General features: G+C 40.2%; 1 protein-coding gene across 2 annotated transcripts; it reads left to right on the top strand.

The window, feature by feature from the left end:
- The first annotated feature begins 38,371 nt into the window (after positions 1–38,371).
- LOC124865146 (oxysterol-binding protein-related protein 6-like) lies at positions 38,372–61,722 on the top strand. 2 transcript variants are annotated; one of them, XM_047360109.1, is made up of 24 exons: positions 38,372–38,389; positions 38,471–38,550; positions 39,440–39,621; positions 40,634–40,762; positions 41,030–41,083; positions 41,189–41,302; positions 41,450–41,617; positions 42,001–42,139; positions 42,268–42,386; positions 42,686–42,772; positions 43,738–43,894; positions 44,083–44,216; positions 49,885–49,977; positions 53,603–53,783; positions 53,884–53,958; positions 56,353–56,567; positions 56,667–56,804; positions 56,884–56,947; positions 57,029–57,107; positions 58,487–58,631; positions 58,732–58,882; positions 59,996–60,122; positions 60,213–60,335; positions 60,876–61,722. In XM_047360109.1, exons 3-24 carry the CDS (start codon positions 39,514–39,516, stop codon positions 60,982–60,984), a joined length of 2,709 nt encoding a protein of 902 aa, XP_047216065.1. In that variant the 5' UTR covers positions 38,372–38,389; positions 38,471–38,550; positions 39,440–39,513; the 3' UTR covers positions 60,985–61,722. The 2 variants fall into 2 exon arrangements, with proteins under 2 accessions (XP_047216065.1, XP_047216066.1); XM_047360110.1 differs by lacking the exon at positions 49,885–49,977.
- The last annotated feature ends 10,367 nt before the right edge of the window (positions 61,723–72,089 follow it).

Below are 72,089 nucleotides of genomic sequence, written 5' to 3'. Positions count from 1 at the left end.
GCGCGCTGTTTCCCCTCCTATCCCGATGATCACCGGCGTGGAAGAGGCAGGTTGTAGCATGAGCGGTGCTTTTATTTGGGCAGTGACGTCACAGGAAGTCCGCAGTTATCCCGTTTCCTCCTTCTGAAGTTGTGCTGGAAGTTGGTTAAATGCAATTTATTTTGAAAGTTCCAGAAAAGTTTGTACCGGAGTTTTTATGTTGAAATCCATGGCTGTGGGTCCCAACAACAGGGTTCAGTACTTGGGCCAATTCTCTTTACTATATATATGCTTCCAATAGGTCAAATTATCAGGCAGCATAGAACAAATTATCACTGTTAAGCTGATGACATTCAGCTTTACTTATCCATGAATCCTGATGAGCCCAACCAGTTAGATAGACTACAACTATTTTCTGCTTCTAAATTCAGACAAGACAGAAGTTGTCGTCTTTGGACCGGATTCTTTAAAAAAGAAACGGCTTAGTCAATCACTTAACCTGGTTGGCATTAAATTGACCTCCGATAATAAAGTAAAAAACCTTGGTGTTATTTTTGACCAGGATATGTAATTTAAATCCCATATTAAACAGGTTTCTATGATTTCCTTCTTTCACCTCTGGAACATTGCCAAAATTAGAAATATCCTGTCGAGGAGTGACGCTGATAAACTAGTCCATGCATTCATTACTTCAAGGCTGGACTATTGTAGTTCGTTATTATCAGGATGTCCCCAAAATGCAGTTAAAAGCCTTCAGCTGATTCAAAATGCTGCAGCAAGAGTTCTGATGAAAATTAAAAAGAGAGATCATATTTCCCCTACTTTAGCTTCCCTTCATTGGCTCTCTGTTAAATCCAGAATAGAATTTAAAATTCTCCTCCTCACATACAAAGCCCTTAATGATTTAGCTCCATCATACATCAGAGATCTGATTGTTCCATACGTTCCTAACAGACCACTTCATTCTCAGACTGCACGTTTACTGGTGGTTCCTAGAGTCTCTAGAAGTATATAATGGGAGGCAGATCCCTTAGTTATCAGGCTCCTCTCCTGTGGAACCAGCTCCCAGTTTTAGTCCGTGAGGCGGACACCCTGTCTACTTTTAAGGCTAGGCTTAAAACTTTCCTTTTTGATAAAGCTTATAGTTAGAGTGGCTTAGGTTATCCTGAGCTATCTCTGTATTTATGCTGCTATAGGCTTAGGCTCCAGGAGGACATAATGACCACTTTCACCCTCTTTGCTACATTCTCACACTATTCTCCAATTTTGCATTATTTGCTGTTATTTCAGTTTTTTACTTTATTTTCTCTCTCTTTTCTCTTCCTAGAAGCTACAGCTGGCCTGACTCTGTGTCTACCCGTGACACCTTTCTGGAGAGGGGCATTGTCCAAGCTTCTGCTGGCAACAACTTAATGCTCACCCTCTACCGATGATCCACATGGCCCTGTCTTTTAGTGTTTAACCCTTTCTCTCTCCTAGACATTGCAATTGACTGAGCTTCTACTGTGACTAACTCTATGTGCTCTCTTTCAGACTCTTACCTTGAAAACTGGCTTAGAGTTTATCTGTTCTTTCTTCCTAGGTGAAACGACTAAAGGAGCTACATCCATTAACATTACTTTTCCTTCCCATAGAAAGTACTCCTGGATCAGAGCTTCTGTGTTCTTTTTGTGTCTCTGCTCTGTTCTCTCAAACCCCCAGTCGGGCATGGCAGATGGCCGCTCACACTGAGCCTGGTTCTGCTGGAGGTTTCTTCATGTTAAAAGGGAGTTTTTCCTCTCCACTATCGCTGCATGCATGCTCAGTATGAGGGATTGCTGCAAAGTCAACGCCAGTGACTGTCCACTGTCTCTACATACTCATCCGGGAGGAGGGAATGCTACAAGTCACTGACTGGATGCAATCTGCTGGGTTTCCTTAGATAGAAAAACGTTTTATCCAATTTGAATAAATAACTAAATCTGACTGTACTGTTCAATGATTAGGATTAATTGGAATGCATGTACCTGACTTTTGTGAAGTGCCTTGAGACGACATGTGTTGTGAATTGATGCTATATGAATAAACTGAATTGAATTCTATTGCTTGTAGAAAGCCCCAGGGTTTTGAAAGCCCAGGGCGAGTTTTGATACAAATGTCCTCAGGTAATTTCACTTTCCCAGGGCTTTGCTTTTACGGGTAAATAGTCTTGGTCTGGAGTAAGTCTTTTCACGTTTCCCTGGGATTACTGAAGGGGTGGGGTTGTGTACAGCGAGGCCATTGCACCAGTTGCATTAATGGTGTTGGTCAATATACAAATTTATCATTGTCTTACAATAATTTATAACAAAAAGTAGTTTTGAGATGTTTTTAAGCAATAGTGGATCTCAAAACTTCATCTTTGCCGTCAGCTCATCAAGCAGGAGCTAGGAGCTCTACTTACAGGCTAGTCTGGTTACTAAGCTAACTGCTTAGCTGGACTGGGACTAACCGCTTCCTGATTTTGGCATGGCACTCTGGGATTTCCCAGAACCTGTTATGTGTTTGTGGAAGCTAAAAGTGAATATGACACATTTAGAAGGTATGTGGTGAATATTCACAAGTAGTGATGTTATCCCTTACACCAAGGCTTCAAGGCACGCTTCTATCTCGACAGGGTAGTTATGGTGAAGCAGTGGGCCGGAGCTTGCTTCCTGTGACGTCCCCGATGACGTGTGAACCACTTCACTGCTTCATTTAGACCGAGTCAGCTGACTGGTTCGAGTTGACAGGCGGAGTTTCAAACATTTGGTGCGATTCAGTGTATTTAAGATGGCTCAAGCCCCGGTTCACATCCCTGTTCTACACGTATTATATGAACAACTCTCGTTTTTGCATATTCGGAGTTTTGGTGGAGTATTCTGTCATGGAGCAACCATCTAGAAAGCTTTCCCAAGTGTGGGAATATTTCGATTTGGTGCCACCTAATAAGGTAATGTACATTCATAGCGTTTATTAGAAAGCCTATAGCCTATACTATGCAGTAGTGTTATAGTCATGGTATCATGTTAGGCAAGAGGTGCGGTAACGGGTTCTTATCTTGGTTTTACAGGTGCAGTGTTTGCTTTGCCCGCAGCTGCTGACGTATAATAATAATACGTCATCAATGGTGAGGCATTATAGAGCCAAACACGAGAACACTCAGCCTCGTGCCACCAATCAAGGTCAGCATAACATAGATATACATGCAGAATTAGAAAGAATGAGTTACATGTTTGTAAGTTAAATTGAAGTTACTTTTTTAAATTTATTTTTTATGATCCAGGAAGCAAGAGCTTGATGCAGTTCCCAAAGGAGATCCTCGATCGGAGACGAATTTTATTCCCAATTAGGAAGAAATATATCAGCAAAGGCATCAGAGCTACAGTGGCTGTAGACAAACTTTATATCAATGGTCAGTTGTTTAGAGATCGGGAGATCACTCCCTGGCTTTATTAGGAGCAACAGCAGGTTAATATATAACATGTAACACTGGTTAGATAAGAGGTTAGATATCTGGCAAATCTAATGTAAAGCACAGCTCAGCATGTTGTTTACATTGTTTGATGTGGGTGGGCCCAAGGCTGGGCTATTGGGTATCTGCTCCTTTTTTGTTTCTCATCTTCCTCTTATTTACACTTGTTACCACCCCTCTCTGTCACTCTCTTTTCTCTCTGTCACTCACAAAAAGCACACTCACACACACACAAATATCTATCAACATAACCTTATATCTCTCATCCCTTCTTACCCCGAGCAGCCTCTTAATTTTCTGTCTTTTTCCCTGCCATATCTCTGCTTCGGGACTTCATATCAGGCAACCCCAAGCACTGACTATGATTTCACTTGGGTCTATCTGTTTCTGTGGTGACATGCGCTGTACAATGTTAGCGATACGAGCACAACTATGGGCACACCAAGGTTTCTCACATGGAATGTGCATGGAGCCGGCACCAGTGAGAAAAAGTTAAAACATTTTAATCAGCTTAAAAGACTACAGGCAGACATCTTATTACAAGAGATTCATAAATCTGCCACAACTGCAAATGATCTAAATCACCTGAGTTTCCTAATCTGTTTTCCGCCTGCTATAATTCTAGGCAAAGGGGAGTAGCAATTTTAATTCACAAAAATGTTAACTATACAGTATTAGACACAGTTACAGATCCAGAGGGTAGATTTATAATAATAAAAATATCTATACATAACCAAAAGATATGTATTGTCAGTATATATGCCCCAAATGTTGATGACCCCCATTTTTCCATTCTTTTTTTTCTGCATTGTCTAAACACTTGGATTGCTCATTTCTTCTTGGGGGCGATCTCAACTTTGGTCTAAACGAAGAAATAGACAGGCGGAGTACAACAGGGACTCAGCGCAGTTGGCAATCAATAAATATAGTTAGACTACATGAGTGATTACGGACTTTGCGATGCATGGCGATCTCTTCACCCTAATCACAGAGAATACACATTCTTCTCACATGTCCATCAATCTTACTCTCGTCTGGATTATTTCTTAGTCAGCATATCATTGTTGACTGACATTTCAGACACTGAGATACACCCTGTAGCTGTCAGCAATCATGCACCTGTCTCCTTAACTCTAGTAAATAAGAAAGAAAACCCACAAAGCAAAAACTGGATGTTTAATACATCATTGCTTAAGGACAAAGAATTTATTAAATATTTTAAAAAAGAGTGGACTTCATATTTGGAATTTAATGATATCCCGGGGACATCAACATCTGTTCTCTGGGAGGCTGGGAAAGCAGTGGCTGGGAGGCTGGGAAAGCAGTGATGAGCGGTAAAATTATCTCATTACCTAAGAAGAAAAAAGAAAACAAACGTATACAGTAATTAGAAGAAATCATTAAACTGTTAGATGCTTCCCAGGACAAGGAAAAGTTGGGCAAACTACGTAAAGCCAAACTAGAATTAAATAAAATCCTCGACAAAAAAACCCAATTCTTAGTACAAAGACTTTGTATACAAAACTTTGAACATGGCAATAAATCAGGTAGCTTTTTAGCTAACCAACTAAAAGTAAATAAAGAAAGAACAACGGCGTTTGCGGTAAAAGACTCAACTGGTAATACAGTTTATGATCCTGAAAGAATAAACAGCACTTTCAGAGATTTCTACCAAGCTTTATACTCACCACAGATAGACCCGTCAGATAATGACATTGATCAATTTCTGGATAAAGTAACAATTCCTAAACTATCAGGTAATCAAGCGATGGCCCTGGATGTACCACTGACTTCAGCCAAAATCCAAGAAGCTCTAAAAAGCATGCCCAATAAAAAGGCTCCAGGCCCAGATGGATTCCCAACAGTGTTTTACAAAGAATTCTGGAATATGTTGGCCCCAATATTCCAAAGAATGAACACAAATGAACCAAATGAACAGAGAACGAGCAATGTTAGCATCCGTATTAGTACAGCTGTATCAGAAGACTGAAAGAGTGAGGATTTGCTCCCACAAACACAGAACGCACTGTTAGCGTTGTTGGAAACATTTAAAATACTTAATAGGATCTGCATTGCTATACTCAAGTTATGTTTAATAATGTGTGAAATAAAATGTATTGTGTAACGTATAGGCCTGCCTAACAGGCCTCTGTGTATGTGTGTGTTTGGCTTAGATATAATCTGCCCTACAACAGTGAAGATATTTCTGTATGTGTCTGCAGATTTCTGTACATGTCTGTAGGTAAAAAGTCAAAAGTAGAACAACAGGAAATGTTGTGCAAAAGTCGAAAGGTCAGCTGAACACAGGTGCAAAACAACTCCGGATATGGAATCAGACAGTTCACTGACAACTGATGAAGTGTATGTTTTTTCTTTTCAATGTACACGCCTTGCTTTTGAATAAAAACTGCTGTTCTGGGGAGAAGTGTTCGGACGAGGTGGATGTGATTACTTCTCCCTGATCAGGCAATTTGAACTGCGCAGTCTTCGTGTTTTCTTTTATTATTTAGTTTTACTAAAACAGTATAGCAGGACTTAGCTTTACCAAAACAAACGAGCACGCAGGAGTTCTGGGGAACAGCTCCATCAACTTGGTGACCCCGACATGATTTTGGGAAAAGCAGAGAGATTCGGATAAAACAGAGATCCACCAACGGACATCTGACACCGGGTACCCATCCAATTACAACAGAAAGATAAGCAGAACCTGTTTAATCAAACTCTGCTTTTGGGATTTTTTGATAGGTCTAAATTATTGGTGTCTTATGTCCAAGTAAGTGGAACGCTCTGCTAAATTTTTTATAACATAAAAAGCACTGAATAATTAACGAGGTCTTTGGAGATAAAACAGAAACAGTATGGATAAAGAGAATATTTCCTGAGTTTGGCAACTCAACATGTTTTTTGACGAAAAAGCGTGATTTTTGCTGGGTTAAAGGCCCGGAGTTTGGGCAGCTCCGAATCCTGAAAGCGGTTTTAAATAGGGTTTGAGTCCCTGAGAGTTTTATGTTTAAAGGAGTCAGAAGCCAAGATCAGGCAAGACACAAGGTTGTGAATGCTGTGTTTTATGCAAGTTCTGCCTCGATAAAACCAGATTACAGATGTAATAATACACAAAGCACATAATGTAAGTCCTGTGAAGCAATAAATTACTGTGAACAGATCGGATTAATCTGTGAGACCAGTAATAGTGAGAGTATGACTGTGAGTTATAAATGACATTTATACCAAGATCAGCATGAGAAACTATGAGCTGAAATAGGATAATTCAGCAGAACTAGTCATAACTGGGCGACAAGTAGTGGAACCCAGCATAAAATAAGGAGTTACACAAAACATAAACACATACAAGTACATGAGCTGTTTACAGAAGATATAATCTGTCAACAGACATTTTCAGGCGGAGTGGGTGAGAGTGTGTAAGGGGAGATGCCCTGCAGACAGCAGAACTCCCATTGCAGTTGAATGAATGCAGTTTTTCTGTCTGGCAACCTCGTGGTGTTAACAAGGACAGATAACTGATTGCTGTTTTTTGTGTGAATAACTGAAAGACTGAGATAAAATTGTGGTGTCTTGAGAATTGATTAGAATATTCTCAACTGGTCCGGAAACTCGGGACATAGCGTGCCGTATCTTCCGGTCGGCCACAATTGTGTGAAAGATGGATGGGGAATTTGACAGGGAGACGGATGATTCTGGGTGGGGTGCAGAGGCACCGGTCTGGAAGACATTTAAAGAGCACGTGTATGTTGTGAGGCAGTTGGTGCAGCAGACTCAGGAAGAGAAACAGGCTGAAAAATTGATGAAGAAAATGAACCAGAAGATACAAGAGGAGGTTGAAAAAAATGGTACAGACGAAAAGAGTAGAAAGAGTGTTGGAAGATGGTTTTGGCTTAACATGAAAAAAGCTAAAAAGGAGAGAGAGTTGGCAGAGAAAAATTGTAAAGATAGTGGATGGTTTAAGGGCAAGTGGAAGGATGTAAAAGATAAGGCCACAAAAAATGAGACTTTCTGGTCTCAGATGGTGTTAGTATGGCAGGGAGGAAAATATGCAATGTTTGATAAACCTAACACCACACATACAGAACCACACACTGACAGGAATAAGGAAGTAGTTGACAAGCCCCCACCCTATGCTCCTCCCACTGGTCCTGCCCCGTCTCCTCTCCCTCCTACATCTCCTCTCACAGGGATGTACCCTGTACTTGACGTTAAAGAAAGGCATGTAACTGTTCGTGGCTTGCCCAGCCCACAGGCTGCTCTCACCGACTGTCCCGCCCCTACAGCTCCACTAGAAGAACAAAAGGACTTAATTTCTTTCTTATCTGAATCACAAGACTCTCTGTCTGTAACTGATCCAGCCTGCTCTGAAAAGCACTCTCTGTTGGCTCTTATACTCGAGTAAGCCCAGATGGGTTTAAGCTAAGAAAAATGTGAGAAATCTTGGATGGTGTAACAATTCCCATCCCAACTTTAACTCCATCTCAGCACCATCCCTCACCCCATTCACCCTGCACAGATTATTGACCCCAAAGCATGACCATGGCAACACCTGCCCCATCTAAGCAAGTAGGCTCAGTGATTGTTGCTGTGTATGGTGACTGGCGGCCTGATGCCACGCTTCCTCATAGATTACTTCCACCACGGACATCTACTCCTTGGGCTTCACCCACTCCTAGTGTGGAATGTGAGGCCCAGGAAAATGATGAGCCGTCTCAACCCTGCATGAACCACCAGAAGACACACCTGAGCGCAGTGCTCCCCAACCAGAAACTCAAACCATGCAACCACGTGTCCTCCGTCAGGTGGCATCAAGAGGGGAGCCTGGGTTCTATAAAAAACAGATGCCCCTCCTTCATCAACCTGGGTCCGGGGTTGTTGTAATAGGCGACTGTGGCTCAGTAGGAAGAGTAGTCGTCTTGCAATCAGAAGGTTGTGGGTTCGAATCCAGCTTCTTCCTGCCATATGTCGATGTGCCCCTGGGCAAGGCACTTAACCTGAAGTTGCCTACCGATCTGCGTATCGGTGTGAGCGTTAGTGAGTGCGATTGGGTGAATGTGGCGCTAGTGTAAAGCGCTTTGAGCGGGTTATGACTGGAAAAGCGCTATATAAGTTCAGTCCATTTACCATTTATTTATGAAACCACACAGCTGTAGAGAGGTTGAAGCAAATGCTCACTCCCTTCTCTTCCCAGACACAGATCATTTCTCTCTCCAAGACATAGGGGACGCGCTGAGGGAGCTATACCCTGTAACTAGGGGGCGCGCCATTCCTAAGTTCGAATGGAATCCCAACAGCGTCAATATTGAAAAAGCTGTATTGCAAGACTGAAAGGGTGAGGCTTTACTCCCGCAAACACAGAACCAGCAATGTTAGCATTGATATTGGAAAATTTGTATCGGTAGTCTGAAAGAGTGAGGATTTGCTCCCGCGAACACAGAACGAGCACTGTTAGCGTCGATAGTGAAAAAGCTGTTTCACAAGACTGAAAGAGTGAGGATTTGCTCCCGCGAACACAGAACGAGCACTGTTAGCGTCGATAGTGAAAAAGCTGTTTCACAAGACTGAAAGAGTGAGGATTTGCTCCCGCGAACACAGAACGAGCACTGTTAGCGTCGATATAGAAAAAACTGTATCACAAGACTGAAAGTGTAAAGTAGTGTTGTCAAGGAGCAGCAAGGTGAACAAGAAAACAGCATACGCCACCGGTTTCAGATTCTTCTGTTTACTTTTTATTAGTCCCTTTTGACTCAGACCACTCTCTTTTTTAGCTTCCAAGCACTCACTGGTTTGTATAGCCAGTTGGCAACACACCTGCGCTTGAGTGGACCAAGCCACAATTAGACAGGAAAAACAAAAACAAAATCTAAACAGAGAAACTAGAAAAACAAAATTACTAATCTAATTTACAAACTCATTTTCATAATGAAAGGATCTGCAAAATATACCATGTAATAGAAGTTAACTCAAAAGTTACTTTAAAGAAAAACAAACAAAGCAATACTCCAAAGAAAACCCTCTAATTGGTAGAACCCAGCAAGGTAATCAATGACATCATCCAGCCAATCAAGCAGGACACACTATGACAAACAGTGGGGAATAAAAAGGAAAACAAATACCATGAATATACTTTGAAACAAAATAAACAAATTCAACCAATAGTCCAGAAGTAATAGCTTTAACCCAAACATATAAACAGATGGAAACTGCAACATAATGCTAACACAAACAAACCCGGGATAGTAAGTGAAGCAAAGTTGCAAACTAATGTTTAAATTTAAGCTTTATGACCAGCTACCGAAAGTAAATAAATCAGAAATAAGAATAAGGGAAAAGTGGTAAACACAAACTGAACCACTTTGTCACAAAAAGAGTGAAGATTTGCTCCCGCAAACACAGAACGAGCACTGTTAGCGTCGATATAGAAAAAACTGTATCACAAGACTGAAAGAGTGAGGATTTGCTCCCGCGATCACAGGACGAGAACTGTTAGCGTCGATATAGAAAAAACTGTATCACAAGACTGAAAGAGTGAGGATTTGCTCCCGCGAACACAGAATGCACTCTTATCGTCGATATCGTAAAAGCTGTATCGCAAGACTGAAAGATTGAGTATTTGCTCCCGCAAACAAAGAATGCACTGTTAGCGTTGATATTGAAAAAGCTGTATTGCAAGACGGAAGGAGTAAGGATTTGCTCCTGTGAACTCAGAACGAGCACTGTTAGCGTTGATATTGAAAAAGCTGTATCGCTAGAATGAAAGAATGAGGATTTGCTCCCACGAACACATACATTACAATGTCTTAAGGTTGGCAAATCTGACACGAGATGCGGTTGAAGGATTGGCAGAACAGTTGGCCTACTGCTCTTATGGCTGTGCAGAATAGATTGCCTCTGGACATGTTGTTGGCTGAAAATGGGGTGTGTACAATATTTGGTGACATATGCTCCAATTCTGCTCTTGATGGTTCAGGGACTCGAGCATTATTACATACTAAAAAAATGCATGAATATTCAGGAATTGGCAGGGGACTGGAGAGGTGGTTCACCAACACCTTTGGTAAGTATCTCATTGCTGAATTCATTATCTGTATTTTTGGTATTCTAGTAACGTGAGGATGTTTTTGTGTGCCATGTATTCGCTCCCTTACAGTAAGACTCATAACGTCAACTATTGAAAAAGGGGCACGCACTTATGCAACTCCATATAATATGATGCAAAATGTTACTGGAGGTTGGGAATTAATGGCCCAGTTGTAATTCATGGTTTTCCATTGTCACTTCGCGGAGTACTAATCTTTTGGTGTGCATTTGTTACTATAATTCCTACATTTTTGAATATTGACCTCTTTTGCAGAGGTCAAAAGGGGGAATTGTTGAGAATTAAAATCATGTAATTTCATGTTATTAGTTTAGTTTGCATGTGAGAACATCAAACTGAGAGCCTTGGGGAGAGAGTCAGTAAGCGCAGGGGTCAGGGTGAAAGTGGGGTTAGAAGGGTCTCGGCAGCTGAAATAATGACAAATTGCTCCTGCGAAAACGAGCAGTGTTAGCGTCGATATTGAAAAAGCTGTCTTGCAAGACTAAAGGAGCAAGGATTTGCTCCTAAGAACACAGAACGCACTCTTAACATCGATATTAAAAAAGCTGTATTGCAAAACTGAAAGGGTGAGGATTTGCTCCCGCGAACACAGAATGCACTGTTAGCGTCGATATTGAAAAAGATGTCCTGCAAGACAGAAAGGGTGAGTAACTGCTCCAGCAAACAAAGAATGCATTGTTAGCGTTGATATTGAAAAAGCTGCATCATAAGACTGAAAGAGTGAGTATTTTTTCGCACGAACACAGAACAAAAAATATTAGCGTTGATATTGAAAAAGCTGTATTGCAAGACTGAAGGAGCATGGATTTGCTCCTAAAAACACAGAATGAGCAATGTTAGCATCCATATTGATACAACTGTATCAGAAGACTGAAAGAGTGAGGATTTGCTTCCACAAACACAGAACGCACTTATAGCGTCGATATTGAAAAAGCTGTATCGCAAGACTGAAAGAGTGAGGATATTTTCCCGCGAACACAGAACGGACTGTTAGCGTCGATATCGAAAAAGTTGTATGGCAAGACGGAAAGAGTAAGGATTTGCTCCCGCGAACACAGAACGCACTCTTAGCGTCGATATTGAAAAAGCTGTATCGCAGGACTGAAAGAGTGAGGATTTGCTCCCGCAAATACAGAACGAGCACTGTTAGCATTTATATTGAAAAAGTTGTATCTCAAGACTGAAAGAGTGAGGATTTTCTCCCGCGAACACAGAACGAGCACTGTTAGCGTTTATATTGAAAAAACTGCATCGCAAGCCTGAAATAATGACAAATTGCTCCCGCAAACACAGAACGAGCAGTGTTAGCGTCGATATTGAAAAAGCTGTATCACAAGACTGAAAGAGAGAGGATTTTTGCCCGCGAACACAGAACGAGCAATGTTAGCGTTTATATTGAAAAAGCTGAATCGCAAGACTGAAAGAGTGAGGATTTTCTCCCGCGAACACAGAACGAGCAATGTTAGCATTTATATTGAAAAAGCTGAATCGCAAGACTGAAAGAGTGAGGATTTTCTCCTGCGAACACAGAATGCACTCTTAGCGTCGATGTTGAAAAAACTGTATGGCAAGCCTGAAATAATGACGAATTGCTCCCGCGAACACAGAACGAGCAGTGTTAGCGTCGATATTGAAAAAGCTGTCTTGCAAGACTAAAGGAGCAAGGATTTGCTCCTAAGAACACAGAACGCACTCTTGTCGTCGATGTAAGGACCAGCAGAGTAAAGTTACCGCTGTGTATATTAATTACGTTTAAGACCACATGCCTTTATTTTGATAGCTTCCTAAGGAGTGGAAGTAGGGTAACGGAACCAGCTCAGTTGGACAAAAATGTAAAACCGGAATGACTTTGGCAACACAGAGAAAGGATGACGAAAAGAGTTAAAAGGCAACCTAAGCTTAGCTTCAGTAGATAGGGGAACAAGGTTTGTAAATGTGATAAAGTGTATTAGAGTAACCTAAAATGTTTATGCGAAAAGATGTAAAAGGTACTGATAATGTAAAGAAATGTACTAATGTAATGGGCTATGCATGACAATGGACTGTAAAATGTTTCAAATTATTGTTATTTGCTCTTGTCTAGCTCTTACGTTGGTTGATGACATGGAGGGATTCAATAAATCATCAATTAACCACCAGTTCTGGCCTTCTCAATATTGACTGGATGCTACAGTCAATATTGAAAAAGCTGTATCGCAGGACTGAAAGAGTGAGGATTTGCTCCCGCGAACATAGAACGCACTCTTAGCGTCGATATTGGAAAAGCTCTAGCGCAACACTGAAAGTGTGAGGATTTGATCCTGCCAACACAGAACAAGAAGTGTTAGCGTTGATAGTGAAAAAGCTGTATCACAAGACTGAAAGAGTGAGGATTTGCTACCACGAACACAGAACAAGCAATGTTAGCATTTAAATTGAAAAAGCTGAATCGCAAGACTGAAAAAGTGAGGATTTGCTCCCGCGAACACAGAACGAGCACAGTTAGCGCCGATATTGAAAAAACTGTATGGCAAGCCTGAAATAAAGACGAATTGCTCCCGCATACACAGAATGAGCGGTGTTAGTGTCAATATTGAAAAAGCTGTCTTGCAAGACTAAAGGAGCAAGGATTTGCTCCTAAGAACACAGAACGCACTCTTATCGTCAATATTGAAAAAGCTGTATCGCAGGACTGAAAGAATGAGGATTACTCCCGAGAACATAGAACGCACTCTTAGCGTCGATATTGGAAAAGCTCTATTGCAACACTGAAAGTGTGAGGATTTGATCCTGCGAATACAGAACAAGAAGTGTTAGCGTCGATATTCAAAAAGCTGTATTGCAAGACTGAAGGAGCATGGATTTGCTCCTTCTAACACATAAAGGTGAAATTTAGCATCCGAATTGATACAGCTGTGTCACAAGACAGAAAGATTGAGGATTTTCTCCCACGAACACAGAACGCACTGTTAACGTCGATTTTGAAAAAGCTGTATCGCAAGACTGAAAGAGTGAATATTTTTTCCCGTAAACACAGAACGAGCAATGTTAGCATTTATATTGAAAAAGCTGTATCGCTAGACTGAAAGAGTGGGGATTTGCTCCCGTGAACACAGAACAAGCAGTGTTAGCGTCGATATTGAAAAAGCTGTATTGGAAGACTGAAGGAGCATGAATTTGCTCCTAAGAACACAGAACGAACAATGTTAGCATCCGTATTGATACAGCTGTATCAGAATACTGAAAGAGTGAGGATTTGCTACCACGAACACAGAACGAGCACTGTTAGCATCGATAGTGAAAAAGCTGTATCGCAGGACTGAAAGAGTGAGGATTTGCTCCCGCGAACATAGAACGAGCACTGTTAGCGTCAATAGTGAAAAAGCTGTATCACAAGACTGAAAGAGGGAGGATTTGCTACCACGAACACAGAGCGCACTCTTAGCGTCGATATTGAAAAAGCTGTCTTGCAAGACTAAAGAAGCAAGGATTTGCTCCTAAGAACACAGAATGCACTCTTATCGTCGATATTGAAAAGCTGTATCGCAGGACTGAAAGAGTGAGGATTTGCTCCCGCGAACATAGAACGCACTCTTAGCGTCGATATTGGAAAAGCTCTAGCGCAACAATGAAAGTGTGAGGATTTGAGCCTGCGAACCCAGAACAAGAAGTGTTAGCGTTGATATTCAAAAAGCTGTATTGCAAGACTGAAGGAGAATGAATTTGCTCCTACGAACACATAAAGGTGAAATTTAGCATGTGAATTGATACAGCTGTGTCACAAGACAGAAAGATTGAGGATTTTCTCTCACGAACACAGAACGCACTGTTACCATCGATATTGAAAAAGCTGTCTTGCAAGACTAAAGGAGCAAGGATTTGCTCCTAAGAACACAGAACGCACTCTTATTGTTGATATTGAAAAAGCTGTATCGCACGACTGAAAGAGTGAGGATTTGCTCCTGCGAACATAGAACACACTCTTAGCGTCGATATTGGAAAAGCTCTATCGCAACCCTGAAAGTGTGAGGATTTGATCCTGCGAAGACAGAACAAGAAGTGTTAGCGTCGATATTCAAAAAGCTGTATTGCAAGATTGAAATAATGACAAAGTGCTCCTGCGAACATAGAACGAGCAGTGTTAGCGTCGATATTGAAAAAGCTGTCTTGCAAGACTAAAGGAGCAAGGATTTGCTCCTAAGAACACAGAACGCACTCTTATCGTCGATATTGAAAAAGCTGTATGGCAGGACTGAAAGAGTGAGGATTTGCTCCCGCGAAAATAGAACACACTCTTAGCGTCGATATTGGAAAAGCTCTATCGCAACACTGAAAGTGTGAGGATTTGATCCTGCGAACACAGAACAAGAAGTGTTAGCGTCGATATTCAAAAAGCTGTATTGCAAGACTGAAGGAGCATGGATTTGCTCCTACGAACACAAAAAGGTGAAATTTAGCATCCGAATTGATACAGCTGTATCAGAAGACTGGAAGAGTGAGGATTTTCTCCCACCAACACAAAACGCACTTTTACCGTCGATATTGAAAAAGCTGTACGGCAAGACTGAAAGAGTGAGGATTTGCTCCTACGAACACATAAAGGGGAAATTTATCATTCGTATTGATACAGCTGTATAACAAGACAGAAAGTGTGAGGATTTGATCCTGCGAACACAGAACGAGAAGTGTTAGTGTCGATATTGAAAAAGCTGTATTGCAAGACTGAAAGAGTGAGGATTTGCTCCCGTGAACATAGAACGAGCACCGTTAGCGTTGATATTGAAAAAGCTTTTTCGCTAGACTGAAAGAGTGAGGATTTGCTCCCGTAAACACCGAACAAACTTTTAGCGTCGATATCGAAAAAGCTGTATGGCAAGAATGAAAGATTGAGGATTTGCTCCCTCAAACACAGAACAAGCACTGTTAGCGTTTATATTGAAAAAGCTGTATCGCAAGACTGAAAGTGAGGATTTGCTCCCGCTAACACAGAACGCACTCTTAGTGTCGATATTGAAAAAGCTGTATCGCAACACTGAAAGAGTGAGGATATCCTCCCGCGAACACAGAACGAGCAGTGTTAGCGTCGATAATGAAAAAGCTGTATTGCAAGACTGAAGGAGCATGGATTTGCTCCTAAGAACACAGAACGAGCAATGTTAGCATCCGTATTGATACAGCTGTATCACAAGGCTGAAAGATTGAGGATTTGCTCCCATGAACACAGAACGAGCACTGTTAGCATCTATATTTAAAAGGCTGTATCGCTAGACTGAAAGAGTGAAGATTTGCTCCCGCAAACAAGGAACGCACTTTCAGCGTCAATATTGAAAAAGCTGTATGTATTTTACAACGAATTCTGGAATATTTTGGCCCCAATATTCCAAAGAATGGTGCAGGAAACCAAAAAAAATGGCAGACTTCCGCCAAATATAAATTCTGCCAAGATCACTCTCTTGTTAAAACCAAGAAAAGACCCAATACTCCCTACCAGCTACCGACCCATATCCCCTATTAACGTCAATCTCAAAATAATCTGTAAAGCCCTCGCAAAAAGACTAGAAAAGGTTACTCCTCTCATAATACATCCTGACCAAACTGGATTTCTTAAAGGTAGGCATTCATCCACTAATTCACGCAGATTACTTAATTTAATAGATTATTCCTACAGTAAAAATATTGAGACCAATATATTATCTCTAGATGCAGAAAAAGCATTTGATAGAATTAACTGGAAATTCTTGTTTGCAACCTTGACTAAATGTGATTTTGGAAGCTCTTTCATAAACTGGATAAAAATATTATACAGTTCCCCAGCGGCATGTATCAGAACAAATAACCAAACATCTTCCCGTTTCTGTGTTCAGAGGGGCACCAGGCAGGGATGCCCACTTTTGCCCTCATTATTTGCTATTTTTATTGAACCACTAGCAGCAGCAATCAGACAAACTAAAGGTATTAAAGGCATAAAATGCAGGAATATTGAACATAAAATATGTCTTTATGCAGATGATGTATTACTCTTTCTCCAACATTCGCAAACCTCTGTCACTCAGGTGATTGGATTGATAAATTCTTTCTCAAGAATTTCAGACTATTCTATAAATTGGTTAAAATTGACAGTTCTTCCAATTAATTGTTCTTTCAATAATTGTCCTAATATACAACTACAATCAGGGAATATTACATATTTGGGCATTAATGCCTAAATTGGCAGATTTAACAAAACTAAACCATATCCCGCTCTTAAAAAAAGTGGAAGATGATCTCCCTAGATGAAAATCTCTACCCATATCACTCATCGGCAGGGTTGCTTCAATGATGGTCTTGCCAAAAATCAATTACTTATTCTTAATGATTCCGAATAAACCGTCACCTGACTGTTTTAGATCTCTGGACTTCTCCATCACCAAATTTCTCTGGAAAGATAAGCCCCCACGTATTAGCCTAAAAACACTACAAAAGACCAAAGATAAAGGAGGTCTAGATCTGCCTAACTTTCATCTTTACTTTTTAGCTAACGGGCTACATTACATCTCAAAATGGTTTAAACACAGTCCTCTAGATGAACCCTGGCTAGATGTAGGACAGACATTATGCAATAATATAAAGATTTCAAATCTACCATTTATTAGCTCAAATATAAAATGGCATGTATACTTCAGCACCTCTCTGACAGCATGGTGGGAATATCTAAAAATGACAGGGTCTTCACTAATCCCATGCAGACGTACACCCATCTGGAACAACTCTGACATCCTACAAAAAAAAATAATATGATAAATTTTCCATATTGGAGGAGTAAAGGAATTGAATACCTGGAACATATATTTGAAGGAATTCAGTTCATCCCATTTAACAGATTAATTATACAATACAGGATGGACAAGAATACATTTTTAGAATATCAACAAATTACATCTATAATAAAAAATAAATTTAGACATAACGTTGGGTTACAAATGCCATCAAGTGTACTAGAGTTCCTAAAACTCAACCCCTCCAAATTAATGCCTAAAATATACAGGACACTGTCTAATATAGATGAATCAATTTCCCTTCCTATTACAAAATGGGAGGTGGACTTATCAGTTAACTTTGACCAAACATTCTGGTCTCAGATATGTTCCAGAACTTTTAAACTGACAAGTAACCCCAGTTAGCAATTAATACATTATAAAATCCTTCATAGAGTATACTATACAGGTCAACGGATGTTCAGGGTGGGCTTGGCACCTTCCAATATTTGCTTACACTGCACAAGCAATATACCAGATAATTATATCCATGCACTATGGTTATGTACACCCGTTCAGAGGTTCTGGTGCCTGATATGTGAAGACTTATCTAAGTGTGTGAGATGTAATATTTCACCTTCCCTTTCACTTTGCTTGTTGGGCAACTTCGATGATGTCATCATAGAGACAAATTCAGTTCACATGGTTTTCACTGCCTTATGCGTCGCTAAGAAAACTATCCTCATGAACTGGAAAAATAAAAACCTTAATATTAATCAGTATAAACATTTTCTGTTGGAATATATTAGCCTTGAGATCAATCAGATCAAACTCTCCGGGCTCCTTTTATCATCACCTAGTGGGGGTGGTGCGCCCTTGGCTTCATCCTGTGGGGCGTTGTGGCGGATTCGGGAGGGGGGTGTCTGGGTTTGGGCATTTGGGGTGTCCCTGGGCTGGGATCGCTGGGGGGTCTGGCGCTGGGGGCTGTGGTCCTGGCCGAGGTGGGGCTTTGGTGGCTCTTGGGGGGACATCTAGTAGCTGCATGCGATGCTTTTGGGGGGCCTGCGCCGACAGACATAGGTCACTGGCCTGGTGCCTGTGCTGCTCCTGGATGGGTCCAGGGTGGGCTTGGGGGCTCGGGGTCCCTGGGGCGTATCGCCCCCTGGGCTGGGGTCCTGGCTGGGCCTTGTGGGGCTTGGGTCCTGGCGGGTATGTTGCCGGGGTTTTGGGCTGGTGCATGCCTGGGCGCCCGGCCCTGGCTCAGGGACCTTTGGTGTATCGGTGGGCATAAGGGCTTCCGAAACTGGCGGGTAGGTCCCATCTCATTGCAGGTGGTGCTCCTTCCTTCAAGGGTGGGGGGGGGGTGCAGAGGGTGCATGTACCTATCATGGCCTGGAGCTTGCATCTGGGGGCTGGGCGCTCTGTTGCCTCTGCCCCTTGGGTTCGGGGGTGGCCCAATTTTATTGTACAACTTAGACACTCTCACTTATAACATTTTCATGACATTCACATGTAGGGTCTTGGGGGTGGGCGCACTCAATGGCATCAGGAGGGAAGGATATCCTAGTAGCCTAATCTCTGGTACCTGCGCTCACCTCTAAGGGTATAATTGCATGTAGACATTGAGGGTTCAGAATGGGGGGGACCCTCTTCCCCACCGTTTTTCTTTTTAAATGCACACTACAACAACATACAACATGCATCAACACCACATTTGAGCTGGCGGAGGCAGGCTTGGGGTCTTTTCACACCCCCGTTCACTATTTCCCATCTGTGGTCGGAGGCCGGGAGAGGGAATGGGCCCTCTAGTTGGGTCTGAGCTGGGGTTGGGGGTCGGGTCTTGGGGATTGTCTGGTGCTGGGCTGGCGTTTCGGCTCTCCCGGGATCGCTTGGGTTCCCTTGGATCTCGGCCCCTAGCTTTGGGCCCTGGTCTGCCGGCTGGGGGGTGCCGGGCTCCGGCAGGGGGGTCTTAACTGGCGTTTATTGGGATGTGGCCCCGCTTTGATGGAGGTGCTGGCCAGCTGGACTGCTTCATGGCAGTCCATGGCTGGATCTGCTCGGGCGTGGATGGCTGCCTGCAGGGTCTGTGGACTCGTCGCTGCGGCTTCCTGGGCTTCTGCACTGTCGCTGCTGGGTGGTTCCCCTGGGACTCTCCACTGCTCTTCTCTGTGGGGGTTGCGGTAGTCCTGGCGGTGGTTCTCCTGGGGTTCCTGTGCTTTGGGGGGCCTTTAGATGTCTGTGGCTTGGATCTCCTCAGTGTCCGTCCAGGGACCATGGGGCAGGCCTGTGGGTCCTCAAACTCGCTATTGCATATTTTTGTGGAGAAACCTTGTATACAGGAACGCGTCCACACCCATACTCACAGGTGTTGAGCTTCAGGTGTTGACAGATACACAGATGTTCTATTTTGGGCTGCACCTCTCACTAAGTACATTTTACATTCAGAATTACCGTGTACTATTTTGTTAAAAAAAACAAAAAACAGCTGCAGGTGTATAAGCAAGCTGGGTGTAATCTTATATTCTCTTCATCCTTCTTTCTCTCCTCCACTCTTTCCTTCTTTTCATCCCTTTTTCCCCCATCTCTCTTTTTTGAGCTTTTTTTTCCCTTTTCATTTCAGTCTCCGTGTCCATAACAATTGAAATATTCTCAAAGAAGATTATAATAAAGTTTATTTTATGAATATCAAGCAGAGCTTTAAAGCATTAGCTTTGATGCTCTGCTTGTGAAAGTAAATCTGTTGGGCAATTTCTTGGCCCTCAGACAACAATTCTGAGCGATATTCTGCCGGACAGGACACGTAAAAAAAAACAAAAAACAGCTTGATGAAGCTCTTGCGGACTTCATAGTGAAGGTCTCCCAGCCTTTTTCTGTATCCAAACCTATACCACCCAGCCAAACAGTTCCTTGTCATACCAGCCTCCTCTGTTCCTTGTGAAAAAGTATTTTTCAAAGCTGGAGAAATTGTCTCAAAAAAAAAAGAAACTGTTTGAGCCCTTCTACTGTGCAGAAATTACTTTTCTTGAATAAAAACACCTGAAGTAACACAAGCACCCTCTTCACCCGTTCACATTGTTTTTAAATTATTTTTTCATGGGTTAATTACTCAGAATCTTTAATGAGTTACTAAAAACACATATGTACAACACACATATACATACATAAGTGCTATTATTTACACAAGAAGCGCATCACATTTGCGGGGTTTCATTTGGTGCAACAATTGCTACTGCCAGTAGATGTCACCCAAGGGAACTGAATGGACCTTTGGGTAGTGAACCACTTTATGACACAATGGTTCAAAATGATTCTATGCTTCAAAAAGCCTCATTTTGACATCACTAGTCACAAGTAGTAGTGTAAATTGTAATATTTTTCGCTGGACATTTTTGACAGTTTAAGTTAAAGTAGGAAATCTCTGAAAAACAAGAGTTTGACTCATTAGTTTTAAATAATTTTAAAAACCTTTCCACAATATTTGATCAGCTATGTCTGGAGTCTTTACAGGCACAGTTTTGCTTCGATTCACTTTTAGTCTTTGGAGGAGTTAACAAAAATAATTTTGCATATTATGTGATATTTTTGCTAATTACCAAACTACGATTTGTTTTCGAAACTCAAATAATTTAGTAGGACTCATGGAACATGCAGTAAAAGGGTTTTTTGAGAGAGCATCATCAACATGCATTTTTTGCTATAATGACACCATCTAGTCATCAAATATCGGAATTTGTTTTTCATCTTGTGAGAGTTACCCAAAATCCTCCAAATTCCCAGAGTTCAAAAGGTTAATGTAAGTTGACCTAGAAGCCACGCCCACTTTTTAACCATATTAAAAATATGTCCTTAGGAGCAGGCCTTGAGCAGATGTAGCAAGTTTCATGTATTTCTTAGTCTGTTTTGCAGATATAAACGTTTGGATTTCATAGTGCCCCTGTCATCAAAAGCATGCAGATTGCAACGAGCGCAGTCTAGCACCAGCTTAGCATTCAGTCCAAATATGTCCTATAAAAGCTTGGCCCCTCTGAGACCTTGAGAATGCCGACCATGCAAATGTTATTCCATCTGGATCTGAATTAAGAGCAGATGTCAGAGTGTATTTTGTCCATCATCTCCCTGATGTTTAGTAAAAGGGTAGCATCTCATATAGGAGCTGCATTGAAAGGGGCAGCTTGCTGCTGCCTGCCTTGTTAGCATAGGATTTCCCTTCCGAGATCAGTCCGCAACTGAATGATAAAAAGGTATTAACACAAAAGGTATAGTTAAATGAAGGACTGATCCTGAAGAAGAGAGCTTAAAAAGTATAAAAAGGTTTTGAAAAGTCACATTCAGACGAAGCATCCTGCAACCATGTGAGAGAATTTAAGTGCACCCTTTCATCAAACATTTTGACAGGTGGGCGGGACTTCCGGTGAGGGCGGGACTTCCGGTGGGGGCCATGTGGGCGCCATGTGGTTGCCATGTGGGCAGGGGGGTGTGTCCAAGGGGCGTAACAGTGGATGTTGATTGGTTGTCGTCATTAGGGGCGATACCTTAAATGAGTCAATTAAAACACAGGGGTGTGTTTAAGGGTGTTACGGGGAAGGCCTTAAATGAGCCAATTAAAACACACAGGGGTGTGTTTAAGGGTGTTATTAATAATCTGTATGTTTTTTCAGGCGTTAATACATCTAAAAAACAAAACAACAAAAAAAAGACATGCATCCTTTTATATTTTTAAAGGTATAATCAACTTAATGTGGACCTATCACATGAAATCCTAATAAAGGAACTGTGTAACCTGACAGAATTGTAAGTTAATTTTGCTTTACAGCAGGACCTATTTGTTGAATATATGAGCCAGTCTAAATCCGTTCAAAATAGAAAAGACCTAAAAAAGTAAATAAATAAAAAATTGTGCTTCACTACATCGATGGAACGAGAAAAACCTTCAGCTTCTGCGTCAACATACTGGAAAAGCAGCTGAAAATAGGTAAGACGAATATCAGATTAACAGAAAAAAAAAAAGAACATCAGTATACTGTTTCCAAGTTACAAATTGACTAGCAATGATGTGTTTGTTTTGAATCATGAGAGACTCCATTTTAGGAAAAAGGAATGATAATTTTAGTTACCTGTAGCTTTTCTAAAACATTTTACTTTTTCATCTTAGAGTTACAGGGTTACAGTTATTCTATATCCAACTGTTAGGGGCGATGTCAGGAAGGGGCAGTTACATCTGTTTCTTAGATAACATATCACCTTTGAACTCAAGAAGGGTTTTGGTCTTAAAAACATAGTCTTTGCAGTTGAGATAACACTGTCATGTTCTGGTATAAATACTGTGTGTAAATGTTGGGGCTCTGTTTCATTGGTTAACCTCAGTGTCAGGGTCTTCAAATGCTGAATGTCTTTGAACCATAACACTTGTTACATTGAAAAATACCAGTACTGACAAGAAAAAATGTCGGTAAATATTTCAGGAAACCCGGAAATTGTGGCTTCTTCTTCTGATAATTCACAAAAGCACAATGACATCTTAAAACGTAAGTAAGTAAGTAAGTATCATTAAATGCATGTGAATGTTCTCAAATTTTGTTTATATATATATTGTTTATATATATATATATATATATATATTTGTTTCTTTGTCATAGAACCCACCGCTGATGACCTTGATGATTTCATCTTGACACAATCAGATTATGGTAAGTAAATGTTAAATGCAATAAAATATATATATATATATATATATATATATATATATTATAGTTAACCCTTGACAATGTTTCAATTTATAGATTTGATGAGAGAGGTAAACCCGAATGATCAAGTTGGAGGGTTCAGCGGCTGGAATCCACACTCCAAATTAAGAAGGCGAATTATTTCCAAACAAGAAAAACTCCCAACTACATCTGAACTTTCTTCTAACACAGAAATTACGACAGATTCTTTGAATACTCCTCCGCCAATTATCATCATTTCCCCTGAAGACACACCGGATAAGTTACCGGCACCTCCAGAAAGTAAGTCCTAAGAACTAACTGTTTTTCTTTGAGAGTGAATGTATTTTATTTATGTGTTATTAGAGACTTTTGTTTTAAACCTCAGATAAAACTGTTTACAGATTCGACTGAGAGCTCTGTGGAAGACATAGTTGTCGAGCAGGAGCAAGGTAAGGAAATAAAAATTAAATAAAAACAATATATATATATATATGTATTTTAAGCATAGTTCAATAAAAATGTCATATAAACCTGTTTACAGATACATCCAAAGATGCCACATTAAATCCGCCCACCAGAAGGTCGCTTTTCAAAGATCAAGACAGCTTTCAGCAGAACGGCACAGTTTCAGTCCAACAAGAAGTGAAATCTGGAGGTTTTACCGCAAAGAATCGGAGTAAGATTAAAAAAAAACTTGTGTATTTTAAAAACTATTTTCGTTTTATTTATGAACGCTGTGCTGCGCAGCGTAAGATAACTTTTTATTGTCTTCTGTTTTTACAGAATATTTAACCCCGGCCAAAAGACAGCGACTCTTTGCGCTACAAACCAGAGCAACGCTAGTGAGTGGTTTAATGAACGGTACGTTTTAATTCATACATACATACTGAATTAATTTTAATTCCCCTTTTTTTTTTTTTTTTTTCAGCTTTAATGTGATTATTTCAATATATATATATATATATATATTTATTATCTATTTATTTATTTTTTGTTCATTCTCCTTACAGAGGTAACGTTGATGGTAGGACAGATTGGTCACAGAAACGGACAGCGCAGGAAGACAGTCTCTACAGCCTCACGGAATCTTCGTAATAAGGCCTCATCGTTAACGCTTCTGGCAGCATGTCAGATTCTGTTAAAGAAGCATTTTGGTGACATCAAGGTGATTTTAAACTGAACTGATCACTGTGTTTTTGTTTTTTGTTTTTTCTGTAGGTTAGTTTTATTTTTATTTTTGTTTCTTATGTTCATAGAAAATGGATAACCGAATCAGACTTGCCCTGGATGAAATAAGAAATTTAGTTAATGAACTTAACGAAATTCCCGTTAATGCAGAAGAAAATAGCACACCGTCTCCACACAGCATTGAGCAAAATTATCATAATCCCTCTACGACACACTCCGCAGATCATCACGGGGGTCATTTCAATACGGGAGTAGCGGTTAGTTCTGATCAAGTAATCAGACTTGCCCTGGATGAAATAAGAAATTTAGTTAATGAACTTAACGAAATCCCCGTTAATGCATCTCCTGCTAACAGTGAAAATTTAATAAATGAACATCAGCACGGTGACGTTTTAAACGTAATCAATCAGGCTCTTTCCGATTTGAACAGCGAACCGTCTCCACACAGCAGCATTGAGGAAAATGATTCACCTGACACTCATCAGAATCCTTCTACGTCACACGCCGCAGATCGGCACGGTGACGTTTTAAACGTAATCAATCAGGCTCTTTCCGATTTGAACAGCGAACCGTCTCCACACAGCAGCATTGAGGAAAATGATCCACCTGACACTCATCAGAATCCTTCTACGTCACACTCCGCAGATCATCACGGGGGTAATTTCAATACGGGAGTAGCGGTTAGTTCTGATCAAATAGAGCGAGATCCTCCAGCTGTGGTTGAACGTGAACATTTTAATAACCATGAAATAAGGAGACCTTTTACCATACCGCCGCCCTGTCCAAGTAACGTTCCAGATTTAGCAGCATTCTATGCAGACATCATGCATATTATAATTGAATTAGCCGACGCTGCGAGATCGTTAACCAGACGTAACGACGTTGTGCAGCTGGAATTAGTGGGTGAAAATCTCAATCGTTACATCACATTTACTGTTACAGATGATGGAAATATGATCCTGCCTGCTTTCGAAAACTTCCTCGACGATTTAGTACAATCGAATGCAAATATACCTGTAGATAATAACATAGAATTTGTTCTTCAGGTTGTTAATGACCCAGCAGGAGGTTCTAAGCGTAAAGCTGCAGGAACATTAGACTGTGAACTGTTTAATAAGAAAATGCGTCATTTGTATATTATAAACAATACCGGTAATCAGTTATGTTTTGCAATCAGCCTCGCACACGTTTCTGATCCTGAGCTCACGGATCACCGTGCTGTAGAACTGGGGAGGAGATGGCAGCATCAGGCAGGCCTTGACGAGCAAACAGCAGTTACTTTTAGTGATATTGGTAAATTTGAAACCATTCTGAAGAGAAAAATTGTAGTGTTTCACAGAACCACGGGCTCTACTGCTCTGTGTAAATTTGAGACCAGTTTCCCCGATCGTTCAAACCCTCTGTTTTTGCTGTTATTTCAAGGTCATTACTATGGGATAAAAAATCTCAAAGGTTTTATGGGGTGCAGATATATTTGTAATTACTGTTACGCCAGCTATCAGAATGCCAATACACACCATTGTGAAGGTTATTGTCCAGTGTGTCGAACATATAAATGTATGCAAGAGATTAGCAATCCTGTAAGCTGTGCAGGCTGTCAAAGAATCTGTCGTAATTCTTCATGTTTCAGCAGACACAGGGAACCGCGCATCAGAAATAGTGCTGAAAGGCCTATGAGTGACTGTGAGTTGGTAAAACTGTGTAAAGTATGCAAACGGATATACGTTATTCCAATCAGTAAACCGAATAAACCACACGTGTGTAATGTAAAATGCAGTATTTGCGGTGAAAATGTACCCCCCAGCCTAGACATTACATGCGATGATCATAAGTGTTACATTCTGCCTTGCAGTGCAATTAATCAGCTTGATGATAAACTGATTTTTTATGATTTCGAATGCCTCGTCAATGAGAGCGGCGTGCATACCCCCTTTCTGGTCTGTGCTAAAACGTTGAAAGGTGATGAATGGTACGCTTATGGACTGAATTGCACCCAAAAATTTCTCCTGCATTTCAGGAGGCCAATGTACAAAGGTTACACCTTAATAGCGCACAATGCGTGGGGGTACGATGGTTACCTGATTCTCACAGCAATGCTGCAGTTAGGCATCAAACCACATATCGTCATGGTAGGGAGTAAAGTTCTCTGTTTAACCGACCCTGATTACAGGTTAAAATACATTGATAGCCTGTCCTTCATGTGCATGAAGCTTAGTGCCATGCCGAAAGCGTTAGGCTTTACCGATCAAAGCAAGGGTTTTTTTCCCCACCTATTTTTCTCTGAACAACATCTCCAGTATGTAGGGGCTTTTCCTCCTCCATCCTGCTACGCTGTAGAACGCATGAGTCTTCAAGAACAACAGGTGTTTAGCAGCTGGTACAGAGAAGCGAGCAAAGAGGTCTTTGACTTTAAGAAAGAAGCAATTCGTTATTGTAAAAATGACGTTGAAATTCTTTTTCAAGGATGCTTAAAATTCAGAGACGAGTTCTTTAAGGAGACAAGTGTGGATCCGTTTAAAAGTATCACAATAGCATCAGCCTGCATGAAGGTTTTTGTAACCAATTTCCTTCCTCCTCAAACCTTAGCCATTCCATCACCTCTGGACTACAGACGTAGCAGTAAAACGTTCTCCAGCGCGTCCATTCAATGGCTCGGCTGGATTGCAGACAGCAGAGCCAAATTTATCGAGCATGCATTAAATAGGGGTGAAAAGAAAATCGGGCCATATTCAGTGGATGGGTATGCAGAGATTAACGGTGTCAAAGTTGCGTTTGAATTTTATGGCTTTTTTTTCCACGGCTGTAAAAAGTGTTACATGCCTCATGACAAGTGTCCGTTGAGAGGGGTCGCATTTGAACAGTTTTACGCAGCCACTGTTGAGAGAAGCAAGGTGTTACAAACTGTGTACGGCCTTCGTCTCGAAGTCATATGGGAGCATGAGTGGATTGAAATGAAAAAATCAGACCCAGGGGTGATCAGCTTTCTTGAGAGAGTTAATGCACCCGAACCGCTATCCCCCCGGGATGCGCTGTATGGTGGACGCACCTGTCCTATGAAGTTGAGGTACACAGCGGAACCGGATGAAACTGTACACTATGTGGATTACACATCTCTGTACCCTTATGTAAACGCCAACTGCGTTTTTCCCCTCGGACACCCCACCATCATTTACAAAGATTTTGATGACCCCAGCAGCTACTTCGGTATAATCAAAGCTGTGGTCTACCCACCACGTAACCTGTTGTTCCCTGTTTTACCTTACAGAACATCCCAAGGTAAACTTGTGTTCACTCTCTGCCGCTCATGCGCTGAATTAAATAACCAGTCAGGTCCCTGCATGCATAATGATCAAGAAAGAGCTCTGACGGGAGTTTGGGTGACTGTAGAATTCTGTAAAGCTTTGGAGTGTAGTTATCGTCTTGCTAAAATCACAGAGGTGTGGCATTTTGAAAAGAGAAGTGATACAATCTTTAAAGGTTACATTCATTGCTTTTTAAAGGGTAAGCAGGAGGCTTCAGGCTATCCGTCTGAAGCAGTGGATCAGGAGAGTAAGTCAAAGTATATAAGCGACTACAAACTGCATCAGGGCATCCAATTAGACCCTGAGAAAATCGAGATGAATCCTGCCAAAAGGCAGGTTGCAAAATTGTGTTTAAACAGTTTTTGGGGGAAATTTGCACAAAGAAGTGATCTGTCTCAGACCACAGTCATCACTAATCCTGAAGACTTTTTCAGCTTCATGTTCTCGAGTAAATACAGGGTTAACTATTTTCATTTTTTCAACCCTGAAATGTGTGTAGTGCAGTGGAACTACAGCAAACGTGTCATATATCCACCAAGTAAGACAAATAATGTGTTTATAGCAGCATTCACCACCGCTTATGCACGTTTAAAACTTCTCAGCAGCATGGAGAAGTTACAGGACAGATTGATTTATATTGACACGGACAGTTTGATTTATGTGACAAAAAGTGGTGAAACTCCTCTGGAATTGGGGAATTATCTGGGTGATCTTACTGACGAGTTAGATGGTGACAGCATTTCGGAGTTTGCATCGACAGGACCCAAGAGTTATGCATACCAGACCAAAAACCGTAAAAATGTAATGATACGTGCTAAAGGCATCACTCAGACGCATGAATGCAGCGAGAGGGTAAATTTTGACAGCATCAAAGGGCTGGTCGAGGGCAACTTACAGGGGTCAAGTGAGGGTGTCATTGAAATCCCTCAGCACACGATCAGGAGGGATAAAAAGAGATTCCGTTTGACAAACGCGACATTTCTTAAAAAGTTTCGACTGGTGTATGATAAGAGACGTCTTTTTTCTGACGGGACAACTCTGCCTTTCGGTTATTAGAGTTGAAGAAGAAATAAAATAAAAAGTCACATGGATTTACAGGAGATTGATTTTGATCCTAGATTTAGAGCCCCTTTCTCATGTATGATAGTTGGACCCAGCGGCTGCGGGAAAACTTTCTTTGTAAAAAGTATTTTACAAAACTGTAATCATGTCATGGATATTGTTCCAGAAAATATTGTATGGATTTACACATCTTTTCAACCCATGTATGCTGAATTGCAGAAGATGAATAAAAATATTACCTTTGTGGAAGGATTGCCTCATTCTTTTGAAGATGAAAACCTGTTTCCTCCTGATCAGAATCATTTGATCATTCTAGACGATGTTATTGCTCAAGCCTCAGATGATGAAAACGTGATGAAAGTCTTTACCCAGTTTCGTCACCATCGTAATATGAGTGTTATGATGTTGACTCAGAATGTATTTCATCAGGGAAAGTTCAGTCGCACTATTAGTTTGAACTGTAATTATATGGTGTTGTTTAAGAACCCGAGAGATAAGCTGCAGCTGAACATATTGGCCCGCCAAATGTTTCCATCTCAAAAGGGTCTCTTCTTGGAGAGTTTTGAAGACGCAACGAGAGAAGCTCATGGATATTTAATCATCGATTTTACGCCTACCTGCCCAGAACATTTCAGACTGAGAACGGGGATACTTCCTCAGCAGTGGCCTGCTGTGTACGTACCCAGAACAAAGTAAGTCATCATGTCAGCGCGTATAAAAAGGAATTTACCATTATTCAGAGCTTTGTACCAGGCCTGTCCACAGAAACGTAAAGATATTCTCGCACACTGCTCTCCCGACTTTATTCAGGCTCTGTGCGAGATTGCACTGAATATCCTAAAAGGTAACATTAAACTATCACCCTCTCAACACCGACAATTGAAGAAACAAAGAAATATCATCAGATTGTTGGGTGATAAAAGAACCGGGATAAAAACTAAACAGTTGGCTCTCAAAAAGCAACGAGGTGGTTTTATTCTGCCCATCTTAACGGCTCTTGCACCCTTGATCGGTGATCTAGTGGGTGGAATCATCAGGAGATAATGTCTCTCAGAACATCGCAGAAGATGTTTCTCATTTCCCCTCATCAATTCAAGCGTCTGACCCAGTCAGACACGTCCATCAGACAGACGGCGGAGGAGAATTTGGATGCTGAAATGAGAGCGATATTAAACGAGCCGGGTTTTACTTCTTATGAAAAAATCAAGAGATACGATGCTCTTCTCCAGAGGTATCTGACTTTACTTAAGCAAGGTGTCAAAGAAGAAAAACAGCGGGTCAGTTTAACGCTGCAGCGTGACACAGAGGTTCCTGAACATGAGCGGTCCCAAGAAAAACAAGGCCCAGGGCAGGACGAGGCCCCTAAGGATCAGGTTCTTACGGAAGTACTGAAAAGCCTTCCTAAACACAATCGTAAAAATGCCGAGTACATTTTGAAGAAATTATCCGAAAGAAGTGAGAGTTGGACTTCGCGAGGCGAATTTGTATTTAACGGAAATATTATAAAGGGGTCCCACATGATTGATTTGTTGAAAAATCTCATGCTTCCGTTTAAAAAATCTGGAGCATCACAAACCCGAGGATGGTCTGACTTTCTACACACCTTGTCAGAGGTAAACATACCTATATCTTCAGTCATTAACCCTTATGCTCGTGAAGAATATAGACGTTTCAAAACAGAGGGTACATCGATTGAAAATGGGGGTACACCACCCAGCGTTAAGCAGAGAAGAAAAAGAAGAAGAAGGCAGATAACTCATTCTCCCCACTGGTCGAGATCTGAGCTGGAAGATCCAAAAAATGCTGATGGGAGATCAAAAAAGTCTCTTCGTAAGACGACACTACCACCCCGATGGATTACATTTTCACCATAAACCGTTATAAGAAAATGAAACATGTAGCCTATTTCTTTTATTCAATAAATATTTTATTGATTATATTTTTCAAGTCTAACTTCGTTCTCTACTTCACACACTAACATATGATATCATTACACAAATATTAAATCATAAGAAGAAAAAAAAAACAAACAATGAAAAAAAAATAAAAAAAAGACATTTTAAATTCCATAACAATCCAGAAACATCTCCAAAGAGCATGTTCCGTGAGTATAAAATGTACAACTTTGATTAATGACACATTTCTGATATTTTTTCACAAAGTTAGATACCATTAAATCATTCTTAATCACATCTCCGGTGTATTTCGACAACACTTGCTGCATTGATAATCCGCACGCTCTATGACATAGATAAAAAATGCAATGGTGACCGCACACAGTGGACAGAGTGTTTTGAAGCTGATTATTATGATACAATATTTTTGAGGATCTGTCTTCTAAAAATGTTACGATGCTTGACGGGTAGAACTCGAAATCCGGAGAGAATCCATAAGAGTCAAAAAGCTGGATTGACCATTCTCATCCAATGTCAGAGCTAGCCAGTGTTCCCCGGCATGTGTGAAGGATGTGTATTCACGATAAAGTAGGCCGGCCCTGGGAATTTGTCAGCTAGCAGCGGCAGCTGGTCGCACGGCCACACACCGCAAAACAAATCTCCCAGCAGATGACGCATCAGGCTCTCAATTTCATGATTATTCATGCCTGATTAGATTAATAATAATCCACCAGCACACGCCTCTTTGAATCAATCTCTAAAATAGAATCATAACAAGCGTAGATGATCAGCGTGGTGGTATATGGCAACGGGTTTCTGAAGCGCATTTCCAATCTTAAATTCCCACTGGAAACTGGAGATAGAGCATCTGTGTCCTCACCCGGGTTAAGATTAAATGTGAATAGAGAGTATCCTTGATTAAATTCCTGACGTGATATACTCAGTGGAAGATCTTTTAGATGTCGTCCTGTAGCCGTAAACAAGTTGTAATACTCTCTCACTGAATGACCTTGGTTAAAATTTGGCTGGAAGGCTTTAGCAGGAATTTGTCTGCCATCCTTACACAAAGCTAAATATTCCATATCAAAATGATTCAAGTCAAACGGATTGAGATTGCGTGTTTCTGTAAAAGCGTCATGATCCAGTAACGCAATCACCACATACTTGGGAAAGATGCCTAAGAAAAGATTCTCTTGGTTGCATACCCTTGAATTTTCAGGGATGGAATATGTTTTTACATTCACACGTGAAAGTGGATACAGAGCATTTGCTTTCATTAAAGCTGAAGCGTGCCCCAGTCGTACAGCTGGAGAGACAGTAACTTTTTTGATAAAAAGAGATGCTCCTAATATCCTGAGTTTGTAAGTGGAGTCTCTTGCGGCCATGAGACAAAAGGCATCGTTGGCTCTTGTAAGTTTAATTTTGAGGTCAACAGAGTTTAAAAGAAGTCTCTCGCAGAAAAATATGTCGGCATGCAGGGGGCCTAGGAGATGTACCTCCCTGGAATTTGCCGTAAAGCCTGCTCTGCTGTTAAGACCTTGGTTAGGGCCGTTAGTTGTAACAATAGAGTTCAGAGCACCTGCAGTGTCTTTATAAAAAAGACCAGAGCTAAACTGGGTTTTTAAAGAATCCTCAGAAAAGTTTAACAATGTCTCAATCATGGCTCTATATGGATGTGTAGCGCTGGATTGTGAAATCATTCGATCTCCGAGAGTGACGTCACACTGACTGAAGATGGTGTTTAACGGGTAGTTGATGAGCCCTACAGGTGCATCATCTGGCAGGTTTGTTCCATTCTCGTTAGTAATTTTCACTCTGAGATGCAACAGCGTATCGTTGAGATCCAGATACTTTTCTCTGTCTCCCGGAATGAAAAACTCGATCGGCCCTCCATCGGTGATTGCTGATAAAGGCTGGATCTCGGTGTAAATTTTATCTTCGATCGATAGCTGCGTCATCGGGGCAGAAAATAAGTCCAACTCTGCCAGCGTGCACTCTGATGGTTTGTTATGTAAAAGAGCCATTATTTAAATATATCAAAACTTGCGGATGACTTCCTTCCTCTTCGTTTGTCAGCTGCGACTGATCTCTTTTTTCGCGTTTGTCGTTGTTTTTTAACCGTCCTTAAACGATCACCAGGGGTTCTTGTTCTGGGTCTTTTGGATAAAACCATAATTCCTGAACCTTCTTGACCGTCGATGTGTGCAGAACCACTCATTTTACTCACGGCTCTACCGATGACATCCGAAGCGATATTTGATGCAGCCGTTTTAAGATGGGGTTTTGCAATTGCAAATCCTTTTTTAACCAGAGGGGATACGAAGCGGAATAATTTTGAAAATAATGATCCAATTCCGCGTCCGTACATGACCGGGGCTCCATAAAACCCTGGCAGATTACCGCCTGATTGACTTACATAGTAATTTACAAAGCGATTTGGATCATGTCTCAGACTTAGATGTGCCATGTTCTCTCTTGCCTGCTTGATGCAGTGTTGAATGACCAGCGTAATATGAATGATAACCAATCAATCTTAGAGGTTATATACATATCTCTGGAATAGTTTATACAAATAAAATTTATCTCAGGCTACGTTGTGATATCACCGGTCTGAAGTGTAGTCTTATGACGGTCTTTCCATAGACGAAATTTACAGGAACGTTTTGGTCCGATTTAATTTCTATATTGATATTTTCAATATGTCTTCTGGAGACTGGAAGGTAGTGGGCGGGGTTAAACGTCTGAGTAATCATATCACTGAATGTGCCTTGTACTTTGACGGTCCGCAGTAAAGGTGCAAAAGTGTCGCCTACTATTTGTGGGCTGACCACGTCGCTGTAACAGTATAGGTGATAGAAACCAGCCTTTATATCCGCCGGAAAAGGAGCCAGTTTTGGTTCAGAAACATGAATCCATTCCCCTGGTTTCACGCCCATCATATAAGCTAGAGTGCTGAAGAAGCGTATTTCATACGGACTATTTGCTTGAAATGCAAATCTCTTTTGAACTTTGCTGAATTTAATGCGTAAACCCGATTTCAATTTTTTGAAAAACATTTCCATCTCTGTCTCGAGTTGAACAACGCTGTTATAGCCACTTCTGATCCTTTGCGTATTGATCTCCACATCACCAACCTTCCTCCATTCAAAGTAGGCATCATAATCCGGTAAATTATGCCATGTATGAGGGTATGAAATCTCGGCTAATGCAACCATCCATTGGCCTTCTAAATCAATATGTTGAGCTAAATTTACACGGAAACTTGAACTGGTATTATTTTTAAACACTTCCATGCTAGCATTAGATGGAAGAGTAATGTAAAAGCCATCATCCTCTACCTGACGGTTCATGATGCTGTGTCAACTGTGAGGTTTAGTGCAAACCTTTTTTATACGTTTCGAAGTTCATCAAACTTGATCCAACTGTTGAATTTCTCAGGCCAGTTTTTCCAGCTTACAAAAACCTGTTTGACTCCCTTGACCGTACGTCGTTTTAATATTTTTTCCACTTGATACATCTTGTCGTTAAATATTTTTACTTTTTGAAGTTCCTCAGCGTAAAAGGAACCCTCGATAGGTTCTCCATCCAAATCTTTGAGTTTGTATACAGGAGGAGAACGGGGTATCCGGTCATAGACTGTAAACACTTCATCCGTAAAACTCTGTTCGTATTTTTTGTCAAACACTCCACGGACCTTGGATATTCTGAAGAGATCCCCTTGTTTAAACGTTGTCACTGAGTCCTTGCAATATCTGTTGGACTTGACATCATACAGATTCTGAAACACTTGAAAGGCATTTTCTGGGGTCACTTCCATAGGTCTCATTTTAATGCTGGAGTGGTAGGAATGGTTGTAGCTTCTAGCTAGGTTTTGCAGTACATCGACGTACCGCCGGGTATTGTTAGCTGTAAAATATCTCCACATCCTTGTTTTTAATGTGCGGTTAAATCTCTCGACCACTGAAGCTTTTGCTTCACTCGCTGTGGCAAAATGTTCAATACCGTGTTTCTCCATTAAAACTTTAAATTTCTTGTTAAAAAATTCTTTACCGGCATCAGTCTGAAGTTTTTTGGGGATCTGACTTTCTGTAAAAACTGATTCAAATGCCTTTACCACCTCAGCGGCTGTTTTCCTCTTCAAAACTCGTACATACGCCCTTTTTGAAAAGATGTCAATGACTGTTAATAAATAATTATAACCATCATTTTCCATGGCCAGAGCTTGCATGTCACAGAGATCAGCCTGGAACTGCCTCAATGGTCTGGTAACAAAAACTCTGTTTCTCGGGAACTTTATTCTTGCAGGTTTATGTAGAGTATAGGTATCTTCTCCTGATAAAAAATCTTTAACTTTTTCAACTGCAACCTTCTTTCCCGTTTCATCTTGCATAACCCTCCTCAGCCTATCTACACCCCCAAAACTTCCCGGATTTGAAGGGCTATAATATACTTTCTTCATCAGCCGTCTTCCTGCCATCTCTGCCTTATGCTCACTCTGCCGATTACTTGTTAAATAATGAGAAAAAACACACAGGAGGGTTGATTTATCCTTATTTTTTATTTATTTTATTTTTTTTTATTTAATATAAACAAAAAACAACCAGAAAACAAAATCAGATAAAATGCTGATGAATTCAAACACTACTAGCTTTTAAACAACACTTTTGGGAAAGGTTACTATGTTCCTACTTTAATTGTATTTAATAGTAAAAAGAAAAAAGAAGAAAAATCATATAATGCAGATTAACTAAAGTACTGGAATACTAAAAAAAAAAAAAAATTATACAACAAGTCATCAAACATGTGAGATCAATTTGTCAGTCCATAGCACTCTGAAACAGAGTTAAGTTGTTTGAGATGTTTCTCATCGACCATGCAATCATAAACGTGCGCTATTGCACTGTGGATGCCTTGTACCGATTTCAGTTCATATAAAACCGTCTTGGCAATCGTCTTCACTCTGAAGTCATCCGCTTGTATGCTTCGAAGTACCAGAAGATTCTGAATAGCAGGAATGAGTTTGGGGGTTACGAGTCGTCGTACGATGCGTTGAAAGTTGACTTGGTAATAATCCTCCCCCAGTACCTCCAGGCAATGGTGTTGACGCTGGCTTGGGTGGTTCGTTATACATCCATAGCAGGTTTCTCTGAGATAGTTCAAAGAGGTTATGTTGAATAAATGAAGTATCGCTGTTTTCACCGTATTGATGAGGGTGGTTGAGAACCAACCGTCAATTACGTCCTCCTGGTTACTCTCATCCTCTGCTGAAGGCTGAGGGTCCTCCATCAGTCCCAGGGTTTGTGTAGGGGCTTCGGTAGAGGGTGAGTAGCCGGTGGCTACCTCCTCCTCCACGACCACCTTCATGTCTTCAGGCAGGACATTCGCGTCTACAGACTCAGCCATGAATAGCGGTGATGGTGAGCAGAGGTCTGGAGAAAGCGGTAGATATTTCATGTTGTATCCTGTAGGTGATGCAGGACTGAAGTGGTTCTCTGAGAATGAGGATGTTGAGGTGGATGGTGAGAAGAGGTCAGGGGAAGGCGGATGATATGGTCCAATGTTGAAGCTTTCATCGTGCTCAGGAGAGAAGTGGATCTCTGCTCGGTGGTTGTAGAGATCCCTGTATGGTGTCGGTCCACTCATTCTCATGATACGATTCTCAGTGTCTGTGAGCTTGCAGTTATCCCCCCGTATATATATCATAGGAAGGGGCGTGTCCTCAGAAGAGGGTTCGTTCTAAACGTAAAACAGGAAACGTCAGCGTTTTTTTCACTGACATGACATCGATCCAACTTCGTGACTTTTGGAAAAGGTCGGAAAGACGATGTCCAATTTCACTCATCTTCTCTGCCCAAGCTTCAAACGGCAGAGCCAGCATTGTCTTGAATACGCCGCAGTCCTGATTGAAAGCCTCCAACACAAACAGATCTGAGGGACTCGTCCGGTTGTTCCTGCGTCTGCTTGCCCGAAAAGACCAGCGGCCATTTGCTGTGGTTTTGACCCCCACACTGCGCTAAAGAGAGGTTCTCTCTCAGCTATTTCAACATCGGATGGTATATGAAACATTCTCGCCCGTTTTACAGGTCGAGGAGACAGTTCATTTTCTTCTTCTTCTTCTTTCTCCCTCTCCTGCCTTGAGACTGTTTCAGGGCTATCATTAAGGTGCGGGATTGCAAGCTTTAACACAGCCCAGTCGCTGTGGGTGAGTGTACACAGAGCCAGTGATCCATTAAATACCTCGTCTTGATCCAATTGATACAGGCAAAGCTCTCCTATTTCATACATGAAAATATAACCCCAGCTGCCAACCAGGCCATATGGCTCCAAAGACCATTCTTCCTGCAGAGTCTTGAACGGGGGTCTTTGTACCCTGCAGATGTAGTATGTTGATTTCTTAGGAGCATTCAATTCACGGGATGAATACTGGTAGACGGTCACTGGGGTTTCGCACAGAACTGACATACCTCTTGGCCGAACCGAGGTCTGATTTTCAACCATGGTTGTTGAAGTTGATTTTGGATCCTCATCATCGGTAGAGTATGTCACGACGGGAATTCCGATAGGTATCTCCGTTGAGGAAGTATATGATGCAGTTGCTTGTTCATCATCATCATCTTGGCACGCGTTGCGTTTCTCCTCCGCTTGACGATAAACTCTCTTAACTCTAGCCATTGTTGAACGGGTGTTCTTTTTTTTTTCCAACGAATGCTGCATGTAAAGTGCAGAGTTTTATCTCTGTATTTAAAGTAAACACTAAGGCACGCCCTATTGTTTTCATTGGGTTATTCAAGGTTTAACGATGCTTACAAACACACCCCTCTCTATTTTTAATTGGTGCTGATGCCAAACAGTTTCCGATAATACCATATTTGTCTTGTTCTATTTATAACAAACACACCCCTGTGTTTTAATTGACTAATTTAAGGTATTGCCCCTAATGACGACAACCAATCAGCATCCACTGTTACGCCCCCCTTGGACACACCACCTGCTTGACCACGTGACCTCCTGCCCACGTGGCAACCACATGGCGCCCATATGGCCCCCACCGGAAATCCCGCCCTCACCGGAAGTCCCACCCACCTGTCAAAAAGTTTGATGAAAGGGTGCACTTAAATTCTCTCTCATGTGTTACTCCTCCATTGTCCCTGTGAGGTCTCCACATTTTATTTACTGATGTTAAAACTATTAAGCTGGTACAGAATGAGCACTGAGAGAAAGAGAACTTTGGGGTATAATCACAAATGAAGTTGAGTTTTTTTTCAAAAGAAAAAAGGCAGTTGTAGGGCAAGAATCTTTATTTACAACACAGAGCTACATTATTAAAAAGTTTATAACACACAGAGAAGGCTGCAGTGATAAAATGTCGCAGAGGCAGATGAAAAAAAAATAAAAAAAAATGAAACTGCCCTGGAGAGTTTTATTTTTTTTTTTATTACATCGAAGCAATAATAAAAACCTAAAGAAGAACAGGTTTAGACCAAGCAAAACTGTCTAAAAGTAGTATAAGCTTTTATATAAAAAAGTGTTACAAAAAAGTCTGTAAGCCAAAAACTTCAGATTGCATAAACCTAACATAAATGGTACATTGCCTGCTGCTGATTGCAGCGCCTTACACTACAATCAGTCATCCACCCAAATTTATCCTAGACGTCTTTGCACTAAATTGTCATTGTTTAGATCTATTTTCAACTGAAAGATGTTGACAGGAAAACATTCTTTTAGGCTGTGCTTTGCTTGATTAGTGAAACCTTCTTTGCCTGCTCTTTCCACAATGTATCATCTGAATAAAAATATGCATCATAGCCTGTAACTCTTGTGGTAGCAAAGTGGATGAGCCTGTCTGGGGAGGTAGAGTTGTTTTTTTTAACATTTAGCTCCACCCAGATACTTGCTAGGTGACATGAACCACTCTGACAAGCAAGTTTTCACTCAGGTGAGGTATTGCTTTGTGTAACAAAGAAGAAAATGGTAGTTTTCCCTCCTAAATCCATGCCATAGTTTGTTCAAATGTATTATCTATGTGATTTGAATTGATTGTTGTGTTCCCAGGAAAATTTGGAGAACATCTACAAGAGGGATTTTCTGTGAACTACAGTGGTGGAGCCTGTTAGTTATGTAGAAAAGCACAGGTGAGTTTCATTTGTAATTTGGATCGTTGGCTAGCTGAACTGTCTGCATACCAGTTATTGCATAAACTATGAAGGTTAATTTTTATATCAAGGTAATAGTAGATTTCTTGTTATGTGTTATCTTATTTATATATGATACTTTTTATGTTCCCTCTTTTTTCCTGTGAAAACAGGAAGAGCTACTAGACCAATAGGGCCTGTCTTTGACTATGCTCCGTTTATTGAATATATCTATATATATTGTTTCTTAATTGGTAGTAGACCCAATAAATTACTACTGTTCATTCAGAAAATTTAAGTGAGTTGGACAGTAATCATTCACAAATGGTGAAATTAAAGTGTAGTTGTTTATAGGCCAACAGTTTAAGTTGGGTTAAAGAGTGCTTTGCAATAAAGCAATAAAAATGCCCCCATAAAGCATCTCTTTAGTCATTGCGGGTTTCTGCTAAACATACATGTATTTACTCATTCTAGTTCTTCTTATTAATACGTTTAGTTTCTTATAGGGACAGTGAAATATGCTTAATTTAACTTTTATTTTCGTCATTCAAAAGGTTGATTTTGAACACTGCTATTGAAAAAAAGGGTTTTACATTCTATACACTAAAGGGTGTAAAATTTGTCCATAGACAAAATGACTGACAGAATATTAAGATTTTTTTCAAACTCCATTTACAAAAAAATTTAAATATTAAAGCAGTTTAAGGATAATCAATTAATAATCTTGGGAAGAAAATGTATAAATTGAGATTTAATGTCCTAATAACTAACAGCATTGTTGTTTTTTTTTTAAACACAATGTTTTTTTTAAAGACAAAGACTTCACGGTAAATCCTTTTTTTTGTGATTTATCTTTGTTACATTTTTGAAATGCTTTTGTTGATCACAGTTCTTCCGGTCTCTCCATGAAACACAACTAGCTCTAAAGATCTGTCTTTGCAAAATTATCTTCATCAAATTGCAATGACGGACCCTCAGGTGAGCAGCTGCTCTGACAAATCCCCTGCCAGCACATTCAAACCATCCCACTCACGGAATAACAGCACTGGTTCATCCAAGCATTCAAAACAGGTAAGAAAAACAAACATCACTCTGTAACTGTAGTAGTGGATTATTTTAAAAATATTTAATTTGCTTTATTAAATTACTCTAATAGTTGATTAAAAGTTGATGCTTTATTTCACTTAATCAAATTCATTTGATGCAAGACACTGGGACAGTACTGTCACCAACAGCTTTCTCTATTTCAGCCGAAAGAAACTGTCTGAGATTAAAAAAGGGCATCTAGTCTACCATCATCTGTTGAAGTGACATGTTTTTCAGGTCTCATGCAGATAAATTCGTAATTTATTCAGTTGCCACATTCTTTTTAAAGAAATGGCTATACTCCTGGCAGCCCTTGCAAACTAAACTATAATTGTGCTTTTTCCAATTGTACTGCCAGACCTTTGATGTTCGACGTGTGTCATTTGTGTCTCTCGCTGTTTAGTTGAGCATTGCACAGTAGGAGCTTGGGGTAAATTTCCTCTAATGTACACCTCTGGGAATACTGGTTGCATTCTTTTTTTTAAGTCTAATGCATAATTGTTCTCATTGAAGAAAAGGATGGACTTCAGATAGCTTGGAAATGGCCTCCACAAGATTGATGGACGGATACAATTTCTTTGACATTATTTTAAGACACTTCAGAGCAATTAACTACAAGACCTCTTGCTTTAAAAAAAGTTCTTATGCTTGGTGGAGATCAGCCCTGCATTTTATAATTAGCACCATGCTTTTTACTTACCTGCATAATCCTATGGAACCAGGAAGCACATACTTTGTTTTCCCCATGACTGCAAATTGTATCACAAAAAACAGATATGCCTCTTTATCTTGCATATGCTGACATTCAGTCACTTGATCAGATCACAACTGAAGTTTTTAAAAGGGCAGTCAGCTGGTGTATGCATTACAAACAACCTCTAAGTGCATCTCCAAGTTGTAATTGTGATAGAATCTTGGGCCACATTCAATGCCAAGGTTTCTCTTTTGGTATCAGCATCATTTCCTGACTGTCAAGATGTTTTTCTTTTTGTGTCAGTCCTGTAACTGGGAGGTTATGGATGACACCTCCTCTGTTCCTGGTTCCTTTCTGGACCTCAGTATCCCTGGGATCTGTGAAGGGTACCTAATGAAGAGAAGGAAGTATCCACTGAAGGGCTGGCACAAGGTGATTTCTGTATAGACAGCAACATGTGTACAGATTTTCAGTGTCATTGTAATTAAGAATACTAAACCACATGCATCCAAAAGGGATGTTATTGATGAATTGATAAATACATTGTAATTTGACCACAAGTTGCTATTACAAAACCAAGAAAATGTATTATTAGAGGCTGAGCTGTATACAGCATTTCTGCTTGGAAAATTAAATGACTGAAATCATCAATTTCAATATTGATCAGCAGTTTTCTATTGCTTGTTTTTCCTCCCTCAGAGGTACTTCCTGTTAGAAAAAGGAGTTCTCAAATACTCAAAGACTCAACAAGATGTAGGTCAAAGCTCCTTGCACTATACTGAACATTCATAAAATATTTTGTTTGCTTTTCAGTATGGTGCAGTGGAAGATATTAGTAAATCTGTTCTTGTGTTTAAGATTCAGAAAGGAAAGCTGCATGGCTCTCTTGACATCAGCATGGCTGTTATGTCTGTAAACAAGAAGTCCAAACGAATAGACCTTGATGCTGGAGACAACCTATATCACCTTAAGGTACCTAAATATTTTAGCTGTGAGATTTTAAACTAGATGCCCCTTAATATACTTGACCAAAATCTAGATTATTTACATGGTTTTAAATGATCATCAGATAATCTGGCATTAATAATGTCCCCCATTTGTCTCATTTGTCCATATTAGGCAAAGAGCAGTGATATCTTCTACATCTGGCTGACGAAGCTGGGTGCTCATCGCCTTTTTAGAAAAAATGAAGCAATGAGTGTCCATCGTGGTGTTCTTCATGCTCTTTCCTTGAGCCAGAGTACCCTGCCAGTTGTGGCCACTATGACCCAGCAAAATCAATCAACTGTGAGTATACATTATTTCTTTAGGTTAAGGTATTTAAGGTATTTAGGGTAATTTACTTTAGGCCTGACATTTAAAAGAGTTTTTAATACAGCAAATGTAGTTTTTCTTTCTTAAATTAAACTAAGCTCAACCCTGTGTTTGGAGTCCAACTGGGCTGTATTCAATCTTATGTTTTAAGGGTAATGGCTGTAGGTAGCGGATGACTTTTGCAGACAATTATTATTAATTGTAGTACCATTTTACAAATAAAACCTACATTTTGTATTGTATTTTCTTTTTCATCATTTTCTGTTGTTGGTGTAAGCTTTACTATTAAAACATTTTTTTGGTCTGTAAAAATTGGAGAAAAAACTTATTTTGTGATGTAATGATCGGTTTTCTAGCCTCCTCACTACACCGGCTCAACATCTATAGATCGTCCAGAGATCATAAGAACTGCTCCTTCTACCTCTTATTCAGGGGTAACCAACAAAGTGTCTGCTTGGCTGCAGCAAACCCACAACATTGATGCAACTTCCAATGGTGATTTAGCTGTGTACTTTACATTTTCATGAAGCTTCATTGCAGCAGCGGATTTAACAACATAGTCCAAACATATTTCCATATGTTTCATACAATGTTCATTTCAATGTTCACTTGCGGTTTACCAGACCTGGATCAGAATCAAGCAGATCTGAAAGAACTGGCTCAACTTGTACAGAGACTACACTGGCTTGAAGGAGGGATCCCTATCACAAATACTGACCTTGAGATGCGCATCAGCATGCAGGTAAGTACCCTGATCCCATATATACATCTCTCTCTCTCTCGCTCTCTATCTCTCTCCCTCCCTCCCTCCACCCCCCCTGTCCTAGATTTACATAACAGTTTAACATTATATATAATCTGACCTACCTGCTGTATTTATGTGCAATGTAAGATAAATAACATATGTAGTTTCAAACTGACTCCTGTGTGAATTTCCCTAAATGTGTTTTAATATTGTGTCTGCTCTTTAAATCGTTTTTCCTGTAGATGTTGTACTTTAGGATAAACACAATAATTAAAAGTACACTCGTTTGTTTCCAGAATCTCTTCCTAGAGAAACCCAAGAAGAACTCAGGGAAGGTGGGTCATTCAAGGACTTTATCTCGTGTTGAAGCCATGGGTGGAATGGTAAGAAATTCAGAAATATTTTCCATTTACCAGCTAGAATTCAGGAAACTGTTCAAGAAACTGCAACTGTTTCAGATCAGATTTTCTTTCTGAAATTTAGACTTGTAAATGTATATATGCATAACATTATTGTATACTTTATTGCTGGAGGTCACCTGAAGATGTCCAAACTTTACAGCACATTTTGGTGGATGTTGTATTTAATTACATACATTCCTGCAAAACCTGATAATGCAACAAATGCATCTGATGCCTCAACTTCAGTTTTGACTGTCCATATGTAACCCTAACCCTATTTTTAAGGTTCATATGCACACAACCAAAAGCATAGATGTTTATATAGAAATTGCCAAATTAATCTGACACTTGGCAATGCCTCAGTACAGCACCTTCTTGGTTACCGCACAGTCGGTGTCCAATGACCACCCTACAAAGGATATTTCGCTCCTCTGTGACACAGGTTCCCTAAGCTGTTCTTGGCTGATGACAACACATCATTATCAAATGGAATATTCCAGTTTAATCTCATTATCCATGCTTGTGTCCAGAAAATAATGTGTAAATGTACAGACTGGAAATTGGTGCTTGTAAATGAATGAATGCTCCAGATTGTAGACTTGCTTTGGTGAGACCCAAAAACAGTACCGCTTTATTAAACAAACATGAAACATGGATATATGAAACATTAAACAGTTTTATGTCCATTGTGCTGTTTTTATATGAATGGTGCAACAACATATACTTTTAAAATGGGTTTGGGTTTAGTTTAAGATTCTGCTAGCCAAAAGGCACAAAGATCACACAATCTTCTAAAATACAAGTAGGATAACGAGATGAGTTTCTGCAAAATTTGTTTTGTTTGCTAAAATTCACAAATTTAAAACTAAAGACTAGTACTGAAACATTTGAAATAAACATTTATATCAATACTATAATTTTTAATGCTCTTTCTCTGTTTTTCCTAGTTCACATCAAGCCATCTGAGTACAGACAACAGTTCCAATTTGGCTGCATCTGTTCAGTCCATACCTGACTATGTTTACTCACAGCTGTCAAATCCTCAAGTAACCTCTCCTGAGGCAAAAAAGCTCCACCAAGAAATTTGTACTCTTTCTCAGAGGGGTAAGAGCTTTTATCTAATGGGTAGCTTTGTGTCATATCAAGTGTAATGTTTAAATTTGCTGCACAGTCCATAGACGTTTTGACATAGAATGTGTTATTTGTTCAAATAGATAAATATATAGGTTATATGCATAAGGCTTAACGGAAATAGATTGATGTGATTAACTCTTGTGAATGCTGTGTTTTAGTCTATGCCTCTTTGAAGTCCATTCATGAGGTTTTGAGCTTGGAAAGAGAGAGACTGAGACAGGCTTGGACTAGCCCTGACCTGAGGCAGAATGCCTCACAGCAGCTGGCAACACTCTGCAGCACACTGTCTGAGGTAACATTTGATAGTTCATACTAACATTTGAACAACCAACCAACCCACCCACACACACACAAGGCAAATAACTAATGCAAAGCTGTTGAACATAGGAAAAAAATACAAATGGCATAACCCACAACCATGTTTTTTTCCCCAAAATTATAAGATAATTTTTAAAGCTATACTACTTATAAGATAATTTTTAAAGCTATACTACTTATGGTTGCCACAAAATATTAGTATCGGCCTTAAAGAAACAAAGAAAGCCAAGCCCTCCTTGCTTCTGGGAAGTTCTGTGTGAAACTGTTCAACAGGTTTGTGCTGTTTCTAGGCAGGAACACACCTTGCATACCTCTCCCCCTTTGTTTAAGAAAGGCAAAGACAGAAATACTGACAGAAATGACTGTGACACTGAAACTTACTGTGTTGCTATTTCATTCACATGCTGCTGATGGAACCATCTATTCTCAGTTGCTATGACTTGGTCTTTTACTGTCTGCCTTATAACTGACTGTCACTATCTTTGTATATACTGTCATGGGGAAGTGCATTATTTGATATAATTTGACATATTGGGACACAAAAGGTAATCTAGTCCTTACCAGGTTTTGAAATCAACATTAATCATCTGGGGCATAAAATGTCCTTTAAAATACAAAGGTGCACAACCAATTTTGTTGGATGTTTTTCCAGTGTTCAAAAACAAAACATGAACTTGGTAAAGACGTGACTTTAATTCCATGTCCTAATTGGTAAAATCTTTGAATCTGGAGGGTGTACTCTCCTCTTGTGGGACTGTATTTGGTATAACTGAATTCCAAATAAACACTCACTGCTGAGTGGGTGCACTGGAGCAAGGTTATCGTTAATGAATACTAACGAAATCATGAAAACTAGAAGTAAAAAAACATTTACGTTTAATGAAATAAAAATAAAAACGAGACTTTGCAAAGAAAAGGAAAACTAACTGAAACTGTGATGAGCGTTCGCAAAACTAAAATGAATTGAATTTATAAAGATTATGTGCTTAGTTTTGGTATGTGTGTCTCATACATTAGTATCAAGTCTAGCTTCTGGTAATTGGTGTTTTTAAAAAAAAAATTTCCTGTGCCGCATTATGCCAGCAGATGGTCGGTACATCACTCAAGTAATTTGTGCGGTCCGTTCACGCCTAGCGTTATGTCAGCAAAACTTGGCACCAGAGTCCAATTTGGGATGACTTTGAGTATTACTGCGTTTTAGATAAAAGCAAGTGTCTAGGGAGACCAGATGTCCCAAATTTCCGGCGACGACCTGTCCCCAAATATGTTGCAGTTTTTTTTTTGCATGTGTGTGTTTTGTGGAGTAGAAAAATAAATGTTGTGTGTATACTGTTATTATGGTAACCTGGGGTAAAAAGCGCAAATGAGCATGTTGCGCGCACAAACAGCTGTTTCGGGAGCTGGTGCTGTGCGCACTGCCTTGGACTGGGCTGATCCTTGCTGTGATAAAGGTTTGGTTCACGGTAGGAAACGTTAATAGTGTTGTTAACATTGACTGTAAGCAGGTAAAAACAAAAATGGCTTGGACGTGTTTTCTTTTATTAAAGGTGAGATTCCAAATGCAATTAAAGTTTTTATGAACGAACAGAACAGCAACCAACACCAGTCGGTCGTGGCAGATGGCCGCTCAAGCTGAGCCTGGATGTGCTGGAGGTTTCTTCCTGTTAAAAGGGAGTTTTTCCTCTCCGCTGTTGCTACATGCATGCTAAGTATGAGGGATTGCTGCAAAGTCAACGCCAATGACTGTCCACTGTCTCTACATGCTCATCCAGGAGGAGTGACTGCTACAAATCTCTGACTCGATGCAATCTGCTGGGTTTCCTTAGATAGAAAAACTTTTTATCCAATTTGAATAAATAACTGAATCTGACTGCACTGTTCAATGGTTAGGATTAATTGGAATGTATGTAGCTTGACTTTTGTGAAGTGCCTTGAGACGACATGTGTTGTGAATTGTAGCTATATAAATAAACTGAATTGAATTGAAAAGGCAAGACAAGATCTCTGGGAGTAGCTACAGCTGAGTGAGGGAGAAAGGGAGAAATAATAACAGAATGATTTAAAAAAAAAAAAAACTCACTGATTTTGGAAGGTCGAGTGCTACAGTGTCAACAAGGATTTGTCCAAAGTAAGATGTTTTAGAATTGATTGGTGACCTTTAGTTTATATTTTCTGAGTTAGTTGAGTTGCTTTGCTAATTTATTATAGTGATTTTTGAACTCCGACTGAGGAATGTATTCCTCTCACTTTGGACATATGGTTACTGACAGTTAGTAACGGGGAAAGTGAATGAGGGAAGAACTGCATCAACTGAGACTGATGTAGAGGGAGAGAGAATCACTTGGTTAAATATGCATTTCTACTCTTGTATTAGCCTGTAGCTCCAAATAAATATAGCAGTTTTTATTTTTATAAATATAGCAATTTATTATTTTATCAACTGAGGAAAATAGTTAAGTAATTGAAGAAAAGTTAATATTTATAGGAATATATTAGAATTCTCCTAGTTTCTCATCTATAAATAACCAACTACTAAAGGGTATCTGAAACAAAAATCAATTTTTAATTTGTAACTTTTCATTTTGTTAAACATTCCAATGTTTTTGGAGAGGATTGTGATTATATTATATCTCTGTTTTAGAAAAATGAACATCTGATGACAAAGAGGAGAGAGGAGGATAATAGAAAAAAGTGTGAAAAAACAGTAAAATTGGAAGTTAGAGAGAGAGAAGGAAAATTGACTGATAGAAAGAAGAGTAATGCTAATTGCAAGGAAAGAGCAGAGAAGTGCTAGAAAAACAAGGAGAGGAAAGAAGACAGACTCTACTACTATTTATTTGTTTTATTACTCATAGGAAATGCTAACAGCGTGAATAGACTTTCCCACTTGATTTTTATTTAGTTTAATTATGAATAAATATTTAAAAATAAATGTAACTGTACCAATGTTTTCTTCGTATTAGAATCAGCTTTATTGCCATGTTTGTACAGACAAAAAAGGGATTTGACTCTGGCACACTCTGCTCTCAGTGAGGATTTTTTGTTTGGTGTATATATTAAAGTGGAAATAAAGAATATCTTTTTAATGTACATATATACACAATTGACTGTACAATAGAATATAATGTGAGATCAGTCCAAGATGCATACTTGGACTGGAACTCTGATTGTCAGATATTCATCAGAGAAACATCCTGGGCTGAAAAACATTCTCTGTGGTGGCTGGTTTTAGCAGACAGTGCTGTTACACCAACCTGAAGGTAAAAGCCTAAACAGTTTGTGTGCAGGGGTGCAGTCCTGCATAGAGGGAATGTCAGCCCTGATGATTCTTTCTGCAGACCTAATTGTTCGTTGCAGTCTGGGGTTTGTGGGGGTGGTGTTCTCCGAAACTCCACCATCATCTCCATATTCTTGAGTGGGTTAAGTTCCAGGTGGTTCTGACCTCAACAGTGTACCAGTTGATCCACCTCCTGTCTGTATGCAGACTCATCACTGTCCTTGATCAGTCCAATAACAGTGGTGTCATCTGCAAACTTCAGGAGTTTCACAGATGGGTCAGATGGAGTGGGGAGAGAACACACCCCTGGGGGGTGCCGATGCTGATGTGTTCTTGTGCGGGAGAAGATGCTCCCCAGCCTCACCTGCTGCTGCCAGTCCTTCAGGAAGCTATCACCAGCTGAGCTTCTGGTGGAGGATGTCTGGGTTCATGGTGTTGAAGTCCACAAAGAGGATCTTGGCGTACATCCCTGGATGGTTGAGGTGTTGCCGAATGAAGTGTAGTCCCAACTTGACTGCATCATCTGCCGACCTGTTTACCTAGCAGGCAAACTGCAGGGAGTCCAGCCTCTCAGGCCAGTCGCTCAAAGGATTTCATGACCACAGATGTCAGGGCGACAGGCCTGTAGTCATTTAATACTGTGATGGTGGGTTTCTAGGGTACGGGGATTATAGTGTAGCATTTGAAGGAGGAGGGAACCTTACACAGCTCCAGTGACTTGTTGAAGATCTCAGTGAAGATGGGTGCCAGTTGGTCGGCGATGAAAGATCACCTGAAATCTTCCTCTTAGATCCTTGGTGCAGGCATGGGATCTAAAGGCAGGGGTTGGTTGGTGTATGCCAAGAATTTGTGTCTAAATGGGATGTAGAAAATTTGAGTTCATACCTGCAGTGGAAGCCATTCAACTCGTTGGTAAGATGAGGATTCTGTTCAGGGTTGGGGAAAGGTCTCCTGTAGGCAGTGAGGTTTTTCAAACCATTCCAAACAGCAGAAGCGTCTTCATATGAAAAGCTTTTTTTTAGCTTCTCAGTGTAGCTTCTCTTCGCTGCTTTGATCTCCTTTGTGAGTTTGTTCCTGGCCTGCTTATACAGGGCCCGGTCCCCACTGCTGTGAGCCTCTTCCTTATCCCTGCACTGCTGCCTCAGACAAGAAGTGAACCCAGGTTTATTGTCAATGTATGCACACACATCCTCACAGAAACTGATGTATGATGGTTGATGTAAGTTGGTTTAAATCAGTCCAGTCTGTGCAGTCAAAGTAGTCCTGTAGCATCTACTTTGAGTCATCAGTTCATTTTTAACTGTCCAAACCACAGGTTTGGAAGCTCTTAATTTCTGCATGTAGGTTGGGATGAGATGGACCAGAGTGGTCAGCAAATCCCAAAGCAGCCCTTGTGACAGCATAATATGCATCCTTTAAAGTTGAGAAGCAGTGGTCCAGAGTGTTTTTACCCCTGGTGGGACACTTTAATGTGCTGTCTGTATTTGGGAAGTTACTTTGAGAGGTTTGCAATGTTAAAATCCCCAAAAGCAATGACCAGAGTCTGGATGTTTTTTTTCACCATGTTTGTTATCGGCTCAGCCAGTTGTTTTTCAGCATCTGAAGTGGAGCCTTGAGGTGGTATGTAAGCACCAACCAGTATGAAGGAGGAGAACTCCCTCGGTACATAAAACTGTTTACAGTTTGAGAAATTACTCCAGGTCATGAATACACGTCTTCTTCAACACTTTGTGTCTTTGCACCAACCTTTGTTTATATAAAAGCAGAGTCCACCTCCTTGCTTTTTTTTCTGATACGTCTGATTTGCTCTAAACAAGCTGAAAGCTCGGTATCCAAAGTATGCGGTCTGGGGTGTTCTCATTCAGCCAGGTTTCGGTAAAGCAGAGAGCGGGAGAGCCGCAGAGGTCCGAGTTTTTACAGGTGAGGAGAAGCAGTTCATCCATCTTGTTGACCAGGGAACGCACATTTCCTAGATGGCTTGAAGGCGAGGGTGCTCGTAGTCCCTTCCGTAGAGGGGAAGAGAGCTTCACGAGCATGCCAGCTCTCTTCCCTCTGCGCCATCTCTGGCAGTATAAAGACTAAAACTATATCTGAAACTAATAAAAACTAAACTAAAACTAAACATTTTCAACAAATAAAAAGTAAACTATCAAACAAATGTTAAACAACTAAAACTAAAATAGAATTGAAAAAGTGAAGTCAAAACTAAATAAAAATAAAACTAATGAAAACTTCAAAACTGAAGTGCAACTGCAAAACCTTGCACTGGAGTCTGCCAGTTTTTGTTTCTCTTGTGTTTCCTTTGCATTTTCATGCCTGGGTGGGCCACTATTCCATGTCTTTGTGTGTGTAAATATATGTGCAGCTTGACATGCAGTCCCATCTGACCAAAGTCCATTCGGTGTCCCTGTCCTCTGGCTCTACTGAAGAATCATTCTGCACTGTCTGTACAGATCAGGTTTGTACTATAGTTTGTCCATCTTCAACGTGCTTCTACTCTTTTCGTTTTGAAGTCTTTGTTGTGAAAATGACAGGTATATTTCTTTCTGAGGAAATGATGTTGCATACCTACTGCTAAACATAAATGTATACTGATAATTACAACTACAAACAAAACAAGGGATCATGAGACCTTTGCCAGTAAAGTTGGTGGTACTAAGATTAAGGCCCTGTTTACACGACAACAATCCATTAAAAACAAGAATTCTTTGTTTTCCCCCACTTTTGTTAACACATCTACACAATGTTTTAATTATTGCCACGCCACTAGTTGGTATGTTCTCTAAAAGCTCAACAACATGCACAAACAATTACTGCTTAAAAAATAGGAGAGTTCCTTTTGCTGGAGAACCATAGTTAGTTTCATAAGTCATCAGCACATGTACTCTGCAATCCAGTATAATTAGGCCCGAGCAGGAAGCCTACAAGGGTATATTGTAATCGTAGTGTTTCTTATTCTTTCTTTTTTCCGTTGCGTCTTTGCGGAGCAATTTGCCCAAATTGCACTTTGCTATGCACCAAAACTCACAAGATTTTATCCAAAATTGTCCCCCGCGTTAAATTCTTGTTCCTTAATGTCATTGTCAGTGGGCGTGGCCAAACCACTTAGCCACGCCCCCAAACGGGAGATAGGCCAAACCGTAAGTTGTAGAGATCTGAAATTTGGCACACAGGTAGAGCTCCTCAAACCAAGAAAAAAAGTCTCTTGGGGGTATGCCCTAAAACGCACAGGAAGTCGACCATTTTGGGTCAAAAGCCAATTTTTTGCCGTTTTTCACTTTTACTCACCTTGAACTTTAACGAACTCCTCCTAGGAATTTTGAGCTATTGGCGGGTTAGGGTTAGGGTTAAAATATAACTTCTTGCCATAAAAGACGAAATTGATATAGCTCCTACAAGGAAAGTCACAGAGATCTTAAGCCTTCTAAGATTGATCGGCCTCTGGCCTTGAACAATATTCACTGATTAGATGCTGACATCATCGAAGTCCCGCCCCCTGAGAACAAAAAGTGTCATGTTTTCCTTTAGAGAGTCAATTTTTGATGTTCTTCACCTTATCAATATGAAACTGTCGCAAGTAACAGATAACTTGATGGCCTAAGACAGTCGCAAGTACTGATTGCTTTAGCTGGAGGGTGTGGCTATGATGGCATGGCAAATTCTGATGTCATGCCACGGCCATACGTTTGGCTCTAAATTACACACGCATGGTCCGATTCACTCCAAACTGAATATGGTTGATCTTTGTCAACCCCCAAACAGCTCTACTGGATTACATTGAAATTTGGAGCAAAAGCGCCCCCTAGGACACTTCAAGGGCTATATCTCCCTTATACATAATCGGATCCACTTAAAATGTAGTATACATGATCATGAGTCAATGATGGACATGTTGACACAGTCAACTGATTACATAATTTCAGCCCCACCCACTAATAAACAAGTGAATGCAGCTTGCATTTGGAAGGTTGGATTTCCCCCAAATTTTGAATACTTCTCGCCAGGCCAGAATTCTGCATGAGTGAAGATCATAACATGACACTCACAGCGCCATCATTTGGAATTGAACGGCGGCCTCGTTGGTGACCTTTCAGCCGGTGATGCCAGGCTCCTGTGGTCGCTGCACAGGCAGTTGCGCTGGAGGTGCGAGGGCCTTCAATGCTGTTTGCAGCTTTAATTATTGTTATTATTGATATCCTAATCTTCTGTGGGTTTTCAACTGGTCGGCAGCTGCTATGTTGTGCATATTTATTTCTACTGATTCCAGTCATACTGAGCAAGTGCCAGGGCTTCCCCAATTAGAAACATTGCATTTTCCAGTCTTAACAGAGACCGGAATGTTTTCAAACCGTTACACTTTTCAAATTGTGCCATTTTCAGAGAAAACGTGCTCTATTGTTGTGCAAACGAACATTAGAAACGCAACTACTAAACTTTTCCATATTCACCACAAAACTGTTAAATTGTTAAACAGGGCCTAAGTCCTTTTGTGCTCCTTATGCCATTCTGTCTACAAAACTGATGGGAAAGAAGAAACATTTTTGGGACAGCAGGTTCATCTAAAAATAATTTTAGAAAGTGAAACTTGCATACAATATAGATTCATTACAGATTGTGAAATATTTTCATTTTTAAGTAATTTTGAGTTTTATGACTTGCTGATAAAGAAAACTCAAATTGGGTGTCTCTGAAATTTTGAATATTGCAAAAAATAAAATACTGGAAACTTGTTCTGTCACACCTTAATCAGCTTCTAAATGCTTTCTTAATCTGGGTCAGTAAGCTACACAATCATGGGGAATACTGCTGACAGATGTCCAGAAGGCAGTCATTGACACCCTTCACAAAAAGAGTACACCACTAAAGGTACTTGCTAAAGACGCTGGGTCTTTACAAAGTGCTGTCTCCGAAAAATATTCATAGAAATTTGAGTGGAAAAAAACTGTGTAGGAGTAAAATTTGCACCAGGAACAAGGGTGCAAAGGTTTGGTTCACGCCTTAAGCTGCCTTAAGCTGAATGTCAAGCAAAATTCATTTAGGTTAAAGCTGGACTTGACACATCAAGATCCACAACGCACAGATAAATCTTACACATAGGTTATAGATTGTCACCATCCTCAATTCAAGCAGTCCTTAACCCAAGAGGTCTGAAGCATTATATTTGGGCTGAAGAGAAAAGAACACTGGAATATTGCTCAGATGAAAGTAAAGTTTGCATTTCATTTGTGACTCAATGTCCCAGAATCTGGAGGAAGATTGGAGAGGAACAGAATCCACATTACTTACGTGAAGTGAGTGTGAAGTTTTCACAGTTGTTGATGGTTTCCCATGTCATCTGCTTGTGTTGGTCCACTGTGTTTTCTGAAAGTCACACTGAATGCATCCATCTACCATGAAATACATGTTCCAAGGATTTCATGCTTTCTTCTGCTGACAAGTGTAATGGAGATGCTGATTTCATTTTCCAGCAGGACTTGGCACCTATTCATACAGCCAGAGTTGTCAAAAGGTGGTGTGAGTTTCACTTTCTGAAATGAGTAACAATAAATATTGAACTTTTTCATGATATATAAATCTTTTCAGATGACAATTTGACCTTTTGCATCTAAACAAATCAGATTAAGAATCAGATTTTATGGATTCCGGTTAAGTTTCCAGTTGACTTTGTTCTTAAACTTTTAGGAACAGATATATATATATATAATAAACATTTGAGTAAAAGGCAACTCAAGATGTCAAGAACACGTTTTTCTTTTTCTGGTCATACTAGGAAAGCCCTCGTGGGTTTCTCTCACTGCAGCACTTGTGTATAATAGTTGACACCACAGCAGATAAGTTGTATCCAGATGCTGTGTCAAAATAAATTGCAAGAACTCCAAAACCAGTTCTGTAAAAACCTCATGTCATTTTGTTCTTGGAGCCTCAGAGGGGAGATAAAAATTCTGTTCCTCAGGAGTCTGTACAAGTATAGACCTTTTGAACAGAGCAATAGTCATAATCATCAGTTTGTTTTTGTGAAATACCATTTGTCAAATAAAAGATAAAGTTTGAAAATAAAATTTATCTTTTAAACTTCCTTTCAGAGGACACCATCTTTGCGTGGTCATAGCCACCGTGCTCCCTCAGTTGCAGAATCTATGGCAGAATATTTTGATGCCAATGAGGTGATAGTATGCGAGACCTCCTCAGAGGCAGATGCATCAGATGAGTCTGGCTTGAGTGACATTACTACCACCAGCAACTCCGAGCCTGAAGAAGATCACTGTAAGTTTTTTTCCATTTCTCTCTAGCAGGCAAAAATATTTACTGCAACCGCAATATATCACCCCCCCCACCCCCCTTTTTTTTTTTTTTTCTTTTGTAGCCACTGCCACTCTCAACTACAGAGAAAGTCTAAACAGAATAACTGACAAACCCAGTCTGGTGCCCTCAGATACAGGTAAGAAGACCACTTCTGCTGCTCGGATTATATTGAAAACTGCAGCACAAATAAACTTGATACAGGTGATACAGGATGTCTTAGTATAACTAAGTTTAACTGGTTGTGTAGGAACCCTATTGGCTTGAAATTTTCAAAAAAATATTCAGTGCTTCTAATGTAGCAAGATAAAATATACTTTCACCATGTGAGTTTCTTATTCCCAACAATTATTCCTAACTATGGCAATAAGACAATGTAACAGCAGTTTAAGATGAACGCTATTAAATTAAATTAAATTTTATGGAAACATTAAATATGCCAATTAAATTTGGTTTTGACAGCTATATGGTTTTTGCTGTCACAAATATACATTTTAGCATGCTAAAATGGTCAGTTTCAGTCCAATTCACACCTTGTATCTGACTAAAACATCTATGTGATCCAAGCGAACAATGGCACTTACGACTCTCTTTTCATAGGGGAGTCTAATCTGCATGTGAATTTAGATGTGCAGAATGGCATTTCCCAAACAACGTAAAAGCTTGGTACTTCCCCACACTAGCTTTGAATTGAGAAAGTTCTTAGGATGAAGACAGAAATATTTTGCATCTGCTTTAAAGGTCAAAAGAATCTACTTTAACAAGTCATTCATTAAATTAGAAAATTAAGTCGATTAACTAACTGAAACACGTTAATTACAGACAGACTGTTCTTGTCAAACCTTAATTCATTTTAATAATGATTTTCTGCTTACAGCTAATGAAAACAGGGCATTTAAGATTAGAATATTACATTAGACCAAGAAAAAACAGAAATTCAGGCTTAATGGAGGATGTATGTTTAATATTTGCTTAAAGGTTAATTTCTTTTTTCTTTAAAATATGTCCTCTTGTGGCGTTTCAGGCATACCATATTGGGCAGATGGTTGCCTGCATGTGCCAGGGCAGTTTTACTCTACAAAAAAGTTAACTCAAGGCAGCATCCTGATTGCCTGATTAACTTTAATTCTGAATTCAATCCAGCATCAGAGTAGGCAGCCTGTATTGATGCTATTGTAACTTGTGTTTGTATGATCTTCAACAGTTTGGAGTAGTTGTGTATTGGGCATGCATATGTGTAGAAATGGATGCGTTCATGTTGAGTGTGTTTGTACAAGTTTGACACCTGAAAGTGTACAATTTGTAAGCGTGGTGAGAACGGTAGAAGGCTTGCAATCCACAACACCTATGAGCAACAAAGGGCACCCAGACCCAGCACTGGAAGGCAGTACCAGTCCCAGGCAGCAAGACATAAAGCATCGCCCTGGTCAGCCATACACCCTGCACAGAAGTAGATCACCAGCAAGGCACAGAAACAGCACGGCAGCAACCCCGACCCAGCCACAACACCCCCCTTAGCCCCGCAGGCCAAGCCTGGGAGCCAGTGTCCCCAGTGGCCCAGGGGGCCTGCACCTACCCTTGGCGGCAAAGACTGCACAGCAACTAGCCCAACACACCGTTGCAAGCCATGGGCCACATAATGGGGGCCCACCACTCCGAGAGAGGGACCAAACAGTCACACAGAAGAGACCCCCAGGTCATCCCCACACACAGTCCCTGCCAAGTTGGTACAGGCCCTGTGGCAGGAGCCAGGGGTCCACCTAGCACCGCCCCCTCTCCGTGGTGTTTATGTGTGTCTTTGTGGTAATGTGAAGTGTTGTGATGAATACAGATGTGTATGTCTAAAGTGCATTGAAATTGGAATTGAGGCTGGGTGTACGAGACCCCACTGCATGTTATCAGTCTCCCCAACCCCAAAGACCTAAGTCTCTCAAGTGCATTAAAATTGAGGTGTAGGTCAGGGCTAAATATGGCAACGGGGGTTGTATGGTCCCCCATGCACACAAGGCCCTTCCGCCAAAACCCCAAGACCCTCCCTCTGTGTTGTATTACATATGTGAGGAAGGCGGGGTTAGGCACCAAGGCACCAGCATGAATCACCCCCTTGGGGCCAGCTCCTCAACTGGCCCCATATTTGTCATGCCAGTGCCCTCACCAGCCCAGCGCCAACCAAGGCTAGGGACCCTCCAGAGATCCCCAAAGACACCATTAGGAAGCCCCCACAGAGCAGCCGCCCGTCCACCTCAGTGGGAGCTGTCCGGGACAACCCGAGCCAGCCAAGAGAAACGAGCTTACTGCAGCATTCCAAGTCCAGGAACCAGAGATCAATCACAACACCCAGAACCACATACACCACACAGGCCCTGGCAGGTGCTCCCTGCCTTCACCTACCTTCCACATCTGCTGCGCCTAACATCCACGCAGACACACCCAACTCCCTCAACTCCCCATTTTTTTTTTGTTACAGTTGCCCTTTTGAGAATTATTTTATCATAAATTGACTACCCATCATTTCTATGTTTCAACATTCCAGGGCGACGCACCACACTCCCTGCCCCAGGAGCAGACAACAGTCACATTGGCATTATGACCATCCTATACAATAACATTGGCAAGGACCTGTCCAGGGTCTCAATGCCAGTGGCTCTTAATGAGCCACTGTCTTTGCTTCAACGACTTAGTGAAGAGTTAGAGTACTCTGAGCTGTTGGACATTGCCAATAATACTGATGACCCATATCAAAGAATGGTGAGTTTGGTTTTCTTTTATTCATAAACAGCTGGAGCCAAAATTACTCTGGATAGTACACAAAGGTTATTGAAGACTAAGAGCAATGAATGTTCCTAGGTGTATGTGGCAGCGTTCTCCATTTCTGGTTATGCTTGGGCATCTTGGAGAAATCGCTACAAACCATTCAACCCCATCCTAGGTGAAACATACGAGAATCATAGAGAAGACAGGGGATTCCATTACATCAGTGAACAGGTAATAATAATTTAAGGGGTAATTTAATTCATTTCTATTTTAGAAAATGTGAAAATGCAGGTTTTTTTTATGTTATTAGGTTAGCCATCACCCACCAATCTCAGCTTGTCATGCAGAGTCTGAAAACTTCACTTTCTGGCAAGGTAGGTATTGTGTAACTGTTGCATGGTTAATATACTTGACATACTGAGTAAACATAAACTTTTTTTTATGTCTGTTCATAGATCAGAGATGGAAAAACAAATTTTGGGGGAAGTCAGTGGAGATAATCTCCACAGGACTGGTCAACGTTTCCCTACCAAAGTGAGTCCTGGCTATTCAGAAATTTAACAAATGTATTGAGTCCATTGGACCCTAGACGTTTTTTCTTGGGCATACTTGCATGTCCAGTCAGCTGGGAGTGACCTCTGTGTTATCCAGGTTCTTTTGCTTTCAACAAACAATAGAGTGATGTGCAGGACTGCAGTGCTTTCGCTTTTATTCATCATCTGTCCTACCATTTGAGATGACTATCTACACTTGTTTGGCATCCTACAAGTGCTCTTTGGCTGTCTAAAGCTAACTGTATTTCAGCACTAATTGAGAAAAAAATCTAATTTAAAATTTGGCAGCATTCAAGCAGACTCGTTACTCTGGTGAACATGCATAAGCACTTTATTTTAGCGAGGTTTTTTTAGTAAAAAAAATGCTTCATATTAACAAGGGCCAATGAAGGAAAGCAGCTGAAAGTCAGGTCTCCAATATCTGTGTAACTCTGTATGCAGTTAGTTTTCTCACCAATGCTTGTTTGGTCTTTAAAGTCAATTCATGTGATAGTGTTAAAATACTAGGCATGCCAGCTGCAGTCAAGGCCTCTTAATGTTTTTGGCTAAGGCATTGACAATAAAATAACTCATGTTCAGATAATTACCAATAGGACACGATTTTTGAAAGACCAGCTCATTTACTGAATGTAAAGAGGAAGCTATTAGTTTATATTGACAGAAGGCATAAATGTTTTTTAAAATCATCTGCTTTAAACACATTGGAAAGGTGACACAAACATTTTAATACAATCAATGTATATGTAGTTGTTTTTTGGCTGTAAATGTACTTCTTTTTTTTCTTAGAAATGAGTCCAAGATAAAAAAAAAGGCAATTGCTGGAAATTTAGCTTTCTTTGTGCTACCTGGAGTTCGAAACCAAAAAAGAAATTATGAAATATTTACTAGTTTATGATGATCAAGCTGTAATTTGTCATACATGCATACAATATCAAAATTGGCAAAATCGAAAACAGTAGAGCAGGCCGTTGCATAAATTGGCATGTAACCATGCTTAGAAATTAGCAATTTGCTCATCTTTGGTTTTAAATGTCATTTTGAAATTCCTCTGTCCTGTTGAATGAAAAACAAATAAAAGTAGGAAACTGACTTTAAATTGTTTGAAGATATAGGTTTCGTAAATTTGCTAGAAATTTGGACCTAAACGTGTTTTTTGTTGTCACTTATTCAAGTGAATGTGATGTTTGCGCTGATGGGTATCCTGCATGTGCCTGTTTTCTGTAATGTTTTGTGTGAACAGCATTTAATTTTCAATTTTCTCTTGCCTACTGATCTAACATCATATCATAAGGGCAATGAGCATCAAAGCAAATACATTTGAGAGGAAAATCAATAATCAAATTAAATGCATCTATGTAGGTATGGTGATCACTATGAATGGAATAAGGCAGTGACCTGCATCAACAATGTATTGAGCCAACAACGGTGGTTGGAGCATTATGGTGAGGTGGTCATCAGAAATACAAAGAGTGATGTGTGTACCTGCAAGATGACCTTTGTTAAGGCAAGATATGAACATGCATGCTCATTTCCTAATTGATCGGTTTCCTGTAACTGACTGTAGCCTTGACGTATCAGATTTTGTCCCCCTCTTTTTCTTTTAGTCTCGCTATTGGAGCTCAGAGAACAATAAGAACGAGATACAGGGTGTTGTGTTGGACCGAGCTGGAGAGGTGGTTCATCGTTTTGGAGGATTCTGGCATGAAGGTGTCTTCTGTGACACTATGACCACACCAACATGCATCTGGAAGCCCAGTGAGGACCAAGTGTTTGCATTCAGTTTAAGTCCTAAACAATGGGTGCAACTACTGTACAGCTGTACAGAAATACACTGCTCAAAAAATTTAAGGAACACCCTGAAAACACATCAGATTTCAATTGGAAAAACAAATCATGCTAGTATCCATACTGATTTGGAATGGGTAATATTAAGGACAAACAGATGCAGCATCATTTAATAAAAATAAAAATGATCAACCCACAGAATTTAAACTGAAAAACTAATGTGGCAGGCTGATCCAGTTTGGCGAAATGCCATTGCAGCAACTCAAAAGGGTATTTAGTTGCACAAAAACTTCAGGTCATGCTCCTTATGAGATGACAGATGATATCCTGGGATATCTCTTCTGATCCTAACCAGTGCATCACTGAGCTCCTGGACAGCTGGTTGTACAATCTGGTGGTGTCTGATGGACCTACATGTGACGTCCCAGAGATGTTCTATTGGATTGTGGTCAAGGGAGTGTGGAGGCCAGTTATTGGTATCAATTCCTTCATCCTCCAGGAACTGCTGGCATATTCTTAACAAATGAGGTCGAGCATTCTCTTGCACTAAGAGGAACCCAGTTCAACTTGTAGGGCTCTGGCAGTACTCCTGCTGTTCCTCCTTGCACAATGGAGAAGATGCCGTCTTAAGACTTTGCTGGGAGACACTGCAAACTTTTGGGCAATGGACCAATTAATGTACCATCCTGGTGGAGTTGGACTGCCTGTATAACCTCTGTAGGGTCTACGTATTGTCTCATGCTACCAGTAGTGACACTAATGGTAGCATGACTGCTTTCCAGCAAAACTACTGAAAGGCAGTCAAATAGGAGTCAAAAAAGTGTCTGCGGCCTCCACCTGGTCTCAAAGTTTATCAAAATTCCAGATGTTTACCTGTCCCTGATTTAAAAAGTGTTTCTTAAATTTTTTTGAACAGTGAATTTAGACAACGTATACCTTAACATACAAGCTGCCTGATAATTTTTTTCTGCTAATTCTAACCTTTTATTCTTTAAGAATCAGAAAGATTCAGCTACAGAAATTTTAGCTAATGGCTAAATTGCCTAATTTCCTTAGTCTGAATTTTGGTGTGATTTTGTCCAGATGTACAGCCTGATGACCACTTTCGGTATTATGGTTTCTCGCGTTATGCCAGAGAACTAAATGAATTAAATGCAAAGTTAAAAGACGTCCTCCCCCCTACGGACACTCGCTTCAGGCCAGATCAGAGGTAATGTGTGAGTTTTGTATTTGATTTTATGTAATGGTACATTTGTTTTCCAACTTCCCAAAATCCCTTATTCCACTTATCATTGTACAGGCTCCTGGAGGAGGGAAAAGTGGCAGAGGCAGATAAAAAGAAGGACAAGGTGGAGGAAAAGCAAAGGGAAAGGAGGAAGGAAATGGCCAAAAGAGGAGAGGAGCACATCCCTAGGTTCTTTAGGTGAAACAAATTACAATTTATAATCCTTCATCACGTCTAGTCTAATTGATAAATGTACCATTGCAAGCCAAAACTAAAGAAATTCTTAAGACTGAGAAAAAATAAATACATTTAAACATATGAATTCAGGCCTAAGCTGTACATACAATAGTTTGAACATGGTTATAAATATTGGGATGGTAGGGGGAAAAAGGGTGTAAGTATTTATATATCAGTTAGTAAGTCGTAACCTGATTTTAGGCACAGCTTCATATTGCAAAACATTAAAGTGTAGACCTTGGCACTGTTTGACCTATACCACAGATACATGTATTAGGCACTTATCCTCTAATGGTGCTGTTTGTGTAGAAAACGTCTTCAGTGGGCATCATTGGCACCCATAGTAATTTGAATGACATTAGAACTTACCAAATTAAATTTTGTTCTGATCAGAGAAAACCTTTCTTCCACATTTCAATGTCTGTTATTAGAATACATTATTTATTCTTTTATGGTACTGATTATTGCAATTTCTTGATAGTTTGTGTTATCTTTTTACAGAAATGTACTTGATGAGGCTGGCAGAGATGTGTGGATTTACAATGGAACATACTGGAAGATTCGCCAGGATCCAAGCTTTTCGAAGACTGAAAATCTACATTTGTGGTAGAATACTAAAGCTGGCCTACTTCCATGGGGCAATAAATAAATCCGGCTAGATACATCAAGTAACATGAAGACAAATGGTATTCTTTACTTTCTGTTAACAACAAATACTTCTATTGAATCAGTACTGCTGTAACTCAACTGGACAATTAAGACTTGGTGTGTGTGTGCTCCCTCTGTTACTTTTAGCATAAGAGTAGCGTCAGTGTTCATAGAAACATGAATTTATCTTGATTCAATATGTAACTTAAAGGCAAAATGGAATAATGTAATCAATTAAACAAATTATTTGGTGTATAAATAGTCACTGAAGGACTATTTTTATTTCACTAAACCTTTGTCTATATGTATGTGTCTTACTAAAATGACAGAGAAAACATTGTATTGTCAGCTTTAACATGTCTGGAACAGGGGTAGTCATACTCCAGAGGATTGTGTTGTGCTGGGTTTTTTTTCCTCAATGTGTCCTACAAACCCAAAATAAGGCTTACATACATTACGTTTTATTTTATTTGATCATGGCATTATGATCTTTTCTTGGTATTTTGGGTATGCATGTTCTATAATCCAGCCTTTTCTTTTGCTTGAATGATCTGAATGACTAGAAATTTAAGCAGTACATTTACTCTTAGCTGATGCAGCTTTTACAAAGTAAAAACTTTGCAAACAAACTGGAAAATCCTTATTTTTTATGTTTTTTTAGTTTCTGTTTTTCTTCCAAAATAAACAATCCCATAATTAAGGTTGTTTTTATTTTTTGGTCATATTTTAAACATTATTCAATGTGAAAGGGCTAAAACATAATCTATTGTATACCATTTTCAAACTGAACCTTAATGGCTTTGGTAAATGTGCCCTAGTGCTAATAAATTCTAAGCAGAGATGGTTGTGCATCCAACATTTTTTTTTCTCACAAAGCAAGTACTTGTGAAGGGGATTCCAGAATTGTAAGTATATAGTTAGAAGAAGTTCTGCAGGGTTGTTTTAAGGCTACAGACTTTGATGTACTGCGCCAGCCACATGGAAAGGAGATCTATGACTGTGAGAATCATTATAAAAAATTTATGAATGTACAAAACCATCCCCAGCTGCATAGTGAGATACGTCCACAATAACAAACCCTGGATCACCAGTGACCTGAAGGAACTGAGAAACAAGAAAAAAACAGTCTTTAGGGAATGGACAAGGAATTATTGAGTACTAAAAGGCGCATGGATTTAAGATTAGAGACTACAAGGTGGTGTACAGGTAAAAGCTGAAGAGCAAACTCCAGTAGAACAATATCAGGGATGAAGATTATCAAAGGCTTCAACCAGAAGAAGGATCTGATAGATGGAATTTTGGAAATAGCCAATAAGATGAACACATTCTTCAGTTCAGGAATAATCGTGGCCTTCTCTCCTGCCCACATCCACACTGACATTCCACATCCGTTGACAGGCAGCACTGGGAGGATCATGATGTTTGATTTCTTCAGTGCATTTAACACCATTCTGCCTGTTTGGCTTTGTCAGAAACTATAGTAGGCCTCAACAATTAATCACCTTATTAACAGACCACACTTAGTGGAGCTGAAAAGTTGTGTGTTTAACCAAGTCGTCAGGAGCAACAGTCAGTACACCTTGCAGTACAAGTCAGAGTCATTCATCTGCAGAGTTACTCATATTTCTATGTATTCATTGGGTGAATCAGAGATGGATAAGAAGCTGAATATGGAGAGATGTTGGACTGCTTTGAGGCTTGACGTGCAAACAACCATCCTTCCTTAAATGTGAACAAAGCAAAAGAGGTAATTGTAGATTTTATGAGAATCAAGAATAGGTCATGGGATCTAATGGGGAAGTAGAGGAAGGACCTCTATTGTTTTTACGCAGTTTTTTCATTACTAGGCCTGCGCAGCGCTGCGAAGGTCTATTGCACCGATGTCATACTCCAGTCCTCGAGGGCCAGTGCCCTGCAACCTTTAGATGGGCCCCTACTTCAACACACCTGAATCTAAAAATTAGGTAATTAGCAGGATTCTGAAGAACTTGACTGCATACTGAGGAGGTAATTCGGCCATAGATTCAGGTGTGTTGGACCAGGTATACATCTAAAGGTTTGAGGACAGCGGCCTTCGAGGACTGGAGTTTGACATCCCTGGTCTATTGTAATTCGAATGTTTATTATTAGGCCCGAGCAGCAAGCACTGCAAGGGCCTATTGTAATTATTTGATTTCTTCTTATTATTCTTCCATGCCGTGTTTGTGGTACAATTTGGGGGATTTGCCATGCCCCAAAATGCACACAACTTTACTCAAAATTGTCCCGCAAATAAATTTTTTGTTCTTTAATGTCATCATCAGTGGGCGTGGCCAAACCTTTTAGCCCGCCCCCCAGACGTGAGATAGGCCAAACCATAAGTTGTAGAGATCTGTCCTTAAAACCAAGAAAAAAGGTATTTTGAAGGTATGCCCTAAAATGCACAGCAAGTTGACCATTTAGGATCAAAGGGTAATTTTTGGCAGTTTTTCACTTTTACTCACCTCCAACTTATCGAACTCCTAGGGATTTTGACCTATTGGCTTCATATTTGGTCAATATGCAGTTAAGGTATGGGGGATTAAAAGTTTGTGAGTTTTTGAGCACGTTTAGGGGGCGTGGCTGGGGCACGAACTTGCCGTTCACTTCAAATGTTAAAAAACACAATAACTTTCCAAACAAACCACCAAATTACATCAAAGTTGGCATGAAGAATGACCTTTGGGTTCCCGACGATCCTATGGGGTCATTTGCTGACATCATCTAAGCCCTGCTCCCTCAGACCAGGAAGTCACTTTTTTAACTGGGAAAGGGCACTATCTGGCTGTCTACACTCAATTAAATTAAATTCAGTTTATTTATGTAGCGCCAATTCACAACACGTCATCTCAAGGCACTTCACAAAAGTCAGGTACATACATTCCAATTAATCCTAACCATTGAACAGTGCAGTCAGAGTTAGTTATTTATTCAAATTGGATAAAAAGTTTTTCTGTCTAAGGAAACCCAGCAGATTGCATCTAGTCAGTGACTTGCAGCATTCCCTCCTCCCAGATGAGCATGTAGAGACAGTGGACAGTCACTGGCGATGACTTTGCAGCAATCCCTCATACTGAGCATGCATGTAGCGACAGTGGAGAGGAAAAACTCCCTTTTAACAGGAAGAAACCTCGAGCAGAATCAGACTCAGTGTGAGCGGCCATCTGCCACGACCGACTGGGGGTTTCAGAGAACAAAGCAGAGACACAAAGAAAACAAAGAAGCACTGATCCACAAGTCCTTTCTATGGGAAGGAAAAGTAAATGTTAATGGATGTAGCTCCTTTAGTCATTTCACCTAGAAAGAATGAACAGATAAACTCTGAGCCAGTTTTCAAGGTTAGAGTCTGAAAGAGAGCACATATAATTAGTTTCAGTAAAAGCTCAGTCAATCGCCATGTCTAGGAGAGAGAAAGGGTTAAACACTGAAAGACAGGGCCATGTGGATCATCGATAGAGGGTGAGTATTAAGTTGTTGCCAGCAGAAGGTTGGACGATGCCCCTCTCCAGAAAAGTGTCACAGGTAGAGACAGTCAGGCCAGGTGTAGCTTCTAGGAATAGAAAAGAGAGAGAACAAAGTTAAAAGCTGAAATAACAGCAAATAATGCAAAATTGGAGAGTAGTGTGAGAATGTATCGAAGAGGGTGAAAGTGGTCATTATGTCCTCCAGCAGCCCAAGCCTATAGCAGCATAACTACAGAGATAGCTCAGGATAACCTAAGCTTAAGCCTAAGTTTTAAGCCTAGCCTTAAAAGTAGACAGTTTGTCCATCAAGAGCCCACTGAAGGCCATTGTTATACTAAAAACCACAACGATTGGGATACGTCTGTTTGTCAGATTTACCATAACCATTGGATAAGAGAGGGGCTCATACAGGTAGCATAAATGAAAGGTGTGTTTGCACTTCAACCATAACTGAGCCGGTTTAGGCAAAACCTGACTCCCCCGTACTCCATCCAACATGGAGGGAAGAAGACGGAGGTAAAATATGAGAAAGATAGCTCAGGATAACCTAAGCCACTCTAACTATAAGCTTTATCAAAAAGGAAAGTTTTAAGCCTAGCCTTAAAAGTAGACAGGGTGTCTGCCTCACAGACTAAAACTGGGAGCTGGTTCCACAGGAGAGGAGCCTGATAACTAAAGGATCTGCCTCCCATTATACTTCTAGAGACTCTAGGAACTACCAATAAACGTGCAGTCTGAGAACGAAGTGCTTTGTTAGGAACGTATGGAACAATCAGATCTCTGATGTATGATGGAGCTAAATCATTAAGGACTTTATATGTGAGGAGGAGAATTTTAAATTCTATTCTGGATCTAACAGGGAGCCAATGAAGGGAAGCTAAAGTAGGGGAAATATGATCTCTCTTTTTAATTTTCATCAGAACTCTTACTGCAGCATTTTAAATCAGCTGAAGGCTTTTAACTGCATTTTGTGGACATCCTGGTAGTAACAAATTACAATAGTCCAGCCTTGAAGTAACAAATGCATGGACTAGTTTTTCAGCGTCACTCCTGGACAGGATATTTCTAATTTTGGCAATGTTCCAGAGATGAAAGAAGGAAACTGCGTGTCCGCATTTAAACTCCAATCTCCATCCTCTGGCCTCCTTGGCCAAAGGGGAAAATATGATCTGACCATCAGCAGTCGACTGGAACAAAAACTAGGGTGGCAATCCATCTCCTTGAAACTCTGTTCTTTTTTGGTTACGTGTTAAACTCATGTCTTCGATCAGCAAAGCGAAGGTTTCTTAAACAAATGTTTAAGTACAGCTACCTTAAAAGCTTGAAGTACATATCCATTTACTAAGGATAAATTAATTATATCTAAAATGGGGCTGCTAATCAGATGGAACACTTCCTTAAATAATTTGGTTGGGATTGGGTCTAACATACAAGTTGAAGGTTTAGATGAAGCTAATATTACTGATAACTCAGGAAGCTCCACAGAATAAAAGCAGTCCAAACACAGATCATGTTCTACAGTTACTTCCAATGTTATCACACTTGCTGAGGATGAAGTAATCATCTTCGGGAGTATGTCAAAGATTTTCTTTTTAATAGAATCAATTGTATTTTGGAAGAATCCCATAAAGTCATGACTGCTGAGAGCTAAGGGAATGGATGGCTCAATTGAGCTATGACTTTGTATAAGTTTAGCAACTGTACTACAGAGAAACCTAGGATTATTCTTGTTCTCTTCTATGAATGATGAGAAATAAGCTGTTCTAGTTTGGTGAAGTGTCTTTTTATACAACAGTAGGCTATTTTTTCCCAGATTAAGTAGGAATCCTCTAGGTGTGTAGATTGCCATTTTCTCTCCAATTTTCTAACATTGTGCTTTAAAGTACGTAGCTCTGAATTAAAGCAGGGAGCTAGCCTCCTATGAATAATTACCTACTTTTTCAAGGGGGCTGCATTGTCTAAATCACCATGCAATTATGAAGTGACACTATGAACAAGAGAATCAATTTGTGAAGGGGCAGAAACAAAATTATTGCCCTCCATTGTGTTTTTCTGTGATAATGAGGGAATCAAAAGTGGAACAGATTTTTAAAGGTTGTTACAGCATTGTCTGATAATGATCTACTATAATGAAATTTTCTTTCAGGTGTGGAGTACTCGGTTAAATTAAACTTAAAGGTTATTAAAAATGGTCAGACAGGACAGGGTTATGAGAAAATATTGTTATGTCTTCAAATTCAATGCCACATGTCAGTACAAGGTCTAGAGAATGAAGACAAAGGTGGGTAGGTTTGTTAATGTTTTGAGCAAAGCTAATTGAGTCTAAGATAGCAATAAAGTCTATATTTAAGCTATCACTTTCAGTGTCAACATGAATGTTAAAATCCCCCACTATATTAACCTTATCTGTATTTAACACTAAATCAGATAAAAGGTCTGAAAACTAATCTAAAAATTGAGAGTAAGGGCCTCGTGGACAGTACAAAACAACAAACAGAAGTGGTTTTAGTGCTTTGCAATTTGGATGAGGAAAACTAAGGATTAAATATTCAAAAGAGTTGTAGCTATTGATTGGTCTGGGACTAGTCAATAAATCGGACTGAAAGATGGTTGCTACTCCTCCTCCTCCCCCAGTAATTCGAGGAATGTAAAAATTTAAATAATTAGCTGGAGTTGACTCATTTATAGTAACATAATCCTCTTGCTGCGGCCAGGTTTCTGTGAGGCAAAATAAATCAATCTGATTGTCACAAATCAGGTTACTACCTAGCAAAGTCTTTGAAGAGAGATATCTTATGTTCAGTAAGCCCCATTTAATTGTTTTCTTTTTCTTTTTAGTCTGAGTTGTGTTTATTTTTATTAGAGTTTCCTGATTTTGTCGTTTTAGATTATTTTTTTATCTATTCAATTTTGGCCATGGGCGAGACACTATCTTAATAGGGTAATGGCTGGGTAGCAGTACAGAAGCTGCAGAGAGGAGTGTTAAACTATGTTAGGTGTTAGGGTTTGAATGTTGTAGGGTTGTTGTGCTAGGGTTGGGATGAACTACTGAGTGTTAGAGTTTGGCCATTTTAGAATGGGCTATTTGTAGGGGTACAAAATAAAATGGTTTAGGGTTGGTTTAGGGCTTAGGATTTAGGGTTAGGACCAGATAAACCTGGTGTGAATGGGATATGATGGGTGGACTTAAGGTTAGGAAAGTTTTAGTAGGTGAGGTGTTAGGGTTTGAAATTATGCGGTTTTGTTGGGGAGGTTAGATTGAGTGTTAGAGTTTTGCCATATTACAGTAGGCTATGTGTAGGAGTACTATATAAACTGGTTAGAATTAGGAGTTAGACTTAGTGGCCTATAAACTTCGTGGGAATGGCATAAGGTAGGTGGAATTAGGGTTAGGAAAGTCTTAGTGGGTTAGGTGTTAGGGTATGGAATGGTGCAGGGTTGTAGGGGGAGTTTACAATAAATCACTAGCTGTTAGGGTTTGGCCATTTCAGGATGGATTATACGTAGGGGTACTAAGTAAAATGATAAACAGATAAGATTGTCCATCTAGAGTCCAATGTTGGCTACTGTTATCCTAAAAACCACAAGGATTGAGGGTACCTCTCTCTGTCTGACTGATTAAAACCATTGTTGGACTCCCCCTTACTCCATCAAACAGGAAGGGAGGAAGGCAGAGGTAAAAGTAGTTGGCAAGGGTTGGTTCCTTTTGCATTGTGTTAAAGGTAAATCACTATAAAATGGGCTTTAGGTAAAGGTACCGGGTGAAAGAATTAACTAACAGGTTTTACACACTAAGACCTACTGGTGTGCATTGTTATACTAAAAACCAAAAGGATTGGGGGTACCTTTCTCTCCGACTAACTATAATTGTTGGAAAAGAACAGGGGTCGCACAGGTAGCAGAAATGGAGGGTAGTGGTGGCCTAGTGGTTAGAGCAGGAGGTTTGCGTTCCGGAGGGGACACAAGGGGCCGGGTTCGTATCCCACAGATTGCCACTCTGGGTCCCTGAGCAAGACACTTAGCCCCAGAATGCTCCCCGGGCGCTGCACAACGGCAGCCCACTGCTCCATATAAGGGGTGGGTTAAATGAAGAGGGTCTAATTTCCCCTTGGGGATCAATAAAGTATCTATTATTATTATTATTATTATTATTATGTTTGCAACTCAGCAATAACTGAGCCTATTTAGGCTAAACCTGACTCCTCCTTACTCCATCCTGCAAGGAGGGAAGAAGGCACAGAAAAAACAATTTGAGAGCATTGGTTTCTGCTGTGAAGCGAGTTAAAGGTGGTTTTGGGTCAACTGTTTTGGGTCAACTTGTGGTTTAGAATGAGCTCTGGTTGTCCAATGGCACATTCAAGGTTAGGGTGGGTTTAGTGTCAAGATGACATCCCCCTAATTCGGTCCTGAAAGAATGAGGTTTTGGTCTTTGGAACACAAAACGAGCACCGTTTGCTTCGATATTGACAAAGCTGTTTCGCAAGACTGAAATAATGAGTTTTTGGTCTTTGGAACACAAAACGAGCACCGTTTGCGTCGATATTGAAAAAGCTGTTTCGCAAGCCTGAAAGAATGAGTTTTTGGTCTTTAGAACACAAAACGAGCACCGTTTGCGTCGATATTGAAAAAGCTGTTTCGCAAGCCTGAAAGAATGAGTTTTTGGTCTTTAGAACACAAAACGAGCACCGTTTGCGTCGATATTGAAAAAGCTGTTTCGCAAGCCTGAAAGAATACGTTTTTGGACCAGCGAACACAAAACGAGCACCCTTTGCGTCGATATTGAAAAAGCTGTTTCGAAAGCCTGAAAGAATGAGTTTTTGGTCTTTAGAACACAAAACGAGCACCGTTTGCGTCGATATTGAAAAAGCTGTTTCGCAAGCCTGAAAGAATGAGTTTTTGGTCTTTAGAACACAAAACGAGCACCATTTGCGTCGATATTGAAAAAGCTGTTTCGCAAGCCTGAAAGAATACGTTTTTGGACCAGCGAACACAAAACGAGCACCCTTTGCGTCGATATTGAAAAAGCTGTTTCGAAAGCCTGAAAGAATGAGTTTTTGGTCTTTAGAACACAAAATGAGCACCATTTGCGTCGATATTGAAAAAGCTGTTTCGCAAGCCTGAAAGAATGAGTTTTTGGTCTTTAGAACACAAAACGAGCACCGTTTGAGTCGATATTGAAAAAGCTGTTTCGCAAGCCTGAAAGAATGAGTTTTTGGTCATTAGAACACAAAACGAGCACCGTTTGCATCGATATTGAAAAAGCTGTTTCGCAAGCCTGAAAGAATGACTTTTTGGTCTTTAGAACACAAAACGAGCACCGTTTGAGTCGATATTGAAAAAGCTGTTTCGCAAGCCTGAAAGAATGAGTTTTTGGTCCCGCAAACACAAAACGAGCACCGTTTGCGTCGATATTGAAAAAGCTGTGTCGCAAGCCTGAAAGAATGAGTTTTTGGTCTTTAGAACACAAAACGAGCACCGTTTGAGTCGATATTGAAAAAGCTGTTTCGCAAGCCTGAAAGAATGAGTGTTTGGACCAGCGAACACAAAACAAGCACCGTTTGCATCGATATTGAAAAAGCTGTGTCGCAAGCCTGAAAGAATGAGTTTTTGGTCATTAGAACACAAAACGAGCACCGTTTGCATCGATATTGAAAAAGCTGTTTCGCAAGCCTGAAAGAATGACTTTTTGATCTTTAGAACACAAAACGAGCACCGTTTGCGTCAATATTGAAAAAGCTGTTTCGCAAGCCTGAAAGAATGACTTTTTGATCTTTAGAACACAAAACGAGCACCGTTTGCATCGATATTGAAAAAGCTGTTTCGCAAGCCTGAAAGAATGAGTTTTTGGTCTTTAGAACACAAAACAAGCACCGTTTGCGTCGATATTGAAAAAGCTGTTTCGCAAGCCTGAAAGAATGAGTTTTTGGACCAGCGAACACAAAACGAGCACCGTTTGCGTCGATATTGAAAAAGCTGTTTCGCAAGCCTGAAAGAATGAGTTTTTGGTCTTTAGAACACAAAATGAGCACCGTATAGCGTCGATATTGAAAAAGCGGTTTTGCAAGCCTGAAAGAATGACTTATTGGACCAGCGAACACAAAACGAGCACCGTTTGCATCAATATTGAAAAAGCTTTTTCGCAAGCCTGAAAGAATACGTTTTTGGACCAGCGAACACAAAACGAGCACCCTTTGCGTCGATATTGAAAAAGCTGTTTCGCAAGCCTGAAAGAATGAGTTTTTGGTCTTTAGAACACAAAACGAGCACCGTTTGCGTCGATATTGAAAAAGCTGTTTCGCAAGCCTGAAAGAATGAGTTTTTGGACCAGCGAACACAAAACGAGCACCCTTTGCGTCGATATTGAAAAAGCTGTTTCGCAAGCCTGAAAGAATGAGTTTTTGGTCTTTAGAACACAAAACGAGCACCGTTTGCGTCGATATTGAAAAAGCTGTTTCGCAAGCCTGAAAGAATGAGTTTTTGGTCTTTAGAACACAAAACGAGCACCGTTTGCGTTGATATTGAAAAAGCTGTTTCGCAAGCCTGAAAGAATGAGTTTTTGGTCTTTAGAACACAAAATGAGCACCGTTTGCGTCGATATTGAAAAAGCTGTTTCGCAAGCCTGACAGAATGAGTTTTTGGTCTTTAGAACACAAAACGAGCACCGTTTGCGTCGAAATTGAAAAAGCTGTTTCGCAAGCCTGAAAGAATGAGTTTTTGGTCTTTAGAACACAAAACGAGTACCGTTTGCGTCGATATTGAAAAAGCTGTTTCGCAAGCCTGAAAGAATACGTTTTTGGACCAGCGAACACAAAACGAGCACCGTTTGCGTCGATATTGAAAAAGCTGTTTCGCAAGCCTGAAAGAATGAGTTTTTGGTCTTTAGAACACAAAACGAGTACCGTTTGCGTCGATATTGAAAAAGCTGTTTCGCAAGCCTGAAAGAATACGTTTTTGGACCAGCGAACACAAAACGAGCACCCTTTGCGTCGATATTGAAAAAGCTGTTTCGCAAGCCTGAAAGAATGAGTTTTTGGTCTTTAGAACACAAAACGAGTACCGTTTGCGTCGATATTGAAAAAGCTGTTTCGCGAGCCTGAAAGAATGACTTTTTGGACCAGAGAACACAAATCGAGCACCGTTTGCGTCGATATTGAGAAAAGCTGTTTCGTAAGCCTGAAAGAATGCGTTTTTGGTCTTTAGAACACAAAACGAGCACGGTTTGCGTCGATATTGAAAAAGCTGTTTTGCAAGCCTGAAAGAATGAGTTTTTGGTCTTTAGAACACAAAATGAGCACCGTTTGCGTCGATATGGAAAAAGCTGTTTTGCAAGCCTGAAAGAATGACTTTTTGGACCAGAGAACACAAAACGAGCACCGTTTGCGTCGATATTGAGAAAAGCTGTTTCGTAAGCCTGAAAGAATGCGTTTTTGGTCTTTAGAACACAAAACGAGCACCGTTTGCGTCGATATTGAAAAAGCTGTTTTGCAAGCCTGAAAAGAATGAGTTTTTGGTCTTTAAAACACAAAACGAGCACCGTTTGCGTCGATATTGAAAAAGCTGTTTCGTAAGCCTGAAAGAATGCGTT

The sequence above is a fragment of the Girardinichthys multiradiatus genome, unplaced genomic scaffold (genome assembly GCF_021462225.1).
Source record: "Girardinichthys multiradiatus isolate DD_20200921_A unplaced genomic scaffold, DD_fGirMul_XY1 scaffold_28, whole genome shotgun sequence".
NCBI lineage: Eukaryota > Metazoa > Chordata > Actinopteri > Cyprinodontiformes > Goodeidae > Girardinichthys > Girardinichthys multiradiatus.
Note: the sequence above shows the minus strand (reverse complement) of the source record. Positions and strands in the feature narration are given on the sequence as shown.

Excerpts from the sequence above, each read along its gene's own strand:
- LOC124865146 (XM_047360109.1), top strand. The coding sequence starts at position 39,514 with ATGACGGACCCTCAGGTGAGCAGCTGCTCTGACAAATCCCCTGCCAGC. Across the intron at positions 56,568-56,666 it reads ATGACCCATATCAAAGAATG|GTGTATGTGGCAGCGTTCTC; the intron begins GTGAGTTTGGTT and ends GAATGTTCCTAG. Across the intron at positions 57,108-58,486 it reads GTCAACGTTTCCCTACCAAA|GTATGGTGATCACTATGAAT; the intron begins GTGAGTCCTGGC and ends GCATCTATGTAG.